Source organism: Drosophila ananassae, chromosome 3L (assembly GCF_017639315.1).
Source record: "Drosophila ananassae strain 14024-0371.13 chromosome 3L, ASM1763931v2, whole genome shotgun sequence".
Taxonomy (NCBI): Eukaryota; Metazoa; Arthropoda; class Insecta; order Diptera; family Drosophilidae; genus Drosophila; species Drosophila ananassae.
In genome coordinates, this window is record NC_057929.1 from 19,317,810 (window position 1) to 19,368,376 (window position 50,567).

General features: G+C 36.4%; 4 protein-coding genes across 8 annotated transcripts; 3 read left to right on the forward strand and 1 right to left on the reverse strand.

The window, feature by feature from the left end:
- Positions 1-612: 612 nt before the first annotated feature.
- LOC116656191 (alpha-amylase 4N) lies at positions 613-2,269 on the forward strand. Its single transcript, XM_032455641.2, has 2 exons — positions 613-819; positions 882-2,269. Exons 1-2 carry the CDS (start codon positions 640-642, stop codon positions 2,187-2,189), a joined length of 1,488 nt encoding a protein of 495 aa, XP_032311532.1. The 5' UTR covers positions 613-639; the 3' UTR covers positions 2,190-2,269.
- A 4,100-nt stretch (positions 2,270-6,369) lies between these two features.
- On the forward strand, positions 6,370-24,620 carry LOC6496671 (zinc transporter 2). 4 transcript variants are annotated; one of them, XM_001961335.4, is made up of 10 exons: positions 6,370-6,388; positions 17,342-17,747; positions 19,156-19,341; positions 20,798-20,960; positions 21,142-21,295; positions 22,156-22,443; positions 23,206-23,344; positions 23,416-23,585; positions 23,658-23,728; positions 24,200-24,620. In XM_001961335.4, the coding sequence occupies exons 2-10, from the start codon at positions 17,502-17,504 to the stop codon at positions 24,304-24,306; spliced, it is 1,524 nt and encodes a 507-aa protein (XP_001961371.2). In that variant the 5' UTR covers positions 6,370-6,388; positions 17,342-17,501; the 3' UTR covers positions 24,307-24,620. The 4 variants fall into 4 exon arrangements, with proteins under 4 accessions (XP_001961371.2, XP_032311510.1, XP_014763912.1 ...); XM_014908427.3 differs by lacking the exon at positions 6,370-6,388 and adding an exon at positions 15,254-15,454; XM_014908426.3 differs by lacking the exons at positions 6,370-6,388; positions 22,156-22,443 and adding an exon at positions 15,253-15,454.
- A 2,526-nt stretch (positions 24,621-27,146) lies between these two features.
- LOC6493897 (nuclear pore membrane glycoprotein 210) lies at positions 27,147-46,794 on the reverse strand. Of its 2 annotated transcripts, XR_006507262.1 has the most exons (20): positions 46,524-46,769; positions 45,406-46,468; positions 43,958-45,325; positions 43,143-43,893; positions 42,763-43,080; positions 41,786-41,917; positions 41,535-41,734; positions 41,203-41,466; positions 38,582-38,707; positions 37,614-37,719; positions 36,868-36,989; positions 36,708-36,806; positions 36,410-36,643; positions 36,194-36,340; positions 31,528-31,680; positions 30,957-31,089; positions 28,228-28,278; positions 27,660-27,734; positions 27,397-27,607; positions 27,161-27,310 (listed from the first exon to the last, which is right to left on the reverse strand). XR_006507262.1 is itself a non-coding variant. In XM_001961336.4 (19 exons), exons 1-19 carry the CDS (start codon positions 46,784-46,786, stop codon positions 27,474-27,476), a joined length of 5,739 nt encoding a protein of 1,912 aa, XP_001961372.2. In that variant the 5' UTR covers positions 46,787-46,794; the 3' UTR covers positions 27,147-27,473. The 2 variants fall into 2 exon arrangements, 1 of the variants encoding a protein (XP_001961372.2); XM_001961336.4 differs by having other exon boundaries at positions 27,147-27,607; positions 46,524-46,794.
- A 31-nt stretch (positions 46,795-46,825) lies between these two features.
- Positions 46,826-48,037, forward strand: LOC6496672 (hydroxysteroid dehydrogenase-like protein 2). The gene is made up of 4 exons (XM_001961337.4): positions 46,826-46,968; positions 47,024-47,187; positions 47,244-47,457; positions 47,523-48,037. Exons 1-4 carry the CDS (start codon positions 46,955-46,957, stop codon positions 47,989-47,991), a joined length of 861 nt encoding a protein of 286 aa, XP_001961373.1. The 5' UTR covers positions 46,826-46,954; the 3' UTR covers positions 47,992-48,037.
- Positions 48,038-50,567: the final 2,530 nt, after the last annotated feature.

Sequence of the window (50,567 nt, forward strand, 5' to 3'; positions counted from 1 at the left end):
TAAAAATATATTCGGCTTATATAAACATTCTTCTATATATAAATATACAGAAGGAAAAATATAAAATTAATATGTGTAAAATCCGAAACTCGCTTGGGTCCAATAAGATCCGATAATCATCGTATAACATGACCAAATATATAGCCTCGCAAAGAAATATTTTTGTTTACCTGCAGAATTTAATCACAGTTCTGAGAGGGCAATAAATTGTCAAACGTGCCTCTTCAATTAACTTGTTTGCTAAGTGAGGAATAGAGCTTTAGTCAAAGATAACAAGATCTTCAGTCTGTCCGCCATTCAAAATATCTTCAATCGAGTTAATTAATTAATAGCCATTGGAGCAAAAGCAAGCACAATCTAATAGATTCAATCTATCTGACACTCGTCGTAAACTTGCCTGGAATCAAAGCAACCCCCCAGATAGTGTCCAGTGAACGCGTATCTTATCTTTACCACGATAGACCCCGACGGATCCCCCCCATAACGTCTACCTCGTCATACCTTGCCATTTTCAATCACAAATAAATCATCTTGCCAAGCCGCTCTCGATGACGTCCATAGATTTTTTTAGTTTCTCTAGGCTCTGCCCTATAAAAAGCACATCCAAGTGATACCTTGATTCAGAGTAAAACTTGAGCCATGAGGGGTCTGACCAAGAGCCTTGTATGCCTCGCCCTCCTGGCGGTGGCCAACGCCCAATTCAATACCAACTATGCGTCAGGCCGCAGCGGTATGGTGCACCTCTTCGAGTGGAAGTGGGATGATATTGCATCTGAATGCGAAAACTTCTTGGGCCCGAACGGATTTGCCGGTGTCCAGGTACATAAGATATATTTTTTAAAAGGCTTCCCTGAAGTTTAACAAATTTATTTGGTTTCCAGGTATCACCCGTTAATGAAAATGCCGTAAAGGATAGTCGTCCCTGGTGGGAACGTTACCAACCCATCTCATACAAACTTGTTACTCGTTCCGGAAATGAAGAACAATTCGCCTCTATGGTCAGACGTTGTAACAACGCTGGAGTCCGCATCTACGTGGACGTCGTTTTTAACCACATGGCGGCCGATGGTGGCACTTATGGCACTGGTGGCAGCACTGCCAGTCCCAGCAGCAAGAGCTACCCCGGTGTGCCCTACTCTTCGCTAGACTTCAATCCGACCTGTGCCATCTCCAACTATAACGACGCTAACCAAGTGCGTAACTGCGAGCTGGTGGGTCTCCGCGATTTGAACCAAGGAAATTCGTATGTTCAAGAGAAGGTTGCCGAATTCCTGAACCACCTTATCGACCTCGGTGTGGCTGGATTCCGTGTGGATGCCGCCAAACACATGTGGCCTGCGGACTTGGGCACCATATACGGCCGCCTCAAGACCCTGAACACGGATCATGGTTTCCAGTCTGGTGCCAAGGCCTACATTGTCCAGGAAGTGATCGATATGGGTGGCGAAGCCATTAGCAAGTCTGAGTACACCGGCTTGGGAGCCATTACCGAGTTCCGCCATTCCGACTCTATCGGTAAAGTTTTCCGCGGCAAGAACCAGCTGAAGTATCTGACCAACTGGGGAACCGCCTGGGGCTTCGCAGCCTCCGACCGATCGCTCGTCTTTGTTGACAATCATGACAACCAGCGCGGTCACGGGGCCGGTGGTGCCGATGTGCTCACCTACAAGGTGGCCAAGCAATACAAGATGGCCTCTGCGTTTATGTTGGCCCATCCCTTTGGCACTCCTCGTGTCATGTCGTCGTTCTCATTTTCAGACACAGACCAGGGTCCACCCACTACCGACGGCCACAACATCGCGTCTCCGGTTTTCAACAGCGACAATTCTTGCAGCGGTGGCTGGGTGTGCGAGCACCGTTGGCGCCAGATCTACAACATGGTTGCCTTCCGAAACACCGTTGGCTCTGACGAAATCCAGAACTGGTGGGACAATGGCAGCAACCAGATCGCATTCAGCCGTGGTGGCAAGGGCTTCGTAGCCTTCAACAACGATAACTACGACCTCAATAGCTCCCTTCAGACGGGTCTCCCCGCCGGTACCTACTGTGACGTTATTTCAGGCATGAAAAACGGTTCCTCCTGCACCGGCAAAACCGTTACAGTCGGATCTGACGGCAGAGCTAATATCTCGATCGGCAGCTCAGAAGACGATGGTGTACTGGCCATTCATGTCAGCGCCAAGTTGTAAAAAACCAGCTTAGGTCAAAAAAGGTCAATTTGAATGAGATTATAATTTTAAAATAAAAAATGAGATTATTAACACACAAACTAGTAACTTTCTGGTCATCATAAAAATAGTATATTATACAAGCAAGCTGCTTTCGGGTCATCTGAAGAAAGACGATTTTAACTATGAAAGGATTATGAAAAAGGAACTTATGAAGGGATTATAAAACGCAGACTATATCCTATAGCTGCCATATAACTGAACGATCGAAAATGGCACAATCTTTCTATTTTTTAAGAATTTTTAACATTTTTATTGGAAAATTGATTTGATGGTGAAACTCTCAAAGGGTCGGCCACCTATATACGATCCGATACATATATTATTATATAATTATATAAATTTAATTTAGCTTTCCTTTCTTGTTATACCCTTGCAGAGGGTATTATAATTTTGGTCAAAAGTGTGCAACGCAGTGAAGGAGACATCTCCGACCCTATAAAGTATATATATTCTTGATCAGGATCACCTCCTGAGTCGATATGAGCATGTCCGTCTGTCCGTTTCTACGCAAACTAGTCTCTCAGTTTTAAAGCTATCGAGTTGAAACTTTGCACACACCTTCTTTCCCTTGCAGGCAGTATATAAGTCGGAACGGCCGGGATCGGTCGACTATATCCTATAGCTGCCATATAACTGATTGATCGGAAATGCCATAACTTTGGTGTTTTTTAAGTTAGAGGGTTGGGACTTTCCACACATGTTATATTTGACCAAAATATCTTGTGTACAAAATTTCATAAGGATCGGCCGACTATATCCTTTAGCTGTCATAGAACGATCGAAATTGGCATAACTTTGGTGTTTTTTAAGTTAGAAAGATGGGATTTGGTACAGATTCTATTTTGGGAAAAATAATTCAATATGCCAAATTTCATAAGGATCGGCCGACTATATACGATCCGCTACATATCTAATAATATAAGATGCGTGGCGCCACCTAGCGGACTGCGACTGAACTGCAAGGGTATATAAACTTCGGCTCCGCCCGAAGTTAGCTTTCCTTTCTTGTTTTTTTTTATTTTTAAGAAATAGGTTGTTCCGAATATTACGAAGCCATTAAAAGAAGCTGAAGAACTTTCGAAATTTTGGTGTAAAAGAGTACACGGTACACGGTCATACAGTCGGAAAACTCGACTACAGCGTTTCTTTCTTGTTTAGACTTTTTACAATTGTAAATTATTTCTTACTATACCCGTTACTCGTTGAGTACAATGGTATATTGGATTCGTGTGAATGTATGTAACAGGGAGAAATAATTATCAAATACAATATAGTATAAAATCTTATAAAAATTCTTGATCAGCATCAACAGCCGATTAGATATAGCTATGTCCATTTCAGAAAAGTTTGTCAAAAAAAAGGTTATCTAAAAATATCATAATACCTTATTTATATCTACAAAAATTCAGCAAAATCACACAACTTTTAAAGATATTATAAACATTTTATTCTGATTCTCTTTTGCATTATTTGGGTTTTTTATTCCAAAACATACAAAAGTATGCAACAAAATTGTTATTTTCAACGCTAATTTATTTATCTAATAGATTACAGTAGAACTCCAATTATCCGAACTCCGACTATCCGAATCGCCGATTATCCGAATCAAAAGTCTTGACTTGACTTGTCTTAACTTGCAGTTGTGCCTACACTGACTTCCCCCCGCGATTGTTTGTTTTGATTAGCCAGTGTGCTATTGACCTTGCTCGAGGATGCTACTCTTTCGCTATGGCTTACGTTTGTTTGTGCGTGTACAATACTGTATTGTTTTTATACCATGGCTTCGAAAAGAAAACGAAAATCCGATTATCCGAATATTTGATTATCCGAATGGGTCCCGGTCCCCTTTAATTCGGATAATTGGAGTTCTACTGTATATTTATATATTCTCATATCTATGTATATACATTTAAAAAATTACAGAAATACCCCCATTAGTTGAAATTTGTATTGTAAAGTTTTTTTAACAAAGCAAATACTTATTATTAAATTGTTACCAGTATTATTAGAATATGTTACTTTTTTAAAATACTTTAAAAAAATATTTTACAAATTGATTTATTTATTCTTTTCAGCGGATGATAAGAATGCATTTTAGAGCCCCACGTATCAAATACTTTTTAGGTATCGATTTTGGACGGTTATAAAAAATTGCACGCCCTAATGTATATTGTTATATCATCTAGATATGGTAAAAGAGTGTAAATTGTCCACTCGTGTAAATGTCCCTGTCAATTTTAACGATGGTACGGGGTATCATGTACGGAGTAGAGAAGATTGGTATCTTCTCTTCAAAAAGTCAGAAAAGTTCTTTGTAGTTTATAGATTATACTAGGGCCAAGGCCAATAAAATATAATGCACTAGAGAAGCCAGAAAACGACGACAGTGCGGCAGACAGTAAAATGGCCAAATGAAATGCCGGGCGGCAGCTTTTATGTTACCCAGACTTTGTCTCCTACTCTGATATCTCTCTTCTCCTCGGAGCCGTTGGGGTTCCATTACATTTTTAGCGGCTTAAATATAAAAATAAGTCTAACGAGCCCGTTGAAAGCTGTCCGCAAGGTAAAAGGGCGCCAACTGAAGCCAGACTACAGCCTGCCACGCCTCCTCACAATTCCAAACAATGAAATGCAGATGAAAATTACGATTATCTGGCACGCCATTCTTATGCCAGAAACTTTGCATCTAAATGTCCATAAATGAGAAAGCGCTGCATGGCAAGGATCGCTTAAATGAAGAAACTAAAATTCTATACAGAAATTAACGAGATAAACGGTTGCCTGCAATTGGCTAAGTGTAGGCGTGGCTTTAGTGAATAAAGTTTTGACCATATAGTTTGCCCCAGTAGCATATAATCTTAAAATATGAAAAAGCAAACTGCGGCTCAACCAACAATTGCAAGGGTATTCGTGCAAATGTACAATTATGTATACATATATGTAACAGGGAGAAGGAATCATTTTCGGTAAAAGAATAATCAGGAAGAAATAATTCATCACTTGATCAGCATAAACAACGCGAAAAGTATAAAAGGTAGAACTTTTATATCAAACTATTAAAATTCTAATCCATAATTATCCACTTTTCGATTGTCAGCTTAAATCAAGAACACAAATATTCAAATTAGAAAAACCAAACCGAGTAATTGTTGAGAGGCAGATAGAGGTCAGTTGGGGACGGCTTGATAACAGGTTTGATAACATGGCTTGTAAGTATCGGCTTTACCACAACCATAGCAAAATAATTTTCGGTACGTCGGTATTTTGGAGACTATTGATGTGTCGCCTAGGTAAGGGACAAGCTAGTTGATTCGCTTTTGAGACGGTTTGTAAAACTATTTCTCGTATAAGGACCACTGTTCTTAACTCTTTAAGAGAGAATGTTGGGACGTACGGTGTTTCATGCTGAATTAACACCTTTCTGGTAGTAAATTATACCTTAAACAAGAAAGGAAAGCTAACTTCGAGCGGAGCCGAAGTTGATATACCCTTGCAGTTAAGGTTGTGCCATATCCGATCTTTCAGTTATATAGCGGCTATCGGATATAGTCGGCCGATCCTGATGATGTTATGGGATAGATGGGAGGATCGTCTTGTTTCGGATGTGTTCTGAAATGGTGGATCAGCTTTTGCCGTTGACGGGATTCGAGATTCATTATTGAAACCAACTAGACTTATAGCACGATAATAACCTGAGAGTACTTGGAATGATCTTAATTTTCTCGGCATATTAGGATTTTGATGTCATTTTGTGGAGGTCGACTACAACGCTCTCACGGCAGATGAGCAAAAATCAAAGGAGTTTTTCTTAAAATAACGGTGAAACTACTTTTTATACTGTTACAGAGATTATTTATAGTTTTTTGGTCAGGATCACCAGCCGAGTCAATAAAGTTATGGACGTTGTCTTATACATTATATCTTATTGCTTTCTATAACTATCTGTCTCTAGCCAAAACTGGGGAATTGTAAGCCGGATAGTCTTTGGAAAAGTTGCCTTTTGTACTTGATTTTTTTTTATTACAAATTGTCAACACTTCATGTGTCTAAAAGTATGTTTACTGTGCGTGTATATTTTCGGGTAACTTTCTCGTTTTATTCTTCATCACATCTCATGACAACTTTTCGTGGTGCTCCGTGATGCCCATGTGGGACGTGTGAGTAGGACTAGATATTCCAGGAGGATATATCCATCTACATAAGGAGCGAATCAAAATTCGCATAAAATATATGGACGCACACTCTGACACATGCTGTAACACAAACGGGGAAAGCCAGTCATGTCTATATTATGGTTGCTGGAGGTTGCAACGGACTACCGCTCATAAGACTAGCAACTTTTGCGACACAAAAAAATTAATTTAAAATTGCTGGCAAGAAAAAGTATTCATGTATTTATGCAAAACATCAAAATAGGACCGCACATACCCGTCACACACCGTTTGTTCTTGTTAAAATGCCATCCACTCCTCAGACTTCTCCATCCAGGGAGGAAGGAGGCAAGCGCCATTGTTGTGGCACCGAAGCGTACACGCGCCAAAATGAAGCCAGTTTCATTTAAATCGGTGTCAGATTTTTGGCTGCCTAAAAGTGAGAACTTGACAAAACCTTAAAGTACTTAAAGACGCTCTTTAAATGGTAACGCGCTTTCAATCCCTGAGTCCCAGGGTAGTTTTTATTTTTAAAAGTTCTGGCAAAACTGTCTGTCATGTGAATGAGAGTGCTGTGAGCAGAGCACATGTTTTCAATTTTCCGTCAGTTGGATAACGCTGCTACCCTTTGCTGGTAAACATGTCCTGACAGCCTGTCAAACAAGTTTCAAAGCTGACTTTTAAATATTAATGCCTCAGAGGATGTGAGTATTGCGGTCGCAGCTCTTGTCAGATGATTCGCTTCCTTTTCCACCTTCCATTTCGTCAATATCAAAATAGCTGGCATAAACTCCCAAAAATCTCAGACCGAATTTTTAAAAGAATCCTACTTTTTCGCAGTATTGACTATTCGAGACATTTTTCGTCTCAATAAATATTCTACATAAATACCTATATTTAAGAGATATTTTTATCCCAAACGACTGAAAATTTAAAAGAAAAATGAATAAAATAAATTTAGTATTTTATCTTCATTTAGAACTAAATTTATTAGTGATAATCGTAAAAATGTCTTGCTTTTTGGATAGAGTTAAGGACGACTTTAAATTAGGAGAAAAAATATAATTGTTTCTGTCTTTTATTTATATTACGAACATAAACAAACGAGTATCGATACCATTTATTTTAAAATAATTCATGTGATGCAATCCACTCAGGTGGACTTTTATGACATCTGTACATTAGGGCATTTTATTTACATTATCCAGCTTCTACATTATACAGCTATCCAGCTTCATTCAACCAGCATACTACTTATGTACATACGTATGTATGTCCTTTAAGTTTACACCATTTTAGGGATATGGCTGCAGGTGTGGTTTATGTGATTGCCTTCTCATGATTTCATCATTCTGAGCCCAGTAATTTACCGATTCATTCGCGTTAGCGAGAACTTTTGGGGGCAGCAGAATGGTTCTTTCTGAAGTGTACAGTTTTTAGTTCCTGCATTTTTTTTTTAATTTACCGCTTTTCTTTTTTTGTGTTGCCTGAAAAGACAGAAAATTCCCTTCGCCCTACACCATGACGGCATCCGTGCTTCACCCCTTGATGTACAGCTTGGGCAATATCAGCATTTTATTGCGCTCTTTCGTCAGTTTTCGTTGCATCTGGCGGCAACAGCAGAGGACAATGCGTCAGTGGCCTAGCGAAGTTACATTCCCAGAACTAAATCATTCTGTAATTTTAAATTTTTCCCATAAATTCCAAACTCATTGGGACCTCTAAAAGGAGGCCTCCCCCATTGCATTCCTTTTACAATACACCTTCTTAGAAATATCAGAAATTCTTAGCAGATCAGAGAAACAAAATAAAAAAATGTACGAACACTGAAAGTCTTTTCTTGCTTCTGAATTATTTTATTGTTCCTTAAATACACGTGCCTATCATATGACATATAAATATGATTTTCTGAAATCCTATTCCGTGGGACTACAGTGCGCGCCGTCCGCTATCATCATTATTGCGAGCATTTTGTGCGCACTGACCCGCTATTTGCGCTTTTCCCATTACATTCGGTTTGCCGTTATTCCCCCTCCCCATTTTACTTATTTATAGCATAACTGTTTCATTGTTGGCCCGCGGGCATGAACTATCTACCACTCCTTCCCTGGGCGTGCCTCTGTGTGTGCGATCCGCTGGCTTCTGCATCAAATCTGTTTTGCCATGTAGTTTTCATGTTAAACGCGCTCAAAATGAATGGTCACACATACGACGAGCAAACGTACACACAAGCCGCTGGGTTTTTGAAATAGAAACGAACGTTATCGTTACAAATGTCCTTTCCGCCGCCTGTCAGCATGACTAAAACTCGCAGAGTGGGCCCAACCCCTCACCCCCTCTATATCTCCGCGTTCCGCAGTCCAAGTAGGGAGTCCTGAGTCCGGACCCCCAGGCGGTGTAAGTTGAGCTGACCTTGTTGCTGCTGCTGGCGGCTCTATCACTCGCCATTTGCGCGGCACTCGCTGATTTGATGTTCCTGAAACCCGGGACCACCCAAGCTCTACATGCATTTAATGTCTGCCAGCAAAACAATTTTTTTTGTTTGACTATCATATGTAACCATATACTAAGACGGAAAAATGGAGCGATACAGGATAATTGGGTTACATAGTTGGGGGAATACAAATCTTGCAGAAGAACAAAAGGAAAAATATAAAACGAATCAAGAAAGGACGGTTTTTGTCCGGTTTCCGACTATTTCAATGCATTTCCGTAAAAGAATCGTTTGTCCCTTTTTACCAAAATTAGGATGTGAATGCCAACTTTTTATAAAATTTGTGTGTAACCAAGTATTATAACCAAAAGGGTTAATGTTTCGCTAAAATTAAATACTATATTTTTCCATTATGTACTTTTCTAAAAAAACTTTTGTCATAAACGAGTTCGATTTATCACTCTTCTCTTTCACCACACTTTATAAGGTTCTACAGTAGCGTAGATAGGGGGGGATCAGGGGGATCAATCCCCCCCCTTGGGTCTGAGAATTATAAGATGATATAATCTCAAAATTGAAAAAGAAACACATTTTTACGCGATGACTGTGCAGTACAGCATTATTATTATTATTATCGCAGATTGCGGATTATTATCGCAGTGTAAAATAAAACTTGATATTATAAAAAAACAGGATATTATTCTGAGTCATATCCCCCCCCCCCCCCCCCCCATATCAAAAAGCTATCTACGCCACTGAGGTTCTATTTAATTTAACTACCTTTAACAAAATAGATTTTGAAAAAAAAATTTGTGTGAACTGAAAAAATGAACTGAGACAATCCACTAGGGATGCGAAATAACCCCTCATCTAAATATCCGATTTAATTGAATTTCCGAATAATTGAATGCTTTGACTTCCTGAGACTTTTTTAAAATTACGCTTGCTTCATCAGCAAATAAAAAAAAAAATTAAAAGACCTAAATTAAAAATGACTTGCCAGTTTTTAAATCATTTTAGGGTATATTAATTTTTTCCAGTTGTTTGAAATTCATTAATAAATTATTATATTATACTTATAGCTCTAATCTTCGAGATATACGCGTTGATACGGAAAGACGGACATAGCTATATCGACTCAACTGTTAAATACTTTATGTGGTCGGAGGCGATTTCTTCTCCCCGTTGCATACATTCACAGAAATACAATATAAGCCGGAAATACAAAAAGAGTACCAAAATCAAAAAATAATAAAATATTTCGCGAAGAAAGTATAGACATAATTAAAGAAGGTTATGCGGATTTTTTCGTTAATTAGCTGTTTATATTATTACAAAAATATCACAAAATCACAGCACCTAAAAAGTATGCTATGAAAATGTAACTCAAAACCTGTTGCTCCGCCCACCGCCTTTTCTCCTCCTTTTCGTCCCTTGGGGGCCCCAAGGGGGTACCACTTGTATGGGTGGGTCGACCCTCCAAAGTTAGTGGGTCGTTCATACATTTGGACTCGATTGGGGCACTCTAAATGGGTCAAAACAGGATTTTTCCTACACGTTAAAACAAGGGACATCAGAATTCATTTTAGAGGTGTGGTCTCTTGAGCAAAGTTTCTTATTTTGATCCCTAGAATCCAAAAATCATATGTGCCTAAGCGATTTTTCAATCGACCCACCCTATTATACATATATACATATCGGATCGGATTTAGTTGACCGATCCTTATGAGAACTTCATTATTAAATTAATTATCTAAAAAAAAAATTGTTAGATAAAGTCTTAAGCCTCTATCTTCAAAAATACCAAGTTTGTGTCATTTCCGATTGTTAATTATATAAATTATAGATTATAGTCCTAGTTATAGATTATAGTTGGCCTTATAGATCTTTGTGGAGTAGATCGGTAGATCTAATTTGATTTTGGAGATCGGATTAGTTTGCCAAAATGGAATCTCTCTTTTGCCATTTCCGATCAAGCAGTTATGCCATTTCCGATCAAGCAGGCTGCTATAGAATAAGGTCGGCCGGTTCTTATGAATTTTGGCAGCTGTAGGATAAACTCGACGGATAATGCTTTTATCGACTCAGCAGTATATATACTTTATAGAGTCGAAGATGTCTCCATCACTGCGTTACTCACTTTTATAAAAACAATTATTAGAATTGAATTGTTTGGTTTGAAATCGGAATCCAATTTTTGTTTTTTACGTAAACTGTGAAATTTATTTTGTCTATTTCAAATCCGAATGTGACTCCGCCACTGTCTCCTGCCGATTAAAGAAGAGCTTCCATCCCAGCAGCGAATTTGCATAAGCATCAATCCTCCGTCATTTCAGCTTACATTCCGACTTTCTAGACCACATAAAGTTAAATTAATGCCTTCTCTCCTTGGTGGTGCACATCACGCTAGCCCTCGGCCCGATCCGGATTGTCGTTTTCAATTACACTTGAGCTTTAAGCGTTTTTTCCCCTCCGCGTCCCGTAGAAATTATCAACTTTTGGTAAGTGGTTCATAATTTTATTAGGCAACATTTCGTCCTGCTCGCCATCGGCCGTGTTGCGTCTTCTGTTGATGAGATTTTTGCCACGTGCAACCAATATTTTTCTGGTTTGCCAGAATACTGCTAGGGGAAGAGTCTGTCAGAGCTTAGTCTCGAGAGACCCAAGAATACCTACTGTTTAGAATTTCGCCAAAGCCTTTATTTAATAAAGTATTAAAAGTTTTAACTAATTTAATTCGAAATAGGTTATTTTTTAGGATATTTGACTCGAATATTTTGAGTAAATTAAAGTATACATTTAAAAAAAAACAAACTTTGATTTTTTTTTATATATTCTACTTGTGTTCAAGTGTTGGCAGTCTAAATCATCAGTGTATCCTGCAGTATCTTTTCCATGTGAATCCAAGGGTCACACATTTGAGACGTGTCTAGCATTAGAATAGCAGTTGTCGGTGCAGGTCTCTTTACATCGGCTTAGATTATATTTCGGGTAATTTAGTTTTAGGAAGAAACTCTATTTGTGCGCTGCTTGTCTCAGCACACCAAAGCAATGCTTCAATGAACTTTAATTGATTTTTAATTTGAGTATAATATATTTTGTTCCTCCTATATTCGCGATCATATTCGTGATCATATTCGTGATCACCTCAAAAGGCATTACAAGGCTTTTGTCTATCAGTTTCTACACAAACTAAATTTTTTAAGCTATCGACTTTAGATTGTGAAACCTTTCTTCGAAGGAAGTAGCATATTTATATGAACAATTATATGTACCGACATATTTATTATAAAGCTGCCTAACAGCTTACGGAACTACTTTGAACTGCCATAAAGATCGGCGAGCATATGTTACATGTCTTTTTTACAAGCAGGTACAATGCAGGTGATGTGCTTTCACTGGTACTATCAGTGCTTAACAAGGTCGCCAGGCAGATTGGCTAGCATTTTAATTAATGGCAGGTGATTAGAATTAAGGGAACGAACCGTCAGGCTAAAATAATGCCGCACATACGGGTTGGTGTTCGAAAAAATGGTCCTAGGGGAGATTTGGATGATGAACAATCGCTTCATAATATCCTATGCGAGTTTTAATTTTATTTTTAATTTTTTTTTTTTTAAAGTCTTTGTAATTGCCTGATTTTACTCAAAACAATACCTTCTGAATAAGAGAACCATCCGATTTATATGCGACAAAGGCTGCAGTTTCTGGATTCGATGTTTAACAGCATACTTAGCGTTGGATACATTCCGAATCCGAACTCAATCCTGAAAAACTGATAATAAATTTAATTAAGCATACAATTTTCGGCCTTGTTAGCTCTTTTAATTGCTCAATTTTACGAATAGCAACATCGGCCAGTACTTTTTTATAGTCATTTAGAACTAATTTTATATACCCTTGCAGAGGGTGTTATATAATTTTGGTCAATAGTGTGCATGTTATTAGATTCAATGTTAGATTTCTGTCTGATTCTACCCAAACAAATTTCTCAGTTTGTAGAGACAGTATATCTATCGACTTTAATATTTGCACCCATTTTTTATTTCCTTTGCACGCAGTATACATATTAGTCAAAACGGCCGGGATCGACTGACTGTATCTTTTAGCTTCCATATACCAATATACCTTCCATATATAAATGAACGATCGGAAATGACACAACTTTGGTGTTTATAAACTTTATAATACAAAGTCAGAATTTATAAAGTCTGAAGTCGGATTATATTCTGAGCCAACTCAGCCGATCAGCCAAAATTTCAGAAAGAATCAGCGACTATATGACCGACCTTTATTATTATATATCTATCAGTCGTAAATAGTTGGCCGATCCATATGAGAATTTCAGCAAGGTTGTGCCATTTATGATCGTTCAGTTACATGGCAGCTATAGGATATATTTGGTCGATCCTTATGAAATTTGGCAGATCGGATTAAGTTGACCAAAATGGAATCCATAGAAAGGATCCATCCCAACCATCTAGCTTAAAAAACAATAAAGTTTTTTCAGGAGCATAAAATGAAAGGAGGACAAATGCATATTGGCAAACAATATTCTACATTGTTCTGCAGAAAATTAAAAAAAACCACGTAAATTCCATTAAAAAACTATGTGGAGGCTCAGAAAAGAAATTAAAAAGGTTACATTGATCAAATATTGTTCAGTCCATCCATCAATCCGTATTGATCTGTATGAACGCGTAAATTTTTCAGTAAATTTTGAATCCACGCAGTGGCAGTTATATACAATTTTTTGCCACGCTCTTCCCGCCCATCATATTCAAGGCCGCCAGTATAGGAAAGTTTTTTAAAAAGTTTTGATGCCAAAATATTTCATTGGCTGATTTACATATGTGTTTTTTTTTTATTTTGCCACGTATCGAGTAGTTAAGAGCATTTTTGGCAAGGTGATGTCGTTTTTTACAAAGTCGTTTTTATACCCTTGCAGAGGGTATTATAATTTTGGTCATAAGTGTGCAACGCAGGGAAGGATACATCTCCGACCCTATATACTTGATCAGGATCACCTCCTGAGTCGATAGAGCATGTCCGTCTGTCTGTTTCTACGCAAACCAGTCTCTCAGTTTCAGAGTTATCTCAGTTATCGACTTTAAACCTTCAACAGATCCTTCTTTTGCAGGCAGTATATAAGTCGGAACGATCGGTCCTATATCTGCCAGACTGATTGATCGGAAATGCCATAACTTTGGTTTTTTTCAAGTTAGAGGGTTGGGACTTTCCAAATATAAATATCCAAAAATAAATAAAAATATCTTATGTACAATTTCATAAGGATAATAATTTCACAATTTCCTTTATATTTAAAAGAAACTGTAACTGTACTTATTATTTTGAACAATCTAAATGTTTTGTTGGATAACAAATTAAGTAAAATATCTGACACCGGTGGGCTTCCTAAGTCATATTTTTTCACAGAGTAGCTATACATTGACGTTAAACCAAATAAAATAATATTTAACGCTTGGCGATGATAAAAATCGCTTAAAATTGAGAAGTTTAAAAAGTGAACCTATTTGATCATGTGTGTACGTATTTTACGGTGCTGATGCCGGAAAGATAGAACATTTTCTTAAAAAATCATTAAAATCCTATCAACATAGTGTTTTTCTTATATTTTATAAAAAATATATGGTTTGAACCCCCGTTTCCAAAAATAAAAATACTTTCAAAGATTTGTCTCTACAAAATTTTCGGTTTGAAATAATCCACCTGGTCACATTAACAATTGCATGCCGATATATCGTATAGTGACATCTGTTTTACCATATATATAATAAAGATGGTCTTTTCAAACGTTTGATATTATAATAATATTCATGCTCCTTAAATCATGGTACCAAAAACAACAAATTTGTTATTTATAACATATAAAAGTAAAATTAAGATTATAAGTGGATTATTCATCAGATTATCCATTAAGATTATCCATCAAATCCAAAAGAACCCTTAAACTACAGAAGAAAAAAGTGTCAACTAATATAAATGTTTTTTTTTTTAAATATATGTTTTTCTGCGTCGAGCTTTTTCTTAATCTTTTATTTTATTTTTAGATTCAAAAATAAAAATTTTCAATTAGGGCTTTATTAAGTTACGAACGCCCCTTTGTCGAATAAATATTTTAGGAGCTTCAATCCACAATCCATTTGAACTTAAATATCCATAAAAACTACCATCCATTATACGATGTTTCGATAATCATTTTACAGCGTTCTTTCACAGATAGAAAGGTGAATGTAAAATGTATCTTTATAATGTAGATGTAAAATGTGCGATTCAAAAACATTAATAAAGCCGGAAAATATATATAATTTAAAAAAATATTTTTTAAAAATGGCTGTTTCGATATTTAGGTAAAATGCATATAACGATTAAAACATTTTATTTTTACAAAAAATATCGATATACTGATATTTTTATATGGTATCACTAATCCTACACTGCCCGAAGTTCCCTTCAATTCATATTCAAACGATCAGTCGGCGCGACAGGGCGTAATCGTAGCTCCGTAACAACGCGTTTTATCAATGCGGTTGATTAGTTTGGCGATGCGGAGCGTGTAAACACCCCGGATCCGGCTATCCGGAAAAGTACCCGGAGTGAAAACCTCAACTACAACTGTAAATATCATCGATGCCTGACGCATCCCTTGTTTACATACACGCATATGTACATAAGTAATCAAGAACCACCGTGGTAAAAAACACCTCTAGGCTTTAGGAATTTGGGCTTTACGAACAAAGAGCTAATACGATTCCATGGAGCGTCTCAATTAAAAATTGAAGCTAGCCTAGCGGCTCTTCCCTGCCTCTCAGTGGCAGCAGCAGCGTCGGATGAGAGGAAGCGATCCGCACTTGCAAAATCAAACCTGTTGATAAGGGCAATGTACGCGCCCCACCGCCTTTTTGTTTTGCTCATCTACTTCTGTTTTATTTATGCGGTCGCTAAAATAATTGTTATTACAGCTGGATTGTGATTGGATAAGTTAAAAAATCTTTTTCGTTCATTTCCAAGCCTAAAATAAATATCTATAAATGAAATGGACTACATCAGTCCATAAATAAACCATTCTAATAGAAGAACAAAAAATACATCAAAGAACTGTCAAGTATAAATCCCGGCAAAAGCCCTCAGCTCCACGTACTTTTTATCATTTTAAAAAGACAAAAACAATTATTGATAAGTCAAAAAAAAAATAAAGCATTTAAAGTTTTAAAATGAACCTTATGAGAACAAATATCTGAAGCTTGAAAAACAGACATTTTTTAGTTATTCAATTTAATACATATGATATGTATAGGATATTAGACTACATGCTTGATATTAGGCTACATATTTAAAAAAAAAAGGCTTCCACCTACCAGATTGCGATGTCTCCGCAATCCCTATAAAGTTTATGGTATGTACATACGTTATATATTCTTGATCAGGATCACCTCTTCAGTCAAATTAATCATTTACGCGAACTAGTCTCGCCACTATTTACTTCAAATTTGGACATATCTTGAAAGCGTTTTCACGCAGTATGTTTGTGAGTAAGTCAGAACGGCCGCGATTAGCCGACAGTATCCTGTCTGGCATTCAACACCAAAATGTTAAATTTGATAATTGTGCAGAAAATAGATTGCGCCTTTTTTTGTACTATACGAAATTGGTCTGAGACTTATAGACCTGAGACCATTAGGATAAGCTAACTATATCAAAGTTAGCTTTCAGTTCTTGATTATGCTAAAAGGTATTGGTCCAGTTGCTTAATTTACGTTCTCGTAAATGAATTCAAGGCGTACAAATAACTAAAATTTACTTATTGAGCGTTTTAACCTCTCCACCTCTAAAGGTGTCGGCGTGCTCAGTGCGATCGGGCTTATCACAACCTAAGTACCCACGCTAGCGGAACCATAATTTCAAGGAGACGTACATATGTACATCTATGCATACATAGATGTGCGCATGTACATGCAATACACGATAAAATGGAAACAACCTCAATAACCCAAGCATTTTATTTACACACGCATACTTTGAAGTTGTCGCCGATAAGGACTAAAAGTAAAATCGTTGGGTGTTCAAAAATTAAAAAATAATAAAATTGTTTGCGTATCAATAAAACCTACCAAAGATCTAAAAATTAACAAAAAAAAATTACATATATGTATATGTGTACCCGCAGGATGGGTGAACTCTTTAAAAGCCTAGAGTTAACTCAAGAAAATACTATCCATGCACCCAATCAGCATTTAAACTAAAGTATTTAAGCAGTCATAACTGCCTCGTTTTGCTATATTTTAAAAGATTATTTTGCAACAACCCCAAATGTCGAATAAAGTTAGAAGATGAACATTTTATAAACAGACCAGCTGTTTAAAACAAGAATATATATACAAATATTATTTTTTTTAACTACACCGATAAAATCAGCATTACAATTAAATTATTTGTTGTAAAAGTTATAATTGTTCAACTTAAAAATCAACTCATTCTTTTACTCATTCTTTTTTTTCTATCAGACCCTAGATGTTTCACGCATAAGGCGGACCGACATATGCCTGCTAGTTATGGTCACAAAATCAGCAGCCGCTTCCTTCAACCCACAAACCCACACAATATTTGAATTAATCAAAGTCATAATTTAAAAATAAAAGGCGTGGCGAGACAGATTTGAAGAACATGTCCAAGTACCAAAAACTCGACGGAGGCCGTCCGCCAACCACTCACGAAGATGACTTCGATTGCTTTGATAACGATAATTCTGAAAATCGATCCCCTCGCGCGCCGAACAATTACCACAAATACAGTAATGACGATAATACGGTCAACAACAACAGTATCAACATGGTAACAATAGTTCCAAGAGCAGTCGGACACTCGGATGAACAGACCTGGGAAGTGCCACTGCTGGTTGATAATAATCAGGTAAGCACTTCCTAAATGTTGAATGCAAACACTTTGCGGTTGTTTTTGTGAGTGGCAAATTCCATTTGACTGAACCTTCAAAAATCTACATTATTGGTCGGGAATAAGAATTCCTTTGAAAATTAATGTAATCGGTCAACTAAAGAATACAGTGATGAAAGCCCATAGAATAGATTCCCGAAGGATTAACCGCATAGAGTACACACATACATATATTCTTGATCAGCTTCAACAGTTGATATAGCCATGTACGTCTGTCTGTCCGTATAAACGCGTGAATCTCAGACTATAAAATATATAGGAATACAATTTCTCATGATATGAGACATTTAACCACGCAAATAAAGTTTGTGTCAATCTTTTTCCTCAAATTAATAAATTTAAAAAGCAAAATGACTTAAAAAACCTGATGAGATCCTACACTACATTCATTGCTCGTACAGTTCTGAGAATATTATGGATACCGACAGCAAGTCATTAAAAGTAAAAGTATTTCTTTAAATATAAAAATATGTAAATATATAAAAACATTTGCTTTGCAAAGGAATATTTGAACTAGGCAACGGTATTTTTATATACATACATTTATTCAATAAAAATTAATATTAAATCAGAATTTCAAAAATTCAAAGTAAGAAACGACAACCTGTTTGCCAAAAAAATGAAACATGACAGAGGCATAATAGATTAGAGGAATTGGTCACCTTATCGAGCAACCAAGGTCAATATTCAATATCATAAAAAATATGCATTTCACTCCCGAAGCCGGATTATTCGATTAATCACTTATCCTATACCAGTATAATGTCCCATGTCATAAAACCCGAACGATAATGTTTTAAAGTAAGTTGGCGATCCTACTTTGAACAAAGTCCAGATTCAAATATTATTGAAAACCTCGAGTGTCTTTGAAGCAAAAGAGAAAAGTACCGTTCAGGACAAACTTTTATTATTCTTATTAAGTTATAAATTTAATTAAACGGTACCACGACTCCTTTAAGATATCATTGACGCTAAGGAGGGATAAATATTTACCTAATTTTGCTTGATTTCTTAGCTTATGGGGGCAGGATGGTTTGAAACTTAAAAAAAATTTTTTTTTCAAAAATTTTTTATATTATAGAACAGTATTTCAGGAATATCCTGTAAAAGTTTCATATCGATCGGACTAAAACTTGCTGAGATACCGATTTTCTAGTTTCCTTCTCTGCAATAATATAAAAACTCTAATAATACCCTCTGCAAGTGTATAAAAACTTTGAATATCTCATATCAAAAGCACTCACCTAGCTCCAACACAAAATTTAATTTATTTGGTATACTCTTTTTTTGGCATGGCTACTACATGGCTAAGGTTAAAATATGTAAATTTAAAATTAAATTAAAATCTTTAAAAATATATTTTCAGGGCTGTGAAAATGAGTTAATGGAATTAGACATGGAACGTGTGACTTTACCGATATCAAGAACGGAACATGGGAGTTTTAAGTGTCAATATCTACAGAGGGGGTTCGATCCAGATGTAAAGAGCAAATCCAGTCAGGAGGCAAAGACAAAGATTCTGGTCGCAATTTTGTTATGTTCTATATTCATGGTGAGTACATATGTATATACATACATTTAAGTACGTTAATTTGTTTTGAGCCAAAAAACGTGTTATTCGTCTATCAAAATTGGTATCTAAATATTATTTTTAACTCATTTGAAAAGGATAAATATTTCATTTTAATATATTTTAAAATTTTCTTTAATGGTCCTATACTTTTATTGTATAGAAGACAAGCCCTTATTGTTTCTTACACTGAATTAAAATGGAAAATAACGTCGAGCCAATACCATATTCTTGGAGATATATTATAATTTCGTTGCAAATACATAAATAAAAATTAGGTGTCCAAAAAAACATAAAAAAAAAATAATGGCCTCTACATGGTTTTTTTTTGGGTCGTTGAAGCCTATTAAATCACTGGGAATACAGCTAGTGCTACCAACTTTATGATCCAAGTACAAATCCAACTTACCAATACCAATAAAGAATCAAATTTCTTCGTGCCATAAAAAAGATCTAGGAAACTTAATTTAATTTTTTTAATTTTGAAAAGTTCAAGGTTCAAATAAAAATTTTATAGAATTTGCTTGTCATTTTATAGCACAGATTCAGTTCGTTTATACGGCATACATGATGACAGCCGTATAAACGGCTGTACAGAGTAAATATATACAATATAAAGAGTACATATCCATATTTATACATATCCATACATACAGTACATATCCATATCCATAAATGTTTAATAGCTTACCACGGAAATTTGTCAATCCATTGAGTGAACATTTGAGATTCTAGACAATTTATCAGAACCAAAAAATTTAGATTTATCAGTTAAAGAACTAAAACAGAAATTAAAAGTATTGAGGGTGCAAAATTATTATAAGAGAAACTAAAAGACAATTAACAATAAATACATTTGTATATGAATTCACAAGTTTAACACAAGTACACAAGTTTATTAAACAAGTGAAACTAACATAACATACAATTTTTTTATATCCTTGCAAAGGGTATTCTACTTTTTGTCAAAAGTGTGCATCACAATAAAGGATCTCCGATCCTATAAAAGTATCCATATGTATATGTATATAAATACATACAAATGTATATTCTTCATCAGATGGGCTCCCGACCAAAGTTAGCTTTCCCTCTGATTTTTCTAGGAAAAATTTGGGTTAACTTTATATCCTATCGTTTATTATATTATCCCATATGACAAAAAAAAATATTTTATTAAATATAAGTGTTGACTGAGTAAGTTAGAGTTAATTTTATTTTTTTTTCTTTAATTACTATTAAAATGGATAAGTGTACCTATTACTATAATCATGTGTATCAGGTCCATCTCAAATTTTAACAAATACGGTTAAGTACCGCTTTGGATAGAATAAGATGCAATTAATCAATTCCAGCGTTCAAATTCTAATGCACACTTGATTTAATTATGACAAATTTCATGGCTCTGTTCACAATAACCCACAACTGATGCTGACCGCAGATCATAGAATTCCTTGGCGGCCTCGCGGCCGGAAGCCTGGCCATCATGACGGATGCAGCCCATTTGGCGTCTGATTGCATTAGTTTCGTCATCGGTCTGGTCGCTGTTTGGGTAAGCGACCGGCCACCGGATAAGCGCATGTCCTTTGGTTACAAACGCTTCGGTAAGTGCTCAATTAAGATTGACACTCGGCTAATGAGTGTCGCACCACACCCGCAACTCCCATCAATCTGGTCTACTCAGATGTTTTTCGGTTATAATTTCTACCTGTGTTAACACATTGCATTGCATTTGGTTTGGTTTGAGAAACTCCATTTTAAAATTTTTAAAACTTTGGCTTGCAGAAGTTCTGGGCGCTCTTATTTCGATACTTGGAATTTGGCTTCTGACCACTTTTCTCGTAGTGGTGGCAATTCAGCGAATCATATCTCAAGACTTCGACTTAAACATCAATGTGATGATGACAATATCTGGGATTGGAATCGCTATTAATATTGTGTAAGTTTAAAACAAAACAAGAAAAGAAAGCTAACTTCGGGCAGAGCCGAAGTTTATATACCCTTACAGTTAGGTAGCATCTTATATTACTACTATATAAGTAAACTATATAAACTAAAACTACATATGTACATAAGTTTCGTTCGTCCAGTCCGATCGTTCATATGGCAGCTATGGGATAAATTCGACTTAAGGATACGATCTAAGCAATGGCACGCTGACGTTTACCACTTTTAAAGTGTTGCAGGACGAGTTCTCGCTGCTCTATAGTTGTACGTGGTGCCATTTCAGTTTTTCCCCTTAATCTTTTGCATTTAGTGTGATCAATCCCCGAGATGTAGATTATATAAATAGTTAAAATTATATAATACCAAGAAGCCAAAAAAAAATTGGGAGTTTGGCTTAAAATTTAATATTTGTGGTATATATGTACATACATACATAAATATGCTGCACGAAATAAGCTGCGGCCTTGAAAATGACTGTTCATTTGGTTTTTGGTATGTAACTTTTTTTTTTATGTTTATACATTTTTTTGCTGCGAGCAAAGAAAAGAAGGATGTACGCAAAGCTTGAAGTCGATAGCTTTTAAACTGAGAGACTAGTTTTTGTAGTAACAGACAGACGGACATGATTATATCGACTCGTATGTATATGTATACGTATATGTCCTTATCGGCTTGGCTGATACAAATCATATATACTTAACGGCGTAGAAAACGGATTCCTTATAACCTTGTTATTGAAATAATTTGAAATAAAACTGTTTCCAACTTATAATATTGATTTATGTTCATATCTCCAAGAATTAGAAATTTAACCCGATAAATGTTGTATCTTTTTTTTCTAACCTTTTACAGAATGATATTTGTTTTACACGGATCGTGGTTCATGGGCGGTCACGGCCACAGTCATAGTCCTGGGCATGGGCACGGACACAGTCATAATTCTGGTCCTGGAACAAATCATGGCCACAGTCATAGCCACACTCGGAGTGACTCCCAATCGAACTTTTATCCTCTTGCCCCGACAGGTAGCGAGAGCTCTTTGATAACAGCTGTCGGCGAGGCTTCCGATATTTCTAATGAATTGCCTCACAATGAACGTTTTTTTAATCAAAGTGATTCAAAACCATTGATGTCGGACGGGTAATTTTTTTTTTTTATACATTCTTTATTAAGTTATTTTAGAAATTTATTTTTATACCCTTGCAGAGGGTATTATAATTTTGGTCAAAAGTGTGCAACGCAGTGAAGGAGTCATCTCCGACCCTATAAAGTATATATATTCATGATCAGGATCACCTCCTGAGTCGATATAAGCATGTCCGTCTGTCCGTCTGTCCGTCGGTCCGTCTGTCTGTCGGTTTCTACGCAAACTAGTCTCTCAGTTTTAGAGCTATCGAGTTGAAACTTTGCACACATCCTTCTTTTTTCCTGCAGGTAGTACATAAGTCGGAACGGCCGGGATCGGTCGACTATATCCTATAGCTGCCATATAACTGATTGATCGGAAATGCCATAACTTCGTTGTTTTTTAAGATAGAGACTTGGGACTTTCCACACATGTTATATTTGTCCAACATATCTTATGTACAAAATTTCATAAGGATCGGCCAACTATATCCTATAGCTGTCATACAACGATCGGAATTGGCATAACTTTGGTGTTTTTTAAGTTAGAAAGATGGGACTTGGTACAGATTCTATTTTGGACAAAATAATCTGATTTGTCAAATTTCATAAGGATCGGCCGACTATATACGATCTTCTATAAATGTAATAATATAAGATGCGTGGCGCCACCTAGCGGACTGCGACTGAACTGCAAGGGTATATCAACTTCGGCTCCGCCCGAAGTTAGCTTTCCTTTCTTGTTTAAGATTGTAATTGTCTATAATTGTTTCATAGGACACCTTGCTTGTCAGTTAAACCGCATCTTGCCAACGAAGAGAAGAATTTAAACTTACGTGCGGCCATGATTCATGTCATCGGCGATTTGGTGCAGAGCTTGGGCGTCTTTTTTGCAGCCGTTTTAATTAAATTTTTCGTAAATACCCTCTCATCTGGATAATTATTACTAATAAAGTTACTACTAATAAAGTATTCTGATTTATACAGCCGAGTGCAAAGTATTTTGATCCCCTTTGTACGCTCCTCTTCTCGGTTATTGTGATTATGACCACATTGCAGCTGTTTCGGGAATCAATGGTCATTCTTCTAGACGCCGTGCCCCCAAACTTTTGCATTAAAAGTCTCGAACGCGATCTGAGCAATATTGAGGGCGTTAGGTAAGCGTTCGCTTCGACCCCAAATGGCTCCAAAATTTATATACATATATATATTTTTTCCCCCATTTTAAGGTCGGTTCATCATGTAAATGTTTGGCAACACACTAGCAATCACATTGTTATGATGGCGCATCTTGTCACCGGTGAGTTGGTTGTTAAATTTACATTTTTCATAAAAACTACTCAAGTTTTTTACTCAATTTTTAAGAATTCATTTTAGCCTGATTTAGATCTAAAATTATGATAAAAGGATAATACTAAAAACCCATTGATAAAATTTTCCGAAGTATCTACCATTGGGGAAAAGATACTATTTTATTTCTTATTGCAACTTGACCGACTATACCGACTGAGCTACCGAATATATATTCTATAACAGCCTTATGCCTTATATGAAAGGTCGAATAGGTAAATGTTTTGACAAAGAAATCCTCATAGGAATCGGCCAATTACATTCGATTCTTACGATATAAATTAGATTCAATCTTATAAAATAAGGAGATCCCTCAACTGCAAGGATATAGAAATTTTTTCCTTTCCTAATTAAAATCTCTAAAATTTGTTGTTCTTAATAATTATTATTCTTAAATACTAACTCTTTTAATTTTTTTCAGATGTACAATGTGACAACGAAGTGATGCGAGCGGCCAAAAGACTTGTCTACGGTCACCCATACAACGTGCGGCATGCAACCATCCAAATTGAACGACCACCTACGTAATCGGCCAAAGAGATTATTATCCACATCATAAAGTTCCGAACTGCCGCACGCTAAATTATTTTGTGATTTTCTATTATTTAAGCATTTAGAAAGCCATTTCATGGCAATTATTATTAGGATTTAGTTTCAATTAAAGCCAAAGAATGAGTGAAAAATTGGTCCAACAAATGTGGTGTATGCTACTTGCAGCACAGATACTGAGACTCAAAAAATTTAGTGTTCCTAAAAAAATTGTTTCATTTTGTTATCTTGATGTTATATTCGAAATTTTCGATAAAAAAATATAAATAAAGATTATTCCAAAGATTTTTTAAGTAAGCTTTAATTTATTTATGTAAGCAAAAAAACATATTTTTTAAAATTTGTTATTAAATTAATAAAAAAACAAGAAAGGAAAGCTAACTTCGGGCGGAGCCGAAGTTGATATACCCTTGCAGTTGAGTCGCAGTCCGCTAGGTGGCGCCACGCATCTTATATTATTAGATATATAGCGGATCGTATATAGTCGGCCGATCCTTATGAAATTTGGCATATCGAATTATTTTGCCAAAAGAGGAATCCATTGAAACTCCCTTGCTTCTCCCTTGCTTCTAACTTGAAAAACAACGAAGTTATAGCATTTCCGATCAATCATTTATATGACAGCTATAGGATATAGTTGGCCGATCCTTATGAAATTCGACAAATCAGATTTTTTTCCCAAAATAGAATCTGTACCAAATCCCATCTTTCTAACTTGGGAACAAAAAAACAACAAAGTTATGCCAATTTCGATCGTTCTATGACAGCTATAGGATATAGTCGTCCGATCCTTATGAAATTTTGTACACAAGATATTTTGGTCAAATATAACATGTGTAAAAAGTCTCAACCCTCCAACTTAAAAAACACCAAAGTTATGGCATTTCCGATCAATCAGTTATATGGCAGCTATAGGATAAAGTCGACCGATCCCAGCCGTTCCGACTTATATACTGCCTGCAAAGGAAAGAAGGATGTGTGCAAAGTTTCAACTCGATAGCTTTAAAACTGAGAGACTAGTTTGCGTAGAAACGGACAGACGGACATGCTCATATCGACTCAGGAGGTGATCCTGATCAAGAATATATATACTTTATAGGGTCGGAGATGTCTCCTTCACTGCGTTGCACACTTTTGACCAAAATTATAATAACCTCTGCAAGGGCGTTCACTTAAAAAAAAATATAAGAAGGTAAAGCCGCTACCGCCCATCCTTGAAAGTAATCAATAAAAAAATAAGGATTCTTATTTAGTTTCAAATGTTCAATTGAATAAGATTATTTTTATATTTTTCTAGTGGTTGATGCGATAACGTTGGCCAAGGACCGAATAGTTTATGTAGTTTAATGGTGTAAACTAAATTGAAGGTAAAGAATCATACTTAAAAACACCATTAAGCTAAGTATGTCGTTGCAATTGATTTAAAATTGTTCCGGCGCAGTTGTTCCATATTTATTTATGCACATTGAAATATTACATTCTTTGGTTAGTTTGACTATTCATAATTACCTTGGATGCTAATTGTTATTTTAATAATTCATAGCCAAGTGGGACGCAAAGAGAGTGCCGAGCTGTCATGGCGCTACTCCGGCAGTAATTCATATATTGGACATACACACAAATCCGATTAGAATATCGCTGGCAAACTGTCTTCTTCGCAGCCTGCTTATATGATATGTGGGTGCACTCCTCCCAGCTGGGTTTCAATGAACCGGAAATGAGCAAATCAAGCACGCCTGCCGACTAACACACACACACTGCAGCAGGTCGTTAACACATGAGTGAAGTCAAGTCGAAGCATCTTAATCAACGTATGTATAGCGGGTAGGGGAGAGGCCGGCCAGTTGTGCATTTGTCAGCTGCCCTGCCCCGTCAACTGGAGCTCAATCCAATCCTCTCAAGATGCGAAAATGGAGATTTGGCAAGGGTCGCAGGCCTTTTTCTCGCTTTTTTGACTCGACCAGGCTCTGACCTTACAGTTCAATACGCTCGGACACGATTAAGTTATTTGTAATTTATGAGCTGGGAGAGACACGCGATACGAAACCAAACCCGAAATCGTGAAATTTCCATTTCATTACCAGGCAAAGTGTGTTAAAATGATGAAGAGGTATGTTTGTATTATGCGTACTCATCATTCGCAATATACCCATAATCGTCATATTCATAAATCAATTGACCTGTCAGACTTAGCGCGCTCACTCAGCTAAAGAGTGCGAAGTAAAAACTGACCCAGTTGCCTGATCTGGGAGTCTTCAACTAATTAATAAAAGCCAGCGTCGCCTCCTTTTTACAAGTGCCCCATCGTGGCGTGGTACACTTCAAATGTGCAAATGTAAAATTAATGGCAAACTTCACTTAATGCTTTCTAATTAGAAATGTGTATAACAAAAATCGTAGGAGACTTCTCTGAACCATATCATCGGAAAAAATTAAACTTTTTAATTTTAGTAAACAGTTCTAACTTTAAGTAGCTTTGAGGCTAATTATACCTCTGATAATAATTAAACCAACCTGCACTCAAAAATCAAACAATATCGTAGAGGTAACAGACCAGCATGGCTTCTATGAGCAGAAAAACTATTAAAAATTAAAAATACCGTTACAAATGGATAGTCAAGGTATTCTAAAAATAAAACATACATAGTTTTAAGTATAGTTTAAGTTTATATATCCTTTAAGGTATACTCTTTCCATAATTGCTACAACTAAATGTGCAACATTGTCATGAAACGAATAAACTTTATGAATATATGAATAACTCCAACTTACCATATTAAATAACTTCTCCCTATAAGGGTATAATAGTTTGATAGTTTGCTTGTATTTTCTTTTTTATTTATTACAAATTAACATCATGACAAAAGCGAATATGGTTCTTATATACTTCTTTTGAAAAATACAATACAAAGTATTTAGATTTAATTAAGTCTGACCTTATTATATGAGTATAAATATGCATTGGCAGTTAAAGTTTTTCCATCTAATAATAATAACGATACATGAATTACTAAACGTTACTGAAAAAATGTACTAAGATAGTATACAAAATGAATAGGAAACTCATACTTAATTATTTACAGCCTTAACTATTCTTGAGGTACGTTTTAGAAGCCCAGTAGCCAGCTTCCAGTTGCATCGAGCCGTTAATTAAAGCGTTGCGAGCTGCCTGATCTATTTGGGGAGTTTAACCGCGGATGGCCGTACACATAAGTGTCGTTTGGTGAATCAGAAAAATTGCGTCGTCGTTCTTGCGAATAGTTGCGGGAACTCGATGCGTCTACAACAAAAATGGGTATTAAAACGAAAAGCACAACAGGATGGGTACTCACTGGCGAAAGAATCTTCGTTCAGTTTTGATATGGGCGAGCCGCTGAAGGATGGCATCGATTTCTTGCTCTGGAATACTAAACATAAGGAAAGCGAAATATTTGGAATATTTAATGTTAATTTGGTTTTTATTTAATATCGAAATAAAACATTTCAGTAGCAAAAGTCTAACATAAGAATTGAGATAATGGTTTGCATTGCATTACCATTAATGGTTAGCATACTGCTGTAGTTTATGTCATTGAAAAGTACCGCGTCCGCACCTACCCCAATAAAGTTAAAAATCAAAGTTTAAGTCATAAATAAGAAATTCTGTAAATGCTACAGTACTGATGATGATAGCGCAAAGAGTTCGCCTTTATCGACCAAGTTTCCATCGCTGTTGCCCAAAACTTTATGGTATTCATGCAAGAAATTACTAAAAACTTAAAACTAATACAGAAGTGTAGGCGAAAGTTGTGCGTGGCTTCTGGCGGTCCAGCCTCCTTCTCTAACATCGAAACCCGTTGCAGCGATAGCACTCAGCCCCAGCTCGAGGCGGTGTGCTCCAAAATTATTAATTAAACTTACCCTCAGAGTTGACTTGCGTGACTCCCTGCGTTTGGAAGCAAGACATATACACTGTAATACATACAAAGAAATGTGTTGATAATCGATAAGTGCATGAATGAATTGGAAAAGCTAAATAAAACTATTTCGATATATGCATACTAAATGCAATTAATCAAATTTGTACGGAGATGACCGATTAATTTGTTTAAAGGTTTCTGCTGTTGCGGCATCTTCTTTTGGGTTTCCTGCTTTTGGGGGATGTTTCAGGATTTTAGGAAATTCGCTGCTGAGAAACCGTGAAAATTATTTCAGGCCGATCCTAACTTCTTATCAGTTTGAAAAAGGGTAGCAAAACAACTTAACGTTTTGATCAAAAATATGATTCAAAATGAAAAGTTTTTCAAAACTAAACCTATAGGAAATAGGAAAGCTTCGGACAAAGCCGAACCCTTTCAGTTAAGTGACACTTTATTTTATAATATATTATAATATATGATTTACAACGAAATTCTGAAATTATTATAATGAGTTAATTTTAAAAATAATTTCTTTTAATATGAATTTTGAAAAAGTTTCAAGCTTCTTTTTTCGGAGACATCAAATTTATGGCATTTTCGATTTTCGGTACATAAGATATTTTGGCAAAAACAACTTAAACACCAAAGTTATGCCAATTCCGATCATATAGTTGGCAGCTACAGGATAGAGTCAACCGATCCCGACTTATATACTGCTTGCAAAAAAAAGAAGGTTGTGCACAAAGTTTGAAGTCGATAGCTTTAAAACTGAGAGACTAGTTTGCGTATAAACAAACAGACAGATTGACATGCTTATATCGACTCAGGAGGTGATCAAGAATATATTTACTTTATAGGGTCGGAGATATCTCCTTCAATGCGTTGCACACTTCTGACCAAAATCAAAAGACCCTCGACAAAAGTATAAACAGCTTAAAACCAATAAATTTGTAGTTGAATTAAAAAACAAAACACAATCCATAGCACCCAGGGATAGCACCGCTGATTCAAATTTAATTTTCTATTAAGCGCGATCAAAAATTTAATGGGGCATGCGCACTTGTAAATTTCAAAAAATTGAATTTATTTTTTTGCATTTTCTTAAAGTGAAAAGATATAAGGTTGTCAAATATCTCCCTTCCCCGCCTTTTTGTCTTTTGAATTTCATGGAATACATCGAGTTAGACCGGCATTTGGTATCTCGTGACATCGCCCAGGAGATGGGAGTTAGTCACCAAACCATTTTAAACCATCTGCAGAAGGCTGGATACAAAAAAAAGCTTGATGTTTGGGTGCCGCATGATTTGACGCAAAAAAACCTTCTGGACCGAATCAACGCCTGCGATATGCTGCTGAAACGGAACGACCCATTCTTGAAGCGGATGGTGACTGGCGACGAAAAATGGATCACATACGACAATATCAAGCGAAAACGGTCGTGGTCGAAGGCCGGTGAATCGTCCCAAACAGTGGCCAAGCCGGGATTGACGGCCAGGAAGGTTTTGCTGTGTGTTTGGTGGGATTGGAAGGGAATCATCCACTATGAGCTGCTCCCATATGGCCAGACGCTTAACTCTACCATCTACTGCGACCAACTGGACCGCTTGAAGCAGGCGATCGACCAGAAGCGTCCAGAATTGGCCAACAGGAAGGGTGTAGTGTTCCACCAGGACAACGCCAGACCACACACTTCGTTGATGACTCGTCAGAAGCTACGGGAGCTCGGATGGGAGGTTTTATCGCATCCACCATATAGCCCGGACATAGCGCCAAGTGATTACAACCTGTTCCTGTCCATGGCGAACGCCCTTGGTGGTGTAAAGTTGAACTCAAAAGAGGCTTAAGAAAAGTGGCTGTCCGAGTTCTTCGCAAATAAGGAGGGGGGCTTCTACGAGGGAGGTATTATGAAGTTGCCGTCTAGATGGAAACAGATTATCGAACAAAACGGCGCATATTTGAACTAAATCCGATCACTGTAACACTTTTTATAAAGCATTGAATAAAGAGCAAAAAAGCGGAAGGGAGATATTTGACAACCTTATATTTAGTTTTGAAATGATCCGGTAAAAATTCATTGAGATACACATGTTTAAAGATAGGGGCGTCCGGTTTATGTAATAGTGAGTTGAAACTTTAAACACGTTTTTCTCAAAACTACGTTTTTGAAGTCGATGACCACTCTTACTCGAAAAGTAGAGACCCGATTGTCTTGAAACTAAGCATGCTTCTTTAATACATAATAATCTAGTATTTAATCGAAGGATTGATTTTTTTATGCAAAACTTTTTATTTTATAGCTGAAAAACTACCGCTTTTTTTAACGAAAAACGATTGTTCAACTTTGATAGGTCGACATTTTGTCGCAAATTTTTTTTTTTAATATCCATCGATTAAGTACTAGATAAACTTTCAATAAATGTAAATCCGTTTCATTTTTTGATTTCCGACGATCCATATTTCCACAGTCTTGGTCACCTCGACCCGTGTTTTTCAGACGCACCTCACCTTCGACGGGGCATAACTTTGAAACTGCTCAATATTTTCTACTTTTTTTTTTTTTTAATTTAAGTTAAAATTATGTATATGCGATATTTCAAAAAAATTCAATAGTTTACGAGAAAAAAATTCGGGGAAAATGTCTATTTTTTGGCACTCCAACTGCGCATGCCCACTTAAGATGCAATAAAAAATTTGTAAAAACCATAACAATAAATAAATGTTAAAACTTACCCCATATAGAAATTATGACAATCACTGTCGTAGTTAGTACAAATCCCAGGTTCTCTAACAATCGATAAATAACTGGTCCGCCATACGAACTTCCAGAGCATTTTTGTATCATTGTACTGCCCACTATTGGCACCTATAAATAAATTTATAATTTTTGGATAAATTCTTAATTAATCGTATCTTTGTCATAAACTTTTAATTTTATTCATTATTAATTAGTTATTAATTAGTTTCGTCTAACACATATTTATCAATATAAAATATAAAACAGGTACCACAGGTACAATATTTTCCATCAATTTTTTTATGAACTTCAGGGTCGTAGATATTGTTTCTCCCTGATACATATGTATATACATTTTTACGATTACAATAAACCCTCGTGAACTTTACAATTACCGGTTATAACACAAAAAATGTCAAAAAGTGTTCAGTTTATTTAATGTAAAAAAAATCATGAGCATTTGAGTTTGTTTGAACGTCTAAATTTTCCAAAAGAAAAAAATTTCTTTAAAAAAAAGAGCCAATAACCTTCCCTATATTCAAATATGTTACAAAATTATTAACTTACCTCAATTCGTTGTTCTGTCTCCGGGGATATTACCAGTGCATAAAAATGCTCATCCAGCGGAAAGTCATCGAAAAATTTAAGTCGGAACTTGCTCACGCCATGCCCGTGCTCTATGAGGTCAATAGAAAAGTACTTGGGATCGGATGGTTTTACCTTTGTAAAATGATATAAACACAATAAAATAAAGTAATTATTTATAATGTATTAATATGATTTTCAAATAAATCTTATTTAATTAATTTGTGTTAGTCTTCAGATTTGAATGCCCTTTCTATATTGGGTAATTAAAGATGGGAGTATAAAATTGGGGGTATATAAAGATGTGCCGTCGATTTAAATATTTAGAGTGTTTCAATTTTGTACAAACGGTTTTGTTGCATTAGATATGTTGCAGACCAGTTCATACAACATTTTTTTTACTCTAAAACCCATTTTGCTGATGCTGATGGCTTTGTATTAAAAAAAAGAAAGGAAAGCTAACTTCGGGCGGAGCCGAAGTTGATATACCCTTGCAGTTGTGTCATTTTTGATCGTTCAGTTATATGGCGGCTATTGGATATAGTTGGCCGATCCCTATTAAATTTGGCAAATTAGATTATTTTTCCCAAAATGGAATCTTTACCAAGGCCCAAGTCTAACTTAAAAAACTCCAAAGTTATGGCATTTGGCAGCTATAGGATATAGTCGACCGATCCCGGCCGTTCCTACTTATTAGGTACTACCTGCAAGGAAAAGAAGGATGTGTGCAAAGTTTCAACTCTATAGCTTTAAAACTGAAAGACTAGTTTGCGTAGAAACCGACAGAGAGACGGACATGCTTATATCGACTCAGGAGGTGATCCTGATCAAGAATATTTGGCTAATGTAAAACACTTTTGATTCACCATATATGTATACCAATACACCAATATTTTTAGATACACAAATTCTCCAAAATACGCGTCGCTTGGTACCTCAACCATCCACATTCGACATTTTTTTCTAAAGTTATTCAGGATAAACGATTTTCAAAGAATTTCCCAAATGAAAAAGTTTGCCATTTTTTCTACTAAAAAAGTCCCGTCCGCGTTTGAAAATTTGTATGTTTGTTACTAATTAAGTAAATTAATTGAGGTTACATAAATGTCTAAATCGTAAGGAAAAATAAATACATTGACATTTTTTTTTTTTTATTATATTTGCTCTAAAGATCTTATTTATATTAAATGTGGAGATAGTCCTTAAGATAACCCAACTTTTAATATATATGTCATATCTGGGAAAAGTCGCTTACTCAATATATAGTCCGATAAGTTGAGGTACCGATGGGGCTGGCTGTGAAGCAAAGGTATTCATAGGTATATTCATAGCATTACATAAACTTATTCAGTTGCGGATTTGCTTTTTGCAGTTTTCAAATAAAAACCAATGCCACGCCCAAAATATCTGATATCAGCTTTGGTGACGAAACCATTGTGTTTACAATGTTTTTTGATCAGGATCCTGAGTCGATATAATCTAGTCCGTCTGTCTGTTCCTACACGAACTACTTTCCCAGATTTAAAGCTAACCACTTCAAAAATTGCACACACTTCTTTTCTTTGCATGCAGTATATATGTAAGTCGAAACGGCCGTGATCGGTCGACTATATCCTACAGCTGCCATATAAGTGTTTGAAAGAAAATGGAATACCTTTCGTGTTTTTTAAGGTGAAAGATTGAAATATCTTGGGATTCTTTTTTACTCATGTGACCCAAATGCCATGACTTTTTGAAAATATGAGATTAAAAACTCCAATTTAATTGACGCAAATATTGTTTAACCACCTATAATAAATTCAATAAAATTATTTTGAGTTTTTCCTTAAATCCAAAATTAAAACATGGTCTGATCTACTGGTTTCAATAAGAAAATAAAAATCTTCCATCGAAAAATGTTCGGGAAAAATTCATAGAAGACCAAAATTTAATGTAGAAAATCTGAGATTTCAACTTTGGATGAGTATTCCAAAGATATGGTAACTGCTAGATACCATTTTTTAATGTTAGTTGGTATACATACATTTCAAAAATGATATGAACTAGAAACAATGATAGTCATCGCCATTTCACGGCCTACATAATTCAATATATGGTAAAACCTGTGTAATCATTATTTGTGATTTTTTTTTTCGCTCAGAAAAGTACTACATTTAAGATTACGATCTATTTATTAAATATTTTAGATTTTTCATTGCATACCTCCTTATACCATGTAATTATAATTTGACTGAAATATTAAATAAGGTTATAATTCTGAGGGGAAAAAATTATTATTCTTGATTTTTATTTTTTCGCTCCAAAACTGATGATTTTTAAAAAAATTTTTTTTTGCTCAAAGAATCATTGTTCTTGATTTTAATTTTTTGCACTAAAAATAATAATTAATTTCTGAGCACAAAAAAAATCAATAAATTGTCAATATTTTGTTATAAAAAAAAACATCATAACAATAACACTGTGCGACAAAAAAAAAAAACGAAATACACTTGGGAAACGAGATAGTGTAGGTTGTAGGTCGAAGAGAACTAAAAAATATTTTTTTTATATTTTTGGAACCCTCCAATTTTTATTTATTTAAAAAAACCGTTTTTCGGGACTTTTTTGCGCTTAAAAATTCCTGAACGCGTTTTTTTCAACTGATTTCAAAATTTTCGGTGTCCGTCAATAGTTAAATGTTGTAGCTTTTGAAAAAAAAATATATCTTCGATTTTGTTGAACAAAAAGGACAAAATTTTTACACCTGAAACTGAAGTTTTCGACTTTTATTCGGGTTTTTTGGATTTTGATGCCAGTTTTTCGGTACAACTTATAAAAATTCGGCCATTTTTTATACATATCAATGTTGCCTCATTCATTCTGAATAAAACGAGACAAATTTCATCAAAAAATTATGAAAATTGGTGAAGTTATAACGCTTTTCCCAAAAAAAGTCAACTCAACCTAGCGAGCGCTTCGGAGGAACAATGTGTATAAAAATAAGAGTATATTGCTTTCTTCTGACAAAAATTCTGTCATTTATGCCACATATTAATATTGTCTCATTAATACTAAATAAAACGAGACAAATTTCATTAAAAAATAATAAAAATTGTTGAAGTTATAACGCTTTTCCCAAAAAAAGTCAATAAAACCATGGGAGCACTATAAGAAGAAGAGCATATTCCTTTCTTATACACACTGTTACTCCGGAGCGCACGCAAGGTTGAATTGACTTTTTTTGGGAAAAGCGTTATAACTTCACCAATTTTAATAATTTTTTGATGAAATTTGTCTCGTTTTATTCAGAATGAATGAGGCAACCTTGATATGTATAAAAAATGGCCGAATTTTTGTAAGTTGTACCGAAAAACTGGCATCAAAATCCGAAAAACACGAATAAAAGTCACAAACTTCAGTTTCAGGTGTAAAAATTTTGTCCTTTTTGTTCAACAAAATCGAAGATATATTTTTTTTTCAAAAGCTACAACATTTAACTATTGAAGAACACCGAAAATTTTGAAATCAGTTGAAAAAAACGCGTTCAGGAATTTTTAAGCGCGAAAAAGTCCCGAAAAACGTTTTTTTTTAAATAAATAAAAATTGGAGGGTTCCAAAAATATAAAAAAAATATTTTTGAGTTCTCTTCGACCAGATTAACAACCTACACTATCTCGTTTCACAAGTGTTTTTTCACTGTCGCACCGTGTAATCATTATTTGCAGTCCCCGATTATAAGAAATTAATGTTATAAAAAAATTCTCACAAGGATCGATCAAATATAGACGATATTTGCTATATTTGCTAAATGTAGAATTGTCAGTTAACTGCACGGTTATATTAACTCTGGTTCTGCCGGCAGTTAGCTTTCCTTTCTTGTGAAGTCGTGTATTTTTAATAATATAGAGTTTAAGAGGACCATTTCGGACCAAAACTAACTGACTGAGATACATTTATATACATATCTCTCATAATGCTTTAGGTATTGAATGTTCCGGAAATGCCCACATTTAAAATCACCACCCAACTATAACCAACTATAATTAGAATTTCAGCGGCAGGTAATATATTACTGAAAGCCAAACCAAATAAAGCCTCAAGGTGTCCGGAAACGGAAGTAACGCAAAATGCTGTCATTTTTCGTTTTTCAACCACAAACGACACTTCTGCCTGCTTTCTGTTTTTCAGTGAACTAAGTTCTATATAGAGAATACAAGACTTGCCTGCAGCATTCTTCCATTGACATTGCGTTATAATGTCTCCGTCTGATTATTCTCATGCTTCCCTTCAGTGTTCTGCGCCTCTCTCCCTCCCCGCAGGCTTATGATGCAATGCCACTTGCGGAAATATTTGAGGGCTAGCAACAATGTTAACAATGGACATCTACTTCTTGGTCGAATGACTAATGGTGGCAGCAGGGATAGTCTTTAAAAAAAACTTGCAAAATTCGTGGAACGCTCTCTGCCTTGAAGCTGCCAAAGCAGTCTCAGAGCTTGTTGTACATAATTTTGTACTTTAAAAAGTAACTAACGCCTTCGGACATACGCAAAGCGAAAAAGCTTTAAACATCCTCTATGCAAAAAAAAAAATACATTTTCGAATTTGATGGCTATATTTAATCCCCTATTTACTTAAAAACATAATTTCGCTTGTAAGAAAATTACCTTACCTGAACTTTGTGCAGTGCCTTATCTAGACCACTAATATGCATTTCCTGCGACTTTAAGTCAGCTATCCGTATACTTTCGGGTGACACTTTAATTCCAGGCACGAGTTTCAACGACATTGTGTCAACAATTCCGCCAGATGTTGCAGCCTGTTAAAAATTATGCAATCTAAACGGTGAGTGGTTAAATAAAAATGCAAATATGTATTAGAGATCTACCTCCAGCTCCAAGAACACATCTTTAGTCTTGACAAGGGCCAACAGTTCAACGAAATTTGACACTAGCACCAATCGACAGCTATACTGCCCAGAAGTAGAATCGAACCATGCCTCCACTTTGTAAAACTTCAGTAATTGGCGACCGAGTGCATTTTTAGCCCCCAAGCGACAAGTGAAAATATCCACAGGCGTGCTTTCCAATTGTGTGGCGCACTTTGACATGTTAAGGGCAATCTGTCGACGGAAAGCGTATTATAAGAATAGATTGGGACGCATAGTTTTTATGGGTTATACCCACCAGGTTGCTGTACTTATCAGCTTGCACATGGTTGCGAAGAACCAGTCGTCCCACATATTCTGATCCACTGAATATGTCCAGTGACTTGGCGAAAAGAATCTGCAAATAATTTTGGTGGATAAGGGGAACACAAGGTTAGAATAGTTCCATTTTGACATACCACATCTGACTCTCGGATTTCCAAATCATACTTTATAAATCCGCCTCGACTGGCCGCGTCTCCGGTGGTTATAATAATTTTTTCTCCAGCACTTTGCCTATATTGTAATACGCGTGCAACGCCTGTAACCCAGAAAATCGATTTAGAATAGTTGATAACGTTATTTTATTTTTGCCCTTTTAAATTAAATGTTATCGCCAAAGTAAACAAAGTACTCATCATAGATTTCTGCTGGTTAAGCCTTAACCAACTTTTGAAATACCATTTGATAAATTTTTAAATCAAATAACTGAAACAAGCGTAATAACACTTTAATGATTGAATGCGCCGAGCTTATTCCTAATCCAATGCTGAAGCAATGAAGTGTTGAATCTTTACAATTTTTTTTCCATTTGGCATGAGAAATTCTATGAGGGATATATGTAGTCCCCAATCTTATCTTAACGAAATCTGTTTCTTTAGTACGAACACTTTTTTTGCTATAACGAAATTTGATTTTCAGGAAATTGCTTTGGGATTTCGTGGCACATGTTTTGATTTAAAAACAAAGGGCTAAAAAGACGCCAATACACTGAGCGTTTGGTTCATGATGACCTTTATGGTACAGTTGATAATATATACGACAATTAGACAATAAAAACAGAGGTTATATAACCATTATTGGCTCAACATCACCTTGAGTCTTTTTTTGTCTTAAAATGTTTTTCTTCTCATAATGGGATCAAAAACGGTTACCATCTACTCACCTGAGTGTTTGTTTATCGTCACAATCTGCTCATTTGAACTGCTCCAAATCGATGAAAGCATTAGAGGTGAACTGAAGCAAATAACATCGCCCACTGAGAAAATAGTCTGTTGGTGGTCAGGGAAAAAATGTTTGTTTCATGTCATCATTACATTTTTGTTCATACATATTACAGCACTTATGGGTAATTCTCCGGAAAAATCAACCAAAACCAATAAATTTAAATTCAATAAAAGTATGTTTTATATAAGTAATTTAATAATGTTTTACATTTAATTTAGCCCATTTTGAAATATTTTAAGGTCTAAAAGTGCGAAAGTTCAATTTTCAACATTTCAGTGGCATGATTTGTTTTAAATAGTTTTCGTAAAGAGAGTTTTAATGCATTGACTATTTTTAATATCGGCTGATAACCAAAGATTAAAACATAAATTAAAAAAAAACGATGCTATTGGTAATTTTTGCCAATTTTGATCAGACTATCAGTTTCTTTCACTGTCGCGTGAGACATTCAAAAAATCCGAAATCAGAGTTTGAAATGGTTTTTGAAAAAGTAACTTCTGTCTGTGTCGCGTGCGACAGCCCTAGATTTGTTTGAATATTTTAAAAGCAAAATGTCATCCAAAATTTATATTTGCACCAATTATAGTATGTACTTATCAAGAGCTATAAGATTTACTTTTGTAAAAATAAAAAAACATGTGCTTGTTTTATTTTCTGTTGTTATGCGTACGAATGACGCGTTCGACATTAGAGAATTACCCATATGGCATTACGTATTAACGAATTATTATATTATATTACATTTAATCATCGTACTTTACAAACCAATAGACTTTCGTGTTTTCCCCACGGAACCCACATAGCCTAATACTAAAACCAGACACTTTACCAATGGAATTTCATTTTTAAAACTATAGAGTTACGGCTAGACCTAATTTAAAATTTTGAAAGTCTTCGTTAACTCACCTTTGTGGGATAAATAGCCTTAGACTCAACCACTGCCAGTTTGATGTAGTCCTCCGCGTGTTTTACTCCAGCCGAGTCCCGAAGGCCGATGGTAATCACATTATTAGTTTCCCGGTAAAGGTTTATCTGTAAGTAATATAAGTGTTTCGTTACAATGCATTGTTTTCATTTTTTTCAATGCATCGTGAATGCATCGATTTCATTTTTAAGGGGTTTCTTTTCAAAATATTTAATCAGAACTAGAGCAAAATTTACAAAGTAACAAGAAAGGAAAGCTAACTTCGGGCGGAGCCGAAGTTTATTTACCCTTGCAGTTGAGTCGCATCTTATATTATTAGATATATAGCGGATCGTATATAGTTGGCCGATCCCTACGAAATTTGGCAGATCGTTAGTTTGCCCAAGTTAGAAAGCATAGAAAGTCCCATCCTTCTAACTTGAAAAACAACGAAGTTATGGCATTTCCGATCAATCAGTTATATAGCAGCTATAGGATATAGTCGACCGATCCCGGCCGTTCCGACTTATATACTGCCTGCAAAGGAAAGAAGGGTGTGTGCAAAGTTTCAACTCGATAGCTTTAAAACTGAGAGACTAGTTTGCGTAGAAACGGACAGACGGACAAACGGACATGCTCATATCGACTCAGGAGGTGATCCTGATCAAGAATATATATACTTTATAGGGTCGGAGATGTCTCCTTCACTGCGTTGCACACTTTTGACCAAAATTATAATACCCTCTGCAAACCTTCCTTTAATTTTGTAGCGAAAATTTGAAAGCGGTCTCCAGAAAAGTTTCATTTTCTAAGTCGGTATTTACAAAAAATGTATTTATTAATTTTGAATAATTTCAATTTTATTAATTTCAAAGAAACCAATTACGCCAATCCAATTTTTTTTATGAAAATCTGTTTTTTGACTTCTAAGTGCCATGGAAATCTAAAAGAAAGGAAAGCTTATTTCGGACGAAACCGAAGTTGCAGTAAAGTGACAGCTTATATTCTAAGATATCAATCGCAAATATCGGCTATAGGTGGTCGATCCTTGTGAGGATTCCGATCGTTCAGTTATGCGACAGCTATAGAATATAGTCGGCTGATCTTTGTGAAAATTGGTAGACCGGAACAAGCCGATCAAAAAATCTATAAAAAGTACCATCCCTCTGACTAAAAATTCAGCACAGTTGTAGCATTTCCGATCAATCAGTTATATGGAAGCTATAGAATATAGTAGACCGATTCCGTACTGACTTATATACTGCGTGTAAAGAAAAGAATAAGGTGTGCAAGGTTTGAACTCGAGAGCTTTAAAACTGGGAGACTTGTTCGTGTAGATCCAGACATACTGACGGACCGACGCCCGACGGACATGCTCATATCGACTCAGGAGCTGATTTTTAGGCACCGTTCCACTGCCCTTCCCTGCGTTGCACAGTTTTGACTAAAATTATTATACCCTCTGCAAGGGTATAAAAACTCGACGTCTAGCGTCGAGTGACTAGCGTCAAAAAACTAGAGAAACTGGTTCGTTTTAAATGCATTTTAATTTTGGATTTTTAACTCGGATGATTCTGTGCCCAGTTCTGCATACTGAACAAATTAACTTTTTTTCAAGGAGCCTCTAAAGACTTTCTGTAACTCGCAAAATTATCAACAATTTTGTTCGAATGTTGTACTATTAAATGGAAAGTTAAATAATAAAGTTACGCTTCCAGTATCTTTAAAAAATATCTTCTAAAGTTGTTACTTTTGCATAGAATTATTGTATGTTTTTTAGTAAGAATAAAATATCACTTTTTGCAACTTTAATCCCATCACTCCCAAATACACGTACGATTGATATCTCAACAACGAATTTTTCCAAACATATTTTGTTTTTCTTTAAAACCAAGCCTCTAACTATTAAAATAAAAATTCACTGAAAAGTAAATTTATTTAATAAATTTTTTTTTTGCCCTAACGATTTTGTTTACGTTGGAGTTATCCCTTTACATGACGGAACTTTTGGTATATCTTATATTTGAGAAAACTCACTAAATCAAAATATAGTCGATAAATGTGAATCGGCTGTCAGGGAAAGGTTAACTTCAACTATTATAAAATCCTTTTCTAAGTTTTTTTAATGTAATTATTAAACTAATCTGAAATGAATCCTTTTGGAGAAAAATAATAAAATCTATCAAATTTCTTAAGGATCGGCCTATATATTCTATATCTGCAATATAACTGAACGATCGGAAATGACAAAACCTATTATGCTTGATATTTAATGAAATTCTCATAAGGATCGACCAACCATATACGATCCGATATATATTTAATAATATATGCAGCTACTTAATTTAAAGGGTATATCGATTCCTTCGAAATTACATATATACCCATTAAATTAAGTAGCTGCATATATTATCAAATATTAAATATATACCGCCGAAATTACATATTATATATATATAAATTACATATATAAAAACTCTGTCTTTTATTTGATGCATAGGGCACGCAAAAGTTTTGTTTGCTTTGATTTAAAACTTTTAGGAATCAAGCTCAAAATACTTAAAAGACTGTGGGCAAGTGTAAAAGGAACTGGATATATAAGAAATAAGTAAGGAACACTCACCGCTATTGAAAAATTATTATTTATTTGCACATCGACCATGTCTGTGGTGGCTAGCTCATAGTAAAGCTCGTTTCCATCCCCAATGGTCTCTGAGAACTCAGTTCCCAGATTGTCATGCAACGAAACCTTGAATATGAAGTTCATGCCCCGTGGAACCTTGTGGTCAATTGTTTTTAGTTTGATAGCCGGTATCAACGACACCAAAATATATTCGACGTTTTTTACTTCTATGTCAATGGGTAGCGTTTGGTCCACTGTTTTCGCCTTTGAATCAAGCAGTAAAACAAATTTCAACATAATCCATTTTTCAATCCAAAAAAGGAGTCACTTACAATAATCAGATCTCGTCCGAGGGTGTCTTTTGTGTGCAAAAGGCCATTTGGCGAAATGCTAACAATATTGTTACTTTGACCAGCCAACTTGTAAACCACATCGTCCATATTAGCTTTCAGCTGAAGCGTACTCCGCGGTGCCGCCAAAATAGAGTCTATTTTGATTGGTTTGGGTGCAACCAGCTCCAGTCTTTTGAAAACTGCGATAGCGTTTTTAATTTAGGATTCTAATTTCTCAATTGCTCACTCACCCATTACCTCCACCCGTGCTGGAGGCAGCTTTGTTCCATCTGCCAAAGACACGCTTGCCGTGACTGTGACCCTGCCAGAGTTCAAGGCTCGTATTCGAACCGAAATTAAGTCTTCATTTTTGTACTCGATCCCTATAATCAAAGTTATATAGTTAATAAATATCCATTAAAAAAAGGTTCACATTATTTAACATTACTTAATATTTTTTTAACTTAAGTTTCTAATTCATAGTTTAAAACTTTTAGATCGATTCTTTTTTATACCTAAAAATTCATTTTTTTTGCAACAATGGAGGGTTTAGAATTCAAGGGCTTTAAAAATGAACGCTACACAATGTGAATACATTGCTTAAGAACATTGGTAATGGGATTGCTATAGCTTCGTTTTTCAAATCAGTTTTAATTATTTATATTTCTCCGACATTCTCTAGTCGGAATCTAAATCGAATTCAAAAATAAAGTGTTTCATTTAGCAGTTTAGAGAGATACGTATAAATATACTTTGAAAACTGAGCTGAGAAACCCAGATAAAAAAAAATGGGTTCTTTTAGATTCAAATTTCAAGTTTACTGATAAGTCAGTCAAAGTTTCCTTTTTTATTTAAATTAAAAAAGTTAAACATATGTAAAGATCACTGGAAAATTCCTAACAAAAATTACTCCATTCGAGCCGAGAATTGCAAGACTGATTAATGATAAAACGAATATCATCAATATTTAAAAATTTCCATTGAATATTTTTCTGTTGGTCTAATTATGCAGTTGATTAAAAATAAAAGAAAATAAAGTTAGATTTTTTATATGTTCCGTATCTGTTCCTGCTTAGAAACTGGACTAAGCAAGCTCATCGGAGAACATTTTTAAAGGTTAATATTCGTGCACGTTGTGAACATAGAGCGAAACCTCTTCTCTCTAATGCAGTATCCGTGCAAGGTATCTAAATTAAAGTTCTAGCTTCCATTGTTGAAAAATAATTACCTGCTTCCGAAAAGACGTTGAATATCTCTACGACCTCACGTTGGTTGACAGACCAGGAAATCTGCATGCCTTGAAGAGTTCCCAACACCATAGGCGACAGATCGGGAATCCCCCAAATGGTGGCCGGCATAACTGCACCAATTCGAATATGGACAAGAGGCACGCGGATTTGAATTGCTTTTAAGGAAACGACATGAAGTGACACAGTATCCTCGGATATGACCTCGTCTTTGCCTGTGACAGGGTTCCTTTGAATGCATTTGCCAGTAATCTGACTGGATCCTAAGCGTAGAGCAGTTACTGAAGTCGAGCTCATAGCTGAAAAGAACATTAATGTAGAGCATGGACAATATGGAGCAATAATTTATGTTTCAACTCACTTGCAACATTTTCCTTTTCGATAAAATATATTACATTCGAATTTGGCTGCGGACCACCCTGGTAACTGATTTGAATACTGCTTCCCACCACTAAAGTGAAATCTCGTGGATACAGTCGAATCGGAGAAAAAACTTGAACATTCAGCGGTTCACTTAGCACCGTCTGGTCGCCGTTGCCAGATTGAAAAACAACTTTAGTGTCTCCAACGTTATTTCCATGAATAAAATATCGTATTTCTCCAGTCCCTAAGTGGTCTTGGTCTCCAAGTCGTACACTGAGCACACTTGGGTCCATCACCAACTCCGAAAGATCGTATATACTCAGTCTGCTGTGATCAATCAACAACAGGTTGTCATTGGTGTCATAAAGTCGGACTATTGCTTCTATGCGAGCGGAGCGCTCTACTCGTTCCATGCTAATAACCTTGATTGCTCCGATGCCAACTACGGAAATGGATAAGTGACTGGCTTCGTTTGTCAGGCAGTTATCGGTTAACTGAAGACGCACATGGCCAAGATGTAACGGCGTCAGAACTAATATTCGGGATTGCGCATCGTAGTTTGCCTTCACGATTCCCTGCTCGGAAAGCTCAAGGTGAAAATGGCCACTTCCTTGGGCTATGGGAATTCGCTCGTTGTAGTCTTTGGCAAGAAAAATGCTCACAAAATCCTTTGACAGCAGAGTTCTGTTAATTGTGTGAAATCGGACCTCGTTCTCGATAACAGGTGTGCTTGTCAACCCTGTTTTTGGCTAATGAAAGAATAGATAATAATTATTTTGGATTTCTGATAGCCTCCACCTCATAATAACTCACATCCTTAACGCCAAATGGTGGTCGCTCTGCAGTGATATCTAGTTGAGACAGAAGCTTATCCTTATAATGCGCTACAGTGCCTTTAACACGGAAATTAGATGCAATCTCGCCAATGGTCAGTACAAGAATGTCACGACTCGGAAGGATTACACCATGAAGAGAATTGAGTTCCGATATTTCTGTGTGTTCAATACCATCTCTCTGATACTTTTCATCGCCAGCGGCAAATTCCCAATCTATCAAAAGAGAGCTAATATTCATTAGTCTTCGATTCTTGGCATCTTGGACTTCGATTTCGATCTCGAATTTGTTTCCGTGGTCTTTCAAGTATAGGAAAGATGAACGATGTTCCAGAGGGCAAGATTCCAGGAGTTGCTGGCGCGCAAGAAGCTTCAAAAAACGTGGGCGTACACATCGAACCTTGGTGGTAAGCTGTGATGTGTAGGCAACAAAGCTTGGCTTCATTAAGGTGTTTTGAACTCGATAGATAAATTCTGCTTCTCCCAGTTTATGGCATAATACAGTAAATGCGGTCACAAAGTTCTGAGTTTCCTCCACCTCTGATACTTTAATCACATTTTTGTCGAATACTGTGGTCTTAGTTAGCTTAGCCTCCAATGTAAAAATGTGTTCTGGCCCGTGCGTGAATAGTACGTTATGCGACGAACCAACAGGAAGTACCACTTCGTTCTCCACAGGATTCAGAACCGATAGTTTTTCAAAGACATAAAGGTCGACAGTGTCGTACAGCTCCTTATCCTGGAAGAAATACGAGACACGGAGTGAGGTGCTACCCACAGATGTGGCACGTAAACGGAGCACATGGCAGACATCTGAAGCTGGGTCAGCCGTTTCTCCATTATTCTCATGTTGTAAAATTGGATGGCTAAAGACCAGTTGGAAATGAAGGTTGTCACAATTTGTATATGGCACATCAGAATGGTTAACCCGAGTATACATGGCTACATGCAAGAATATATAGTCCTCAATGGCCGTTTCGAAATTGTACTTCTTGATCTCAAGGCGCTTAGGCGGAAGGAAGTGTATTTGGGCCAAGCGTGCAATTTTTTGATTCTTTGCAAGTGTAACTTTAACTGTGGTCTGGGCAGTCAGTTTATTGCCAGCCTCAAACATTTCCTGGGTTAAAAATGATGGTCGCACGTCACGAATCTCAGCAGTCGCTAAGCCTTGAGCGTCAATTTGTAGCACTTGTGGATTGCCTGAAAACCAGGCATAGTTGTAGTCGCCGCCTGATGCATGGAATTGCAACTTTAATGGTTTAATGCTGCTTGGATCATATGGAAGGACAACTACCGATGGTGTGAGTTTCAAGCTCTCATATATCTGCAGCTCCGCTTGTATAGAAAGCTGAAAAAAGGTGAAAAAAAAAAAACAAAAAAAAAATACAGTCTAACAATTTAACAAATATTGGAAGTGGGCCCACTTACGTCTTTGTATGAGCCATACACCTGGCTGACACCCTCCTTCGTAGCTTCGCCAAAAAGGCGGCTACCGTTTCGGGTACGCTGTCGGACGGTAAATATAGATTCGTCCAGTTCTGAGCCAATGGAGTAACTAGTTCCTAAAGTAATTTGCTGTCCATCAGCAGTAAACAAGTCCAATGCGACCGTGTGCCGCTCTCCTTGCACAGTAATCCAGTTAAGATGTGGCAGCAAACTTATGCCTAATCTGCTAGGTTCTGCGACTGTTAAAAGTGCAGTGGGACCCTTGGTGGCCTTGTCAAAGTCTGCCATGTTACGGTCCCGTAGTATGACTTGAGTTCGACCCAATGCGCCTCCCGTAGCACTGCTACCTCGCATGTATGCTATATTAGCATCTTCTATCTCCAAATAATATTGCTGGCTATCAGTAATATCGTACAAACGATCCATTTTAAGCTGCATAATGCGAAATGTTATTGAATCTCCAGCCAGGATTGTGACTTCAGATGGCTCGATAATAATGTTGGCTAGCACACTTATATACACCTCGATAGGTGGGACGTGAATGTAATCAGTTTGAGGCATGCTGATGGTCACCTTGGAGGTACCTGTGTTGATTCCTTCCAAAAGAATCATGTATCCCATGATTCCTTTTGCTTCAAAACTTTCTAGAGCAGGGGGCACCGTGTGATACGGACTATCCGTAAAAGTGAGGTGACGCATAGCGGCGGGCTTGTTACCTCCCGGCTCTGATATCTCCCATACGAACTCAATGCCTTCTAGCGTAAAAAATTCGTTTCCCTGCTCATCGAATGCGTGCAGCTCAAACATGGCTGGAGCCTCCTCCAAGTACAGCTGTCGGGTAGCGGTTCGAACATTAAGGCTAGCTATTACGTCTACTATCACGTCACAGCGCAGTGTCTCCCCAGTCTGTTCTTCTTCAGCGAAGACGATGGCAGTGTTGCGACGACGATCATTAGTACGCACCGTAACCACCGCTTGGTAAGCACATTCGCTAAAGCCATGGTAAACTGGCATCACAGATATCAGGTCCTGACGCGAAGAAGTCCTGAGAATTCATGGAGAAATTTAAAAACAAAAGCCTACAAGGGACGCCTACATACCATTTGTAACAGTTTTGCTCGTCAACCTCTAGGGTAAAGTTTACGGCCTTTCCCTGGAAAATGGGCAGCAAAACACGCGGATGATTGAGCCTGGCTCCATTTACAACGATGTCTTTTACTAAAAGCAGCAAAATAAATCCAAAAACACCGGCTTCCATTTCGGCGGAAAACGAAAAACACGCTGTTAGCGATGGCACATAGCACAGTGCTGCCAGAGTTTCCCCTAAAGTACTATCGGATAGCAGTAAACTCCGATTCGGCATCTGGTAGCACTGTCGACACTACGATTAAGATTTTCAAAGCTGTTTATCTTTAAGAATATATATAGTTAATCATTAATACTATCTTATCACTTGTCGTTTTCGTTTATGTGAGAAACGGTTTTGGACCATCATTTGAATCAGAACCTTTGGCGCTACAACAACCTTAAAATGAAAAATACTGGGTAAGTTCACTTTTAATTCTAAAGCAGCTTTTTAACTATCAATTTGAACTGCTAGAAAACTACGGGGGAAAACTCTGTTTATCACAGGCGCGTCCCGAGGAATCGGAAAAGCCATTGCACTTAAAGCTGCTCGCGATGGAGCCAACATAGTTATCGCAGCAAAGACTGCAGCGCCGCATTCCAAGCTGGAGGGCACCATCTACACCGCTGCAAACGAAAGTGAGTGCTAGCATTGGAATTTGACTTTTGTACCTGTACCATTGTGTGCTTCTTAGTCGAAAGGGCAGGAGGTCGAGCGCTCCCTTGCATAGTCGACGTGCGTGATGAGCAACAGGTGCTTCAGGCAGTGGAGGCCGCCGTGGCCATGTTTGGGGGCATCGATATCGTGGTTAATAATGCCAGTGCCATTTCTTTAACGGGCACTTTGGACACAGAAATGAAGCGGTACGATCTTATGCAAAATATAAACACTAGGGGTACATTTCTAGTGTAAGTATTTCAGGTGCTACCTTGTTATGTATGACCATCCACTTATCTACAATTAAATTCAACAGGTCAAAGTGCTGTCTCCCGTATTTACTTAAAAGTGAAAATCCGCACATTCTAAACCTATCGCCTCCCCTAAATTTAAACCCGCTTTGGTTTGCCAACCATACTGCGTATACCATCGCCAAGTACGGCATGTCAATGTGCGTATTGGGCATGTCAGAAGAATTCCGCAGTCTGGGCGTCGCTGTGAATGCACTCTGGCCACGTACCACAATCCACACAGCAGCGGTGGAAATGCTCCACGGACCTGAAGGAGCCCTTTATTCCCGTAAACCCGAAATAATGGCAGACGCGGCTTATGCGATAATCTGCCGGGACGCAAGGGATTACACCGGACATTTTTTTATTGACGACGAAGTTCTTGCCGACGTTGGTGTAAAAGATCTTATAAAGTATGCTTGCTACCCTCAAAACATTCACCTTTTATCTACGGATATATTTCTAGACGATACTGGGCCAATCGCCAAATTGTAAAAAATAGCAGCTATTGTTTATTGTAAATAAAAGAATGTAAATATGACTCCAATCGCGTTTTGTTCCTGATCTTTCTAAATTGTTCCAAAAATCTCCAATCTTCAAAAATAATAGAACCCATAAAGTTTATAACAAGCGCGGTGAACACAAATAGTTTGCACAACAGTTTGAACAGAAACAGGCTTTCTAATTAAATAATTACACGATACAAAAATTTCATAATTTTAACTTATATTTATATTTACATGATCATATTAATAATGCTTTAATATACATACTCTTGTTTTGGTGCTTTTTGATGTCAATTAATGTAACTCTGCGAAAAATATATATGAATAACAAAACGCACCGTACAAAGTACGTTCCAAAGTAAAGCGGACTTTCTGAATCCAACGCACCCTGGTGACGCCTTATCTATATTTTTATCCAGCGATTGTCCTGTGAGTGATTGTCCAATTTAATGGCATTTGATCGGTGCGAACATGAGCTTCAAACAAAGAGTCTTTTAAAAATGGTAACACTTTTACCGAAACGGTTCAATTAATGAAACAAGTTTATGGTCTATCCCGTAGCAGAGTGCACAAATGAATATCACGACATAACATCCTTTCTGGAAAACTGCATTTGCCTTAAGGGGGGGTTTGGGTCTGAGCGAGCAAAAAAAGACACATTTTCATGTTTTTTCGGTGGGCACCGACTTTGAAAAAGTGAGTTTTGGGAAAAACGCTTTGAAGTTTTTCTGACCGTTGGCCTGGATCGGAGGTGGGGTTGCTAAAATCGCTGTATCTTTGTTAATAATGCACCTATCCATCTAAAATTTGGACACAGTATTCTTGAAAGGTCTTTAATAAGAAAATCAAAAAAAAAAAAAATCGAAAAAAAAAATTTTAAAACCCTAACCCCCCCTTAAATGGAGGACATTATGCAGACGTAGAGCCCATACAAAAGGCTTGAGCTGGAGGACATACAGGCCAACGAACTAAAACACTCGTTCGATATGCTTTTGGACGGTGGAAAAAGCTGTTGAAGCAAAAGACTATTTTGAATAAAATAAATTGATGGTGACGAAAATACCATTTGTTCTGTTTTTATTTAAGAAGTTCTGTTTACTTCACCTTGTATATAAGATACATAAGATTACAGAATTTGTGAGCCATCAAAAAGTATAGATTGATCCAAATAATATCACAGGCCGACAATTTCCAACTTTTTTTTCCTCCACGCATAATTTTACCTGCTCCATAACCTTTAGGCTCCCCTGAACCAAAGTCCAGAACAAACATAGGTTCTATCACCCACAGTTTCCGCGGTACACCTAAGAGAAAAAATTGATCAAATTTTACCATATATTGAATTATATAGGCCGTGTAATGGCTATGACCATTATTGTTTCCAGTAAATATCATTTTTGAAATGTATGTGTACCAACTAAAATTAAAAAATATTTACAGCATCTGTTTCGTTAAAAAAAAACATTTTTTTATACCCTTGCAGAGGGTATTATAATTTTGGTCAAAAGTGTGCAACGCAGTGAAGGAGACATCTCCGACCTCCGATCACCTCCTGAGTCGATATAAGCATGTCCGTCTGTCCGTCTGTCTGTTTCTACGCAAACTAGTCTCTTAGTTTTAGAGCTATCGAGTTGAAACTTTGCACACATCCTTCTTTCCTTTGCAGGCAGTATATAAGTCGGAACGGCCGGGATCGGCCGACTATATTCTATAGTTGCCATATAACTGATTGATCGGAAATGCTATAACTTCGTTGTTTTTTTAAGTTAGAAGGATGGGAGTTTCAATGGGGGTTCCTCTTTGGGCAAAATAATTCGATATGCCAAATTTTATAAGGATCGGTGAACTATATACGATCCGCTATATATCTAATAATATAAGATGCGTGGTGCCACCTAGCGGACTGCGACTCAACTGCAAGGGTATATAAACTTCGGCTCCGCCCGAAGTTAGCTTTCCTTTCTTGTTTTTTTATGGAATTAAACTTTTATTGTAAAGAAGACAAAGCCTTATTGTGCTTTGGACTGTATAAAAACTTTATCAGAAAACTTCTAGACGGCGGGATTAACGCTAAAAATATGAGTTATGAATATGAAATATTTTAACATATAAGGCTTTGAAACCCATTTAATTACTAACTAGGAATGCAGATATTGATGCCACCATGTAAACCTCACCAACAAATTAAATCTACTAAGACAATCAGAAAGAATGGTCTTATTTATGCGCAAAATAAAATTATGGAATCTAGGGATCTGTGAAATTAGGCTAGCTTCCTTGGAGCGATAAAATGGTTAAATATTTAATGGATCAATCAAACCAAATTAATTGCACCTGCTTATTACAACAAATTGGTAAATTTTTTTTCTTAGAAACAAATAAAGTGTACCAATTAGCGCCCGCGGGCGATATGACACTTTCAAAAAGTGACGGAGCGCCCGTGGGCGCTTTGACACTGGGCATTATGCCATGCACTCGGTGGCGGTCACCTGGAAGTGTCGATTCTGAGGCGTCAGTATGCTCTCATGAACCTATGGTGCGAAAACGCGTGTACTCTCTGAATAT

Excerpts from the sequence above, each read along its gene's own strand:
- LOC116656191 (XM_032455641.2), top strand. The coding sequence starts at position 640 with ATGAGGGGTCTGACCAAGAGCCTTGTATGCCTCGCCCTCCTGGCGGTG. Across the intron at positions 820-881 it reads ACGGATTTGCCGGTGTCCAG|GTATCACCCGTTAATGAAAA; the intron begins GTACATAAGATA and ends TTTGGTTTCCAG.
- LOC6496671 (XM_001961335.4), top strand. The coding sequence starts at position 17,502 with ATGTCCAAGTACCAAAAACTCGACGGAGGCCGTCCGCCAACCACTCAC. Across the intron at positions 21,296-22,155 it reads GGAATCGCTATTAATATTGT|AATGATATTTGTTTTACACG; the intron begins GTAAGTTTAAAA and ends AACCTTTTACAG. Across the intron at positions 22,444-23,205 it reads AAACCATTGATGTCGGACGG|GACACCTTGCTTGTCAGTTA; the intron begins GTAATTTTTTTT and ends ATTGTTTCATAG.
- LOC6493897 (XM_001961336.4), bottom strand. The coding sequence starts at position 46,786 with ATGCCGAATCGGAGTTTACTGCTATCCGATAGTACTTTAGGGGAAACT. Across the intron at positions 43,081-43,142 it reads CGAAAAGGAAAATGTTGCAA|CTATGAGCTCGACTTCAGTA; the intron begins GTGAGTTGAAAC and ends TGTTCTTTTCAG. Across the intron at positions 38,708-41,202 it reads ATAATAATTTTTCAATAGCG|ATAAACCTTTACCGGGAAAC; the intron begins GTGAGTGTTCCT and ends TATTACTTACAG.
- LOC6496672 (XM_001961337.4), top strand. Across the intron at positions 47,188-47,243 it reads CTACACCGCTGCAAACGAAA|TCGAAAGGGCAGGAGGTCGA; the intron begins GTGAGTGCTAGC and ends TGTGCTTCTTAG. Across the intron at positions 47,458-47,522 it reads ACTAGGGGTACATTTCTAGT|GTCAAAGTGCTGTCTCCCGT; the intron begins GTAAGTATTTCA and ends TAAATTCAACAG.